The sequence below is a fragment of the Mauremys reevesii genome, linkage group 1 (assembly GCF_016161935.1).
Source record: "Mauremys reevesii isolate NIE-2019 linkage group 1, ASM1616193v1, whole genome shotgun sequence".
Lineage (NCBI taxonomy): Eukaryota > Metazoa > Chordata > Testudines > Geoemydidae > Mauremys > Mauremys reevesii.
In genome coordinates this window covers 166,878,013-166,949,428 of record NC_052623.1, presented here as the reverse complement: position 1 = coordinate 166,949,428, position 71,416 = coordinate 166,878,013, and the positions used below count along the sequence as shown (strand labels likewise).

The 71,416-nt window shown below is 46.2% G+C and overlaps 2 protein-coding genes and 1 long non-coding RNA gene across 5 annotated transcripts; 2 read left to right on the top strand and 1 right to left on the bottom strand.

Annotated features, from left to right (window-relative positions):
- The first annotated feature begins 31,109 nt into the window (after positions 1–31,109).
- KCNE2 (potassium voltage-gated channel subfamily E regulatory subunit 2) lies at positions 31,110–38,190 on the top strand. Of its 2 annotated transcripts, none has more exons than XM_039519769.1 (2): positions 31,110–31,296; positions 37,388–38,187. In XM_039519769.1, exon 2 carries the CDS (start codon positions 37,400–37,402, stop codon positions 37,775–37,777), a length of 378 nt encoding a protein of 125 aa, XP_039375703.1. In that variant the 5' UTR covers positions 31,110–31,296; positions 37,388–37,399; the 3' UTR covers positions 37,778–38,187. The 2 variants fall into 2 exon arrangements, with proteins under 2 accessions (XP_039375703.1, XP_039375710.1); XM_039519776.1 differs by lacking the exon at positions 31,110–31,296 and adding an exon at positions 35,970–36,112 and having other exon boundaries at positions 37,388–38,190.
- A 3,586-nt stretch (positions 38,191–41,776) lies between these two features.
- On the top strand, positions 41,777–54,303 carry LOC120395417 (small integral membrane protein 11A-like). 2 transcript variants are annotated; one of them, XM_039519790.1, is made up of 5 exons: positions 41,777–41,885; positions 42,977–43,039; positions 46,937–47,048; positions 50,036–50,216; positions 54,191–54,303. In XM_039519790.1, the coding sequence occupies exons 3-4, from the start codon at positions 47,028–47,030 to the stop codon at positions 50,201–50,203; spliced, it is 189 nt and encodes a 62-aa protein (XP_039375724.1). In that variant the 5' UTR covers positions 41,777–41,885; positions 42,977–43,039; positions 46,937–47,027; the 3' UTR covers positions 50,204–50,216; positions 54,191–54,303. The 2 variants fall into 2 exon arrangements, with proteins under 2 accessions (XP_039375724.1, XP_039375733.1); XM_039519799.1 differs by lacking the exons at positions 41,777–41,885; positions 42,977–43,039 and adding an exon at positions 46,745–46,811.
- A 10,136-nt stretch (positions 54,304–64,439) lies between these two features.
- Positions 64,440–66,215, bottom strand: LOC120397915. The gene is made up of 2 exons (XR_005594088.1): positions 65,924–66,215; positions 64,440–64,541 (listed from the first exon to the last, which is right to left on the bottom strand). It is a non-coding gene; the product is annotated as an uncharacterized LOC120397915 (long non-coding RNA).
- Between the last annotated feature and the right edge of the window lie 5,201 nt (positions 66,216–71,416).

Here is a 71,416-nt window from a genome sequence, read left to right as displayed (position 1 = left end):
TTCAATAGGGCCACTGGAAGTTAGGCACTCCAGATACCACTGACTTTCAATGTGAGTTGGGCACCTAATTGCCTTAGGTCCTGTAATGGAATGCTAAACTGTATAAAACTGTTCAGCCAGTAGCTGGTGCTGTGAGCAAAACACCTTCTTTAAGCTAAGCTCAGCCATACCTGGCAGAGCATTAAAGAAACTTATGATAAACACATCTGGTGCGTATAAGCAAATTCTGTAGCCAGTCCATATCACAGAAGTATATGACATGGTGTCCGAAGTAAACTAAGAACAGAAACAGAAGGAACAAAGCAACACAGGTTGTAGGATCTCATCAACATGCTACTCTTCAATGCGTGAGAAAACTTAAGCTTTCACATACTTTCAGAATTGAGAGACTGGAAACAATATTTTGCAAGATTTTGTCTTGCTACCAAGCTCCACGAAGATACACAGATATCGTCTTAAATTTATGCTATGGGGCAGCAAGCATAGCATATCTTTAAATGTTTTGACTTTACTGAAGATAGTCACAAAGATGACTATGAAATTATTTTGACTATGTTTGATGCATCCTTTAAACCTCAGAGAAATGTGGCTTATGCAAGAGCATGTTTTCACCAGAGAATTCAAGGACCAGGGGGAAATGTTGAATCTTTTATACAAGCTCTGCATATATTGGCTGAAAACTCTCTGATTTTTGGGAATGCAAAATATGAAAACATTGGAGATAGGCTGGTTATTGGGTTAACAGATGATTAGCTTTCACAGCTGCTTCCATTAAAAAGAGACATAAACCTACACACAGCTATTTAAAAAAGCAAAACAGTCTGAACTGGTGAAACAACAAAACCTAAAGGAAAGTGACAGTTTCAGGTTTTTCAATTTTATCTTGGAAACTGTAAACAGAGACTTGAGTGTTTAAAAATCACTATCATGAAACCCCTGAGGCAAGGAGAACGAACTCTCAGGCTGAGGGACAAATTCCAGCCTTTAGTCACTTTTTTCACAACTTTTCCCAAGAGATAATGCATGTCTAGCCAGAGCACAGTGTAATAAATGCTTGAAATATGGACTCTTTGCAGCTGTTTAGCACTCCAAAGCCATCAAGGAGTTGACGTATATTACAGACAATCAACAGCCATTGTTTCTGGGGTCTATCACTTCTGATGACATAGAGCCTGCCTACAGAATGACATTAAATATTCATTGCAAGACTATTGACTTTAAAATTGATTCAGGAGCTGACCTCAAAGTCATCTCAGAAGGAATTTGTAATCCCCGTCAGCCCCTTCCAGAGCTGAAGTCACCTGACACAGTTCTGACTAGCCCTAGAGGTATTAACTACCTGGGCCAGTTCACATGGAAACAACTTACAGCAGTGGTGGGCAACCTGCGGTCCATCAGGGCAATCTGCCGGCGGTCGGCGAGACAGTTTGTTTACATTGAGCGTCCACAGGCGCGGTTGCCAGCAGCTCCCTTTCCAGGCCAATGGGAGCTCTGGGGGCCATGCCTGCAGATGGTCAATGTAAACAAAATGTCTCGTGGCCCACCAGCGGATTACGCTGATGGGCTGCATGCTGAAGGTTGCCGACCCCCGATCTAAATGGTAGGAATGTAAATTTGAAGGGGGAAATGTAATAGAATGCTAAACTGTTTTATACCGTTCTGCCAGTAGGTGGCAATGTGTATAAATACCCTATTTAAGCTAACTTCAGCCATACCTGGCAGAGCATTAAAGGATCTTCTGATGAACACAGCTGGTATATATAAGAAAGCTCTCTATCCAGCCCATATCTGGTACAGAAGTGCATGACAAGTCCCTTGAAAATCCCAGCCTGAGGGTTTTGCCACTTGCTTCAGTGAAGGGGGGGCAGGAGTGGACTGTAGAACTGGGGGTCAGGCCCTGAGCTGGTAGAATATATCATGGCATAGCTTCATTTGTTTTCAACAAATAAGGATCTGGCCTTGAAGATTTAAGGGCACATCAGTTTTTATTTTGATCTGTGTTATTAACTAAAATGCTTCAAAAATGTGCCAACCAATTCTATTCTCCCAGTACATGGATGTTAACAAAGTGATTGATACAGATTTAGCCGCTCACGTCTTCCTTTTTTCCCCCTTACATTCTTTAATAATGCCACATAAAATACAGGAAAAAATACAGCACACAATGCAGCAGCTTCCTGTTACAAAACTGTAAATGCTGGATGGAAGTGAACCAGCTGTATTACTGGTTGCATTCTTGGCAGCTTAGTATTATAGGTTGGGATCAGTCTTTCACCTGGAAGAGAAGCTGATTTAAATTTAAATCTCACTGGTAAGCTGTTAAATGTAGAAATATTTGGGGTGCAGGTGATAGTATAATGGAGTCCGTGAGATGTCTTTCAGATACATCAAGAAAAAGCTAAGCAGCAGTTTGGGATTAGATGGTCCAACTATCTTTCCATTTGCCTGTTGTAGATCTAAAAAACTCCCTCCAGCATGGAGAATGTATTACTAAGTGAAAGTTTATTGCTATGGAAACATTTGACAGAACTGAACTTTAAAAAACAGTGGACATTAAAGAAGGTATATTTGGAGGATAAAGTTCTTTTTGTTATCATGCAACAGCTTTTGAGGATATACACCCAGCTTAAGCATGAATTGTGGTGGCCAATATCTTCCTCCTACAGGTTAACTTAAATAACCACAAAACTGCTCACATGACAGGTCATGTATGAGAAAACAAAATATTAGCTTATAACAAATTGTGGCTTGATCCAAAGCCCACTGAAGGCAGGGGAAAGACCCCAAGTGATTTAAACAAGCTCTGGATCAGGACTGTAGCAAGCAGACAGTGCTCTTTCCAGGGGATTTGAATTATAGCCACAGATCCATTTATTTTTGTTAAAGTGATCTAGATACTTTTTTTTCTTAAATGAAGAATTTATAGTAGGAACATTCCCCATTCATCCATCATTGTTAATGTGCTGTAGAAATGAAATCAAGTATCCCACAAAATCTGTAGACAAAACATTGGGCGACTAATTGTTTGGCCATAAATGAAACCAGACCCTGTGTGGCATGAAAATATTTAGTGTTTTAGTGCTTCTGAGGTGATGAAACTTGGTGGAAATAGTTGAAAAGACAAAGAGCGAGAGAGAAATGGAAATGATGGCAGAAAAGGTGATGTGAATGAAAAGTGGGAAAAGAAGAGATGACAGTAAGAGTGAAGAAAATTAAAGGGGTGACAGGAAATAGAATATGATGGAGAGACACCTTTCCCTGGCTGGGTTTCAGAGTCTAGGCTTCAGCCCAGCTGGGAACATATATATGCTGCTATTTTTAGTCCTGTGGCATGAGCCTGAATCAGTTGACCCAGGCTCTGAGACTCACTCATGACAAGTCACTGAGTGTCTTCTGAGTTTGACATTTGGAGGAGACTTTTTAAATTTTGCCTCTCAACCTTCTCTCTGCCTTCCCAGTTGGCACAACTGTATAACACAGGATTGAACAAATATTTTAAAGAAAATGTAGGGTGAGATCTTCAAAGAGATATCAGCATTGACCTAAATCTCCTCTCACTAAAGTCAATGGTAAAACTACCATTGACTTTAATGAGCGCTGAGTTATGGCAATTCTGAGCACTTTGGAAAATCCCAGACGGTGAGTGCAAAACAGATCATTGTAATTTATACCACAGAGTATTTGGGTCTGCCCCCATCTAAAGCAGAAATGGTGTACTGATAGGTGAGGCAGTGGAGAGTCTGAATGTGGGCTGGAGGGAGTTGGGTGTATTTAGAATCTGACCCATGGCAGCTCACCCACGAATCCACAAGGGTCAAACCCTGACTTGGACTAGACTAGCAAGACAGATGCATGGGTTTGAAGACCGTGAGGGCTGAGTAGTCCATTCCTCATCCCAACTGTCTTTGTGCTTTAAAGCAACTTCCTTTGGCCAGCAGCATTTCGATAAAGCTTTCTCCATACTTCGCGCATCTTGATGCTCTATTTAGAGCTCTTTGAATTATATAGATCTGGCTTCATACTTGGGGAAATATTTGAAGCAACACTTGTGACTGAGCACATGAAAGACGTTCATTTGGGAGTTTGTCCAGCCAGCTGACCATACACAATACTGCATTTATAGTTCAGGGTCTTGTAAATTGTCACATCTAAGAACTGTCCTTGGGCAAAAAATACATTCTAACAAGCCTGATGTGTAATTAGGGCATCCTATAAATATGTACTAAATGGGGTCTTGGTTTCCCCATTTGTAAAGTGGGGATAGTAACACTTGCCTATCTCACATGCTGAGATGGGTTCATAGCACTTTGAAGCTCTGAAGCTTTTATGTAAATATTAGGTGGTATTGGGTCACATTGGTCAATCCTGGTAAATTGCCTGGGTTTGAGCTGGCATGGAAAAGCCAAGTACAATAGTACTGAGTGTCTTCAGATGGGTGATCTGCAGAAGTATAACTATTCTTTACATGTATTCTTGACTATTTCTATACAATTTTCTCAAGCCTGACACCCAAGAGATGGACTTTTACAAGACTGGCCCTCTTCCTGACTAGTGAGATCTAAAAGAAAGAATCTGCCCTAGCACTTGGGACATTTTTATAGTCAAACCATTTCTGAACTGCACTGGCTGCCAAATCACACTGCAGACAAAGTGGGTAATATCTCTTATTGGACCTCTGCTGGTGAGAGACAAGCTTTTGAGCTACACAGAGCTCTTCTTCAGGTCAGACCCCGACTTTAAATAGCTGTGTGGATCCCAGCGTCTCAGAGCACTCAACTTGGGGCAATACATTGTGGGCATCTCCACACTGGAGCCAGGGAGTAGCATGCCTAAGGCTGAATACTGAACCTTTTAAGATCAACGGGCGTCTTTCAATGGACTTCAGTGGATTAGGCCCTTAAAAAAATAAGTTGTCTAACTTTTTCTGCATATGTAATAATGTATGTTTTCCCTAGAATTCTTCAGGTTGGTACTTATGCTGTTGAGGAAGCTTGAAATGGGGCCTTGTCCATTATTGTTTGTTACTATCCTCTTTAGATTTTTTTTTTTTAAAACTGGGGAATTTCAATATTCCTTTCAATTAACTCTGTTGGAATATATTTCCTAAGGTCATAGTCCCAACACGATTGCACAACCACAGTAACTTTTATGGCTGAGTGGGAACACTTTGCTGTTGTGAAAAGCCAATATTTGGTTTAAAGATCCCTTTGGATTTTTAATTCACTTTGCCAGAATGTTTAGATGCTTTGCCTGCTTCCATACCTGCCTTTAATTACTTATTCAGTTGGTCTAATGCATATTGCAAAGAATGACTGTGCTCCAGGATGTGTGTCTTGGTCGAGCTAAGCCTGAAACACAGCAGATTGGGAGCTCTTACGGAGTGAGGTTTACTGTGTTTATCTTAATGGGGCTTTGGTTTTGGCTTATTCATCGTATTCCCTCTTCATGGTATCGTAGCTGTATGTGAAAACAGAATATGGAAGCCAATATCCATCTGTCCATCCTCTGGGTACTATAATAAAAGTTCCCCTTCCGCAATTACCCATCTATACTTTAGGAATCTGCCAGTAAAAATAAAAAGGAATTTGCTATTTAAATATTATGCAGTATCTGCACATTCAAAATATTTTTTGTGGTGCCATTCATGCCATTACAAATAAGTCTGTATTATTGTTCCTGTTATAAGTCCCTGAAGGGACTTATAACTTGGCTGTAAAAATCCACTCAGGCCTAAAAATTACCAGATAAGGTCTCAGCCTAGGAGGTATTTGTTTATTTTGACAAGTTATTTAAAATAGGGACTGGAAAAAAATTTGAAATTAGTGGTTTCAGATTCCTGTTTTGTGATTTCATATTTATAAAGGGCTTAAATTACATATTGCAGGCTCTTGGTCTATATAACATGGGCTTATGTCTGCGGAGATGGTGGGGAGTTGGGGAGAAGAATTACAAAGTGCCAAACCCTGCAGTCCCTTCTAAGACAAAACTCTCGTTCACCTGTGGGCCAAGGACAAGTGTGAGACATTTCAATTTGTTTTTCAATGTGCTGAGCACCCAGCAGCCTGGCTCCTGGTTTGAACATTTTGGCTTAGGTGACTTGCCCAAAACCACACAGGAAATCAGCCACAGTTCCAGGAATAGAGCAAAGATCATGTGCTTTAACGGCAAGAGGCTGTGTTTTATTTGCAAACTCTCACTCCCACAGTGAAAATGAACCAGGGATCTCTGCTTCAAAAAATCATACAGGGCTACCTACTGCTAAGAAGCTAAAAAAAATGGCTTGTTCTGTCAGTTGTCTTCTTTTCAAGCCCTCCAAGCAACAGTTTGGTGCACTGAAAACAGGGCCAATTCTGTGTCCTGTCTCTTGGGAGAGCACGTGTGTATCCCACTTTTGTGCCATTCATATCCTGGATTGCTGAAACGGACCCCAGCATAAGTTAAAATTGCCATGAAAGCTGCTCTAATTTATGTCAGCCTGTCTGACTGCCTATGTGATATACAGCAGCACAGCACCGAGTGGGGTGGCTGCTCTTTCTCCTGTCCCTGAAATGCACCCTCCTGGCTCTGCTTTCACCCCACCATGCTCTTGAGAGGGGGAGTCTAGAGCTGCTTATATCACCCTTGTGGCTCATTTATGTTCTTTCTGTGCCTTTGGATCAGGTTCTAGAATCAGCTCCATATGCTCCTCAGTCTGTTTCTTTACAGATCCACAAACCCTGCCTTGCTTAGCACACCAAGTGATATCAACTCAGACTAGTAAAGTCCTAGGCTCACACCCTCAGGTGGTGTAAATTGGCATAGGACCACTGAAGTCCTCTGGGTATCTTGCACTTATCAGTTCTCTAACATTCCAGAGGCCATGGGCATTGGTGCACCTTGGTCCCTCTGGTTTTCTGCCAGTGGCACAAACAGCTGAGGGCTGTAACACTATGGTCTAATTCTGGTTGTTGGAGTTGATGTGGTGGTACCAGGTGGGGTTAGTGGCCTGTAATATACAGGAGATCGGACTAGATGATGTGGTGGCCCCTTCTGGCCTTAATCTCTATGACTCTAAATCAATGGTGCCGTGCTGATTTACACCAGCTGAGGATCTGGCCTGTACTCTACAAAGCATCCAGCTGCTGCCTCTCCAATTGCAATTTATGGCAACACCCATAATATATGAAGCCCAGAATAGATTTACAAATATGTCACTCAAGTTTGGAGTTTTGCCATTAGCTTAAAATATTTGTATAACGCTGTTGTTTAGGTGACATGCTGCAAAGCTAAAGGGCCTGCTGTGAGGAAAATGTTTAGGCTCGCTCAGCATATATATAGTATTATAATTCCATCAAATGGGTTCCAGGTTACACCTCATCTTACTGTAGAGACAACCACAATAACCAGCAGCTCTGAGACTGTTACTGCAACCACAGCTAGAGACATGTGGAACATCACACGTTGCGTGTTTTAAGTCAATAAGGGAAACAGTTTGAACATTCATACTCAAATCTCCTCCCTAAACACAAACCCATGTTTGCCCCATACATGCAAGCCCAGTGTGAAGCTTTGCACAAAATGTTTCTTGAGTTATCCAACTTCAGGAAGCATCTGAGTAACTTTCTTAATAGTTCTGATTGTTTAATGGTATCGGAACACATTGTCTTTCATTTCAAAAGGAAACAAATTCAACCCCAGACTAAGACCGAGCATGAGAAGTTCCAGGCTGAACTTTGGGGGAAATGATACATGACTGAAATGGGTAAGAATGAGAGTATAATTTCAGCCTTAATAGTAGGTGTCATCGTTCAGGGTAATTGCGCCTGTATTCTCCCTCCGCGATCCACCAAGCGCACTCACTTCTAGGCTTTTGGCTCCCAAGCATCACCTGTTCTGGGTGGAGACCCTCTCTCCCTCCTAACCAGAGTGCTTACAGTTCCCTGCCTACACTGTTATTCCCAGAAAGTCAGGTTGCCTAAACAGGCCAGCCTCTACACCTCATACCCTCTGAAGAGAAAATAAACAGTGTAATTGCCCCTAAGTTACAGCTCTTTCTAAGCAAGCACATTTATTCTTAAGTTTAAAGAATTACAGAGAACACACATTAAAAACAATAAAAATGTACACCCATGCTAATAAAGGGTCTGGTAGAAGTCACTCCTTTGAAGACCATACAAGTGTTTTTGTGACATTACAAGTTCATAACAGCTTTAGCTTAGAACACACCCATGAATGAGTTAGCCTTTCCTTTATATTGGCCTTCGATCATTAGATTCCAGAAAAAGGCAAGCAGTAGATAATGCTCCTTTCCTAATAGTGCAGCTTCTTCAAAAGACTGAGCTTTGTCATAAATGGAGGTGGGAATTTGCATGCACCTCCCCCTAGAGATTCCCCAGGGAAACTGTTTGCACAAAAGTCCATTCTTGGCTGGCCCACTGTTCAATATAGTCCTTTGAAGTTCATAGCACTTCCCTGGGCTCTCAATAATACATAACTTTTGCATTTAACACAATGGACTCCAACGATACTTAAACTTAATTCAATAAGGTTTTTAAAGGATACTACAGGAAACTGCTGTATCAGTCACAATAGGATTGATATGGTGATGCTCACATTTTAAAAATGTGGATTTTTTGCATACTAACCATCTTCCATGAATTCCTGCAAAGCCAACAAATTCTAGTTATTGTGTTCCTCCAAGGGGATTTTTAATGCCAATTGTAATAACAGATTATATGAAACAGCTGGTCAAATAGAATGAGGAACGAGTTAGTTGGCATTTGATGAAATAATAAAAACAGACACCATGCAAACTTTGGCAGAACCAAGCAATCCTCAAGAAGTCTGGACACAAAAAAGAAATGGACTGGAATCTGATCACTGCAGCTGTGTAGGCTTTCAGGTAAGGGTCAGCTATTCCATGGCATGACAATCATTTGAAAGATGCTTAAGAGGTTCCCACTACAATGAAAGTGCATTCATTACAATAAATATGGAAATTCCACATGACAGAAATACACCAGCTGTGTTTACATTAAGCAGAAGCCTCCACTAGCTACTCTGGGGCAAAAAAAGAGCTTATAAACCTGGTGCCAGCACAGGGCCAGACGAAGTGGCTTGTACTTCCTCTGCGCAGAAGCTGACAGGGGCTGTGTAGTTCTGAGGACAGCTGTACTATGTGGTGTTGTTGCAATGACACCAGGAAAGGAGGAAGTGCAATGTGATTAGCGATATGAAGAGCTGCGACGAGGTGTGCCTCATGCTCGCTCTGCAGGCTGTGCTGAGAACTTCTCAACTTTCCAGTGTGATATGTAATCAAACGGTCCCAGGAAAAACATAAAGAGCCTGTTTATCCTGGCTGCACTCTGTATGGTGCAGGAAGAGGGGTGGGTCTGGTTCTGGATGAGAAGTGCCTTTAAAAGCCACCTTGGTGCTTCCCCTGTTCTCAGCCCCTTGCAGAAACCTGTCCTCCCCTCACTGTAAATTACAGCTGCCTCAGGGGCTACTCTCATTTACTAGCAGCTGCAACAGACAACTAGGGGTTGTTCAAGGAGCTGAAAATAGCCTGAATACCCCTCTCCTGGAATACTACCAGCTCGGTGCCTTTTTGGGGAACCCCTTATGTCAGGAGGTTCTGTCATGTAGAACGCTTACAGCTAAATAGATTTTGTCACGTATACCTGTAGAGGGGTCGTGACATTGCAGAAAATAAGGCCTCACATCACCCATGTGAAGAAGATACAGTATTATCTTTTCCATATTCGTAATGAGCAAAGCAAGACCAAGAGAAGTTAAGAGGCTTTCCCAAAGTCTCACAGCATGTAAATAGCAGAGCCTCAAACTCTTGGCACCTTTGAATGCTATCAAGGAGAACTCTCAACTCATGTTGATGGTAATGACTTTCAGTAGTGACCTGGACAGATGTCCCAGTAGTAGAAGGCTCCATGTGCCATTACCAAACACCCGAGTAGCTTAGGGCCACTCTCCTCTCCCCCCAAGAGTTCTAAACCATGCTTACAACCGGGCTTAGCCAAGCTACAATTTTTTTCCTTAGTAAAACATTTTTTAAATTTTTCACTGGATGAAACAGACTTAAATTTCACTTGGGCATCATTTAGACACATCATGCTGTGTTCGACGTGATTGTCCTACAATGTTCTGGCTGATAGAACGCAAATGTTATGTTCATTTCTCAATGTCTAGTTATCTTTTTAGGATAATATTCTTATACAAATCATTACTTGTCCGTGGAGTCCCAACTCAGTTAACAATAAACTCTCATTTGACATACCTTCAATATTTGCTTTTCGCAAGCAAGCCGTATAAATTATCCATAGTCCAAAATGGGAATAGGTAAAATAAGGCTGAACAAAGGTTTTGGGTGGAAACCCAAGTACTCAGTCACCATGAGGAATGCCAATCAAAGAATTTTCCTTTGGGGGTTATAAGAAGTTATGAAGTAGGAAGAGCTGAACAACAGTCAAATATTTCAGGCCTTGAGTCTTTTCAAATTTTATTTTAACACAGTAAATTGGAAACAGGGAAATTATTACTTTTTTAATCATGTGATCTGATATGTACCCTTGTAATCAAATTGCATCTCCACACCTTTCAGTTTTTCTACAGAAATGTGAACCTGATACCATGCCTACAATTAAAAAAAATAAATTACAGTGAGTTTATAGTATTGTATAAGGAATTGCTTAATCGGAATGCAGAGCTGCACAAATAATTTTTAAGTATAGGGTCTCTAAGCCAAATATTGGGTTTAGTTAAAAAGATTTTTATGACTTGTGTAAAAGAAGCCCGTCCAAAGATCACCACACATAATTCTACTCATTAGTAGGTGCAGAGAAAAATGGGATGATTAGAAACACAGCAATGAACTGACACAGATGTTGCAGTGCTTTGGAAAATATATTTTAAATTATGCCATCTGTAGAGTCATGGTAAGTCTAATAAAAATAATGAGAAGCAAGCAGATAAACTAAGATTCCTGAGGCTCTCACATTAGGAGATGTATCTGAAATGTAAATAAGTACAGCAAAGCCACATGTGCTAGAGACATCTATTCCTCATTAAATTCTCCTGGACATTAGTATTAACATATGGAGCATACAAGTAGGTATCTATGCTAGCCTTTATTTCCTAAATTTTCCTGCCAGTGGTAGCAATAGTGGAAGGGAAAATTTTCAAAGGCTCAACAGGGAGGTTAGCTAACTGCCAAGGCAGCCAATAGGGCTTAGGCACCTAGCTAACAGTTGTGCCTTTGAACATCTCCCCTGGTAGTATTAGTGTACATAGACACCAGTGTTTTGACTTCCATTTTGTCTCACCCTGATCATATTATTTCTAAATGGCATGGTGGTTAGAACGCCAGTGACTGCTGATACCTATAACCATAGAACTGTAGTGAAGAGAAGTATGTGATATGATTCTTTTGATCAGACCATTCATAGCATAGTCAGTGTTTCCCCTTTATCAAAACATTTGTGAGGGGGAAAAAATGTTTAATTAGTCACCAATACATATATGACCCTAGGAGCCCATTTATGCTAATTGGTAAAGGGCACATTCAACACACTGTTGTCAAAATATTTAGCCGAAGAATGACTTGTAAGGCATCATATAAAAACTGGGGACATAGAACCATAGAGTTAACAGGGATGGGAAGAGTCATCTAGTCTAACCCGTTGCCAAGATGCAGGATTGTTGTATCTAAACCATCCAAGACAGATGGCTATCCAGCCTCCTTTCGAAAATCTGCAGTGAAGAGATTCCACAGCCTCCCTAGGCATCTGTTCCATTGTCCTACTGTTCTTACAATCAGGAAGTAGTTCCTGAGATTTAATCTAAATCTGCTATGCTGCCATTTGAATCCATTGCCTCTTGCCCTGCCTGCAGAGAGAACAATTTTTCTCCATCTTTTTTATGGCAGCCTGGCAAATATTTGAAGACAACTACTTGTTCCCCCCTTGATCTCCTCTTTTCCAAACTAAACATATCCAGTTCCTTCAGCCTTTGCTCATATGGCTTGCATTCCATCCCTTTGATCATCTTTGTTGCTCGCCTCTGGATCCTTTCTCATTTCTCTACGTCCTTTCTATACAGTGGTGACCAAAACTGGACATAGTACTTCAAGTGAGGAGAGTTGTACTATCACCTCACATGACTTGCATGCTATGCTCTGTTAGTGCAACCCAAAATTGCATTTGCCTTTTTTGCAACAGCATCACACTGTTGACTCATTGTGACACTCGGTACCTCAAAGTAGCACCCTGGAACCCCCATATTCATCACTGTCATATAATTATAATATGTTTTGTACAAAGTACGCCTTATGAGATCATTTTAAAAATCTTGATCTGTTGAATATTAATATCCTGTTGAATTGTATGTACTATCATTGTATGTGAAGTTATGAAGTATTGCTATGTGTGTGTTACTGAAATATGTTGTGAGGTTAGGAACGCCCACAACTGGCCTTTCAGTTACAACAAAGGAGTAGCCATCACCAGTCTGCTGGACATTCATGGTCTCATCAACACTGAATCCCCTAGCCCAGAGGCTTCTTGGAGAAGGCCTGTACGCCATGGGGGCAGGCTAACCCACATCACAGCAAGAATCTTTCTGGCAGCTAGAAGAAAGTATAAAAGAGTGAAAGTGACATTATCACTTGGCCTCTCCTCCCAACCCCATCTCAACATCTGGAAAAATGTCTGGAAGACAAAGACTTCAAACTGGGGAAGTCTGATCCCAGGCTGAAAGGTGGTCCAGGCTGTGTACTGAGGAACTGTAACCTGCTTGTACCATCTGACAGAGTGAGACACTGCTTGATTCAAATCTTGCTTAGTCTGTTTAAATTAGAATTAGACTGAAGATGTATTTTTGTTTCTTAAGTAACCAACTTTGATCTCTATGCCTGCTACTTATAATCACTTAAAATCTATCTTTCTGTATTTAATAAATCTGTTTTATATTTTACCTAAAACAGTGTGTTTTGGTTGAAGTGCTTGGAAAATCTCAGCTCAGACCTCAAAGGCTAGTGTATGTCCATTCTACACTGAGGGAGTGGTGGACTTATTAATGAGTTTGCACTGTCCAAGGGAAACTTGAGCAGTGCAAGATGGCACAGTTCTGGGGTGCAAGGCTGGGGAGCTGAGGGGAATTGGCTGGAGCCTCTCTATTGATGGTTCATGAGTGGCTGGGAGATCGTTCACACAACTCAGTTGGGAGTGCAGCACCTTAGTGTGTGTTAGAAATCACACTCCCACAGAGCACCCAACCCCACTGTGTAGACAAGCACTTAGTATTTGCAACACTCCTTAGACTTCCCTACATTACCTTGGAGATACACAAATACTGGAGAAATGATGTTTACTTTTCTAAGGCAAATGAAATATTTTTGAGCACGACCACTGTATTGGCACAGTTTATACACTATTTCTGCATGTCAAACTCCAATTTGTACCAGATGCAAAGAGAGAGATATTTACCATAAATGCCCCAAACTGTGCAAATTCCTATGTTTTTGTGTTCCCTTAACCTCAACCTCCATTCCACACAACCTCACCTCAACTATGTTTCTTGGAACAACATTGCATTTTGGTCAGTTTGTTCTTGGCTTTGTTTGACTTTGGGGCAATGTGTGTTATAATGCTGGAGAAAGAATCCAGTATGGCAATACAAGTATGCGCATACTACAGCAGGAACAGTTTCCATTACAGCTCCTTGCTTTTACACACTCCTAACTTTCCAAAACATTCACCTTTGGAGATGAAGTTTTCCATGCCTGGTTTCTGCCTGAAGGTTAGAGAGAGAGAGAGAGAGAGAGAGAGAGAGAGAGAGAGAGAGTGTGTGTGTGTGTGTGTGTGTGTGTGTGTGTGTGTGTGTGTGTGTGTGTGTGTGTGTGTGTGTGTGTTTTCATTGTGGGAGAGTGGAAAAAAACCCACACCCAACAACCCCTGTCCACCCTTAAAAAAATAAATTCCAATCACACTTTTCTGAACAGGACTACAGTAGAACTGCCAATGTATAGCACTGACAGGCACAATAGAGGTGGCCCCAGAGGACAGGCGTTAGGACTTCTATCCCGTAACCTGTTCTGTGAGGCTCCCTGCACCTGCACAGAGCCAGGTGGGGCTCTGTTTGTGTGGAACAGCATGCAGGTTTGGTGCTTAGATGTCCAATGTCCTGACCGCTGATGAGATAGCTAACTTCTGTCATTTGGGCCTACATTGAATGGTTCAGTCTCAGGAATGTGCTTCAAACATGCTGGCTTGTCACAGCCTGCTAAAGGCTGCTATGCTGGCTGGGCATTGCAGGAGTGAAGCATGCACTGAATATGCTTCCAATCAGGCTGGCGTGGGGCGGGGCCGCGGGGGGGGGCGGGCGGGGGGGGCGGCATTTTCCTGGGGTGTGGCCCGTGGAGCGCCGGCGGGCGTGTCCGGGCGGAGCCGCGGAGGACCTGGACCCGGACCTGCCGCCCTGCGGCGGCGCCGCTTCGTTCCCGCTCCGTTGCTCGCTCCCGGCGCGCCGCGCGGCCAGCGCGCTCGTCCCCCCCCCTCCCGTGGACCTGCGCGGGCATGCGGCGGGAGCTCCGCTGGCGCCAGCCGCCCCCTCCCAGAGCCGAAGCCGGGGGGAGGGGACGCCGCGCGGGACTGGGGAAGGGCGGCGCAGCGCTCCGCGCTGCTTGGGGCAGCCTACTTTGTAGAGCCGCCCCTGCTTCCAATACAGCCTTGTGCTGGTGCTGGGGAAGGAGAGGTGAAATAGAGCTCTGTGCCAGCTAAAGGTTCTCCCACACCAGAGAAATCCTCATAGCCTGGTTAGGGCAACTTTAAGTCCCTTTTACTGCTGTAGGAGCATAAAGTGGACCTAGCAAGGGCCAGGATATTGCCTTGAACTTGTCATTATAACTGATGCCGAACCCCCTATAGGAAAATGTCACAAGGTGGGCACTCCTGATTGATTCCCATATCTGAGCTCTTCCGACTTTCCAAAGGAGGCAATGGAAAGCGACACTAACAGGAAGAACACAGGATAGAGGATCAACCTTTGAGCATCAGGTAAGAATTCTACTCATCATCTAATCCTGAAAAACTTCAAAATATGAAGTGCTGCTGCACTATTCTACTGTGTCCATGGCTCCTCCTCTCTACACCTTTACATCCACTCACTGCTTTATTGCAGTGAGACTTCTCCTAAGTTCCCAGCATTTATGAGACTTCAAGAAGAGTAATACTCAACAATTCTCCCCCAGCTACATGGCAGATGGGCAGCACCCTGTGGAGTTGTACAGAAATTTGTAATCCATATTAAATCAATCACTTTATAGCTTTTACTTTATTTATTTAGTACTGTACTTCATCAAAACCCTGGATCCAAACACCCCCAAATGTGGAATCAGAATCCAGATTAAAATTTTGCAGCTGGCTACTATCAGTATAATGGAGAAATCAACACCCCAGATGTGAGCATTTCCCCATTGGGAAGTATCTGACATTTGGAAATAGATCTGAATGGTGTCGTTTGGTACCCTCGCGGATTACAGGTTAAGATGCTGAATGCCCTCTCTTGGTAACTTAGATGGGGAATCCCTTCCTACCTGCAAGCTGTAAGGGGTTTGGTGGGAAACAGTGCATTTTATAAGGAACATTATCAAGAAGCAGGGCGGCAGCAATTGAGTAACAACAGTCAGATATAAACAGCTTATATGGGGGAATCGAAGTACAGCATGCTTTAAAAATGTGTTGCATTCCCTTCTAGTAACTGGTCTCCATAGAGCAAGGATTGGCAACCTTTGGCACGTGGCCCGCCAGGGTAAGCCCCCTGGCGGGCCGGGCCAATTTGTTTACCTGCCGTGTCCACGGGTTTGGCCGATCGCAGCTCCCACTGGCCATGGTTCGCTGCTCCAGGCCAATGGGGGCAGCGGGAAGCGGCACAGGCCGAGGGATGTGCTGGCTGCCGCTTCCCGCTGCCCCCATTGGCCTGGAGTGGCGAACCATGGCCAGTGGGAGCTGCGATCGGCCGAACCCGTGGATACGGCAGGTAAACAAACCGGCCCGGCCCACGTGCCAAAGGCGGGCCACGTGCCAAAGGTTGCCAATCCCTGGCATAGAAGATAAGAGTCTACTACTGCTACCAGCTAATAGTGTTACTTCCTCAGTTTAGTGATAGAGTTCTGCTCTATGATGTTGGCTTCAAGACCTGCTAATGAAGGCTGGTGCAGGTTATTACCCTTCACCAGCAAATTGGATTGCTCCTGGGTCTGCTCATGAGAGAGAGCACACACCTTTTATCTCTATTTCACCTGGTCAAAACTAGCCCCCAGTCACATATAACCCAAAGCCATTACCATCTGATGGCTTTGCTGTGGCTTACAGTACAGGATGTGAAAAATGTGCTTGCTGATATAAGCTTCATTCCACATGGTGAAGGGCAGGGAGCTGATCTGTAATAATTTGTGGCTAGTGCATGTGAACCAGTTACTGAGATAGTCGCTGTATACTGGGTTACTAGAATGTTTACTGTATTTAGATGTTGGTTTAGTTTAATAGCAGGGCTTCTAGGAAAATAGCAGAAAGGCAGCACAAAGGCTCCAGGTTAGCAACCTTTCAGAGAGTGTGTGTATGTGTGTGTGTGTGTCAGGGGGGATCATTAAGGCACAGTGCCAGAGCTGTTAGCTGGGACGATGCTACTTCCAAGCTCCAGCCAAGTTACAAGAGTTGTTATGCCAGTGCATGGAGCCAACAGAGCCAAAGGGCATTATATGGTTAAAAAGGCACGCTCTGTCCCGGGGTCTCATAGTTGTCAGGGCGCTGTTCACGGGGAACAGACTGACACAGACTAGGGTGACCAGACAGCAAATGTGAAAAATCAGGATGGGGGTGGGAGGTAATAGGACCCTATATAAGAAAAAGACCCAAAAATTGGGACTGTCCCTATAAAATTGGGACACCTGGTCACCCTAACACAGACACCCGGTAGAGGGTTTGAGGCAGTCACGTCTCCCTAAGCTTCCAGAGGGACGGTAAGCTGTGGTGAGACAGGCATGCATGTAGCTCTTTTATGGCTTTAAAATCTGTTTTCTCTTATGTTTTGCTTTGTCCCTGCTGTTAAGATCAGACAGTGCTTTGGTCTCCGACTCCCAAGATGTGCAGATGCCAAACCCTGTCAGGCCTGCTGAGTAATCATGGTTGGTGCACAGGGGGCTGTAGGCCTGGTCTAAGAGTGAGCGAATTGTGGGATTCCACCTTAAGAAAGGTCAGAGCACCAGGTCTGATACCCGTAGAAATGCACTCAGAGAAACCCGGAAAGGGGCCAAAGGGACCCCCGTGGAACCAGGGCATTTGACACAGTCTGGAGGGCATCTGAGATTAAGAAAATGGCACAAAGAAAGGAAGAACAAATAAGACTGTGGGGCACAGAGTGATTGAATTAATTCACACCACTGTCCCAGGCAGGTAGAGTTTACATTTAAAGGTGCAAGGACACAGCAAACACAATCATAACATCACCTTACTTTGAAACGGGCAGTCTGGGCCAGTGGATAGAACACTGGACTGATGCTAAAGACTGGACTAGTACTCTAGTCTGAGCTCTGCTGCTGGCCTGTTGGGCAACCTTTGGCAAATTGCTCTGTGCCTCAGTTTTCCCATTGTAAAATGGGGATAATGATACATACCTTCCTTGTGAAGTGCTTTGAGAGCTATGCATGAAAAGCAGTCTTATGTCATAGTGCTATATACCATCATTTCAACCCCCAGGCCCAAATTTTCAACCTGTGCTTGGTTTTACCCTAAGTGCAAGTGTGCCGACTCTCACCATCGGTACTCTCACTATAGTGCTTGACCCTTTGTTTGGTTTTGTTTCAGACTGAGGTCATAACTATTTTCCTGATAGCTCTAAAGATAACTACAGGTCAGATCAATGCTGTGCAAAGGTTTATATGTCTGTGTATTGAGATGTGTTACAAGTGAGAATCATTGTCATTGGGAGATTTAAGTAATGCTGTACAGCACTGTGGGGACACCATGTGGTCATTCTGAAAATGGCAACTGACATACATTATCGTTGCCCGTTTTATCCCTTGTTTGCTATAGATAGATTCAGGGTAAACACTGCAGCTGAATCATGTTTATGTAGCAATGACCTGATAAAATGATGTGCCAACATGAGGGGCAGTCTAGTTATCTGTTCAATCTACTTTCTAAAGCATTACGGTCAGTCACATCTTTGATACAGACCAGCTCACAGAGAAGAAAAATATTTACCTAGTTTCTCTGCACTTTGATTCCTGATAAATATGAGCTAGATACTCTGAGCCAAATTCAGTGGTGAATCTAAGATTATGTAATTTTTAACTTCTTCTGGCTCCCTGATCATGTCAATTATGCCAACTTAGAGTCAGGCAGATACTCTTTGACTTTCTCTAGGATCTCCTGGACTCTCCCCCACTTCCCAATATGTAATTTACACATCACTTCTCAGTTTGGAACACTGAGTCTACCTAAACAGGTCTCACTTAGGGTATGTCTATACTACCCACCGGATCAGCGGGTAGTATTCGATGTATCGGGGATCGATTTATCGTGTCTTGTCTAGATGCAATAAATCTATCCCAGAAACGACACCTGTACTCCACCTCAGCAGGAGGAGTAAGCGGAGTCGATGGGGGAGCCGCGGCGGTCGACTTGCTGGTGTGAGGACGGACAGGTAAGTCAAACTAAGATACTTCGACTTCAGCTATGCAAATAGCATAGCCGAAGTTGCATATCTTAGTTTGAACCCCCTGCTAGTGTAGCCCAGGCCTAAGTTGGTGTAAACTCTGGCTTGCCTTTGTCTGCTGTTGAAGTCAGTACTGGTGCAACTACACTGACTGCTGAGCCAAGGCTATTCTGGAGTGTGTACAAGGTCTTTGAATCATTTAAACTTGTCCCTTTGTGTCCACTGTTCTGCGATTCTCTATGTATAAACTAGAAAAGCAGGTGAGAGTTCTCTGTCAGCCTTTGGTGGTGTTCAGTGGAACATGTTTGAAAATGCCCTGCTCTCTAGAGCAGGAGTACAAGCAGTATATTTTATATTTCCTTGACAGCCTAAATCTGGACTGAATTCATCATGACCCTGAACATGATGTTAATCTTCAGGCACAATTGTGCATGGTTATTTAAGACCACATTGTGGTCTTACAGTCACTTGAGTAGAGCTGAAGACTCCTTGAAATCCACTAGGGCCTTGGCTCTGGCTATCTAATTAACGTGGAAGGAGCTCGAATGCTGCACTGTTGGGCACCAGTCAAAACTGTACAATGGAGATGGAAGTGAGCTGCAAAGTTTTGTGTTGGTTGAAAGTTTCCCCAGGTTAATGAGACATTTAGTTCAGCCTACTATAGGATAGTTCCAGCCACAAAATTTGGTTTATGGTCAGATCTTCACTTCCACAAAGTTCAGGGGTGTTCAGGTGGGGGGCTTCTGTTCTGGCCCAGCACTTTGTTTGCGGTTCAGCTACATATTATGTGATATTAATGATCAATTAAAAAACCCTCAGTAGGTAACTGTCCTTTTACAGGGCAAGGCCTAGGTTTTATGAAGCCCCCTGCAAAGTCAGATGAGACTCTCAGGAAAACTTTCTTAACCCACATAGCACATTAGGGAGAGGAGGGTTCGTCAGCTCAAGAGTGAGGGACTTATATGGGTCTTCACATGGAAGGGTGAGGTTCCAAATTAGCATTTCAAGGTGTCAGTGAGAGGGTATGTCAGGCCAGCAGAGAAGGTATAAGCTCTAGTCTGGGGCTTGGGATACCCAGGTTCAATGCCCTGCTTCATAGAGTCCCTGTGTGACTTTGGGCCAAGTCAGGTAGGGCTGCTTTACAGGGCAAGTTATTCTGGGGTAGCTATTCTCGATTAATGCATTGTGTGGATGCTCTTAATCCACATAATATCAGAGGAGTAGCTGTGTTAGTCTGGATCTGTAAAAAGCAACAGAGTCCTGTGGCACCTTCTAGAGTAACAGACGTATTGGAGCACAGATGCATGCATCTGACGAAGTGGGTATTCACCCACGAAAGCTCATGCTCCAATACGTCTGTTAGTCTATAAGGTGCCACAGGACTCTTTGTCACTTTTATTAATCCACATAAAAGCATCCATACATAGAGTTAATCAGGAATAATTAATCAGCTTTAACATCACACTCTACCTTATTCCAGATTAATTTTCACATGTAGATAAGGCTTTAATCTCTTTTTGTCTCAGTTCCCCATCTATCAAATGGGTATTATAGCACTTTCCTACCTCACGGGGTGGTGTGGGGATGAATACATTGAAGATATGTCAATAGGGGCCATATAAGTACCATAGATTGCAGGAGATAGTGTAGACAGAGCACAGCCCCAAAATGTATGGGGCCTGCTGTGATCACATGACTAGAGCCAGCCCTGCTCCCTTATTCAGGGCAGGTTCTCTATCACTATGAAGGAATGCATCAGTGTCCTTCAGAAACAATGTGATTACCCTTCCCACAAGTGGTATCATCTCTGGGATGCTGCACGGTACAGGGCATGTTGTTCTAACGTTGCTAGATAAAATTCCTTACCAAGTTCCAAGTTACTCAAAAACTTCACAGCAAATGAAACATATGTGGAAGGCTCCAGCTTCTTTATGGGTATACGAACTAAACTGTATCTTTATTTACTTTCAGCAAACATCTACAGTACTTAAAAATAGAGCTTTTAACATCCATTATGTTTGCCAAATGATTCAGTAAAAAGAGTGTAAAACAAGAATGGTCAGGTGATTAATGTACCAAACTCCCTTGAAAACCCCAGCCATAAATCTGTCATTGCAGCAAGAATAAGGAAAACGAACTACGCCGTAAAAAGTCAACCCATTGCTTCTTTCTCCATAGCCTTTTTTTCAGCTCTTTCCTCCTTGGGTCTCAAAGGTGATCAGCATTTTAACTGGGAACAAAATGGATGACTCCTTTCCCTCTTTCAAACAGCCATTTGGGGTCACCACAAAGCTCTCTAAGCATGCCTTGGGCTGCTGGACTGATGTCTGGGGGTGAGAGAGGGGAAGAAAATTCACTGCTTTCAATAAAACCTATTCTGACGTCCTTGTAAAGCTATGGTCTCAGTCAGATCCTTCAAGTATGAAATGGTAATTAGAATAGTGTTGCCAGCTGGGTTTTGTGGGCCCTGCATCATCGATGGTGTTCAAAACATTCGTATAAAGTCCTTCCAGACATCAGTTTTCAGGCTGTGAGGAACAAATGTTTCTCTAAAAGAGATTAAATCAGTTTCCTCTTCACTGGCAGCACTCCAAGGACCTAGTGATTTTTATATCTCATCAGGGTCTTAAGAGTCTTCATCATTTATCATTATGTTTAGCTAGCGTTCCTAGGAAAGCAGTCTGCTTTGTGCCACGTGTGCCCATCTGCATAGCCAAATTCTCCTGCATTCATCTATGCCAAACGCAGATGATATCAATCACATGAATTTTCCATTGACATAAATGGGAAGTGTGAGTGCTCAGCATCTCTGCAGCTTTGGCCCGGCTGCTCAGAAGAGTGCAACATGACCTGTTTTATCTCTGTGCTTTACCAAGATGGAAACTTTTCTGCACTGGAGATGAGACCCCTGCAGGCTAGAGATGGGCTAAGGGGACCGTGTTTTCAATTTGGTTTTGCAAAGGCTTCTCATTCAAGTTTTGGTTTGACAAATCCAAAACCAAAGCTAGGGCTGCTTCCAGTCCAAGCCTTTTTAAAATTCAAGCTGCAAATGTTTTCAGATTTGTATGTAGCAGTTTGGGTTTTTTGACCACCAGTAGTAAGCTGCATGGAAACACTACCCATTATAAGTCCTTGCAAGGATCAGAGATGGATTCAAGCTACAATCATTAGATCTGGATTGCAATTATACAAAATATATTCGGAGTATTGGAGCTGAGCTTTGGTTCAGCTTGTTATATAGATACAAATATGGGCCATTTGCAAAATTTGGGCCCAGATCTGGATTCAGATTCCAACCATTACCTGAGTTCAGGGGAGTTTGGCTCAGAGGCTTAGATCAGGCTCATGACTAGCAAGGATATTACATTACATCACAAGAACAAACTCTTAATGATGGATCATTGCCCTGTAGGGCTGAGGACTTATCCACCATAGCAACTGCTAAGGGCTGATTAACCCTTTCCAGGATGTCTGAGGTATGATCTAGTATTTTAAAACTTTCTTCAGATTCAAATACATGGAAGTATCTGATTGTTCAACAGTTACAATGGATTAAATTCAGCCTTGTGTGCAGGGGCAGCTCATAGTGAATGCACCATTCAAACCCACTGAAACCCGATTTTGAGGGCTTAAGTAGTGCATTAGCCTAATACGGCAGCTGTGCACGGGATGAATGTCAGTTAGAGTAAAGAGAGACCTTGGACAGATAAAGGAAACATACAAAGTCTTTGTGAACTAGTGTTAAAAAGCAATTCCATCTCCCACTGAGGAAACAGACTTGGTGCTGAGGAGTCAGTGAGAGCTTGGAGAGAACAGGTTTGAGTCCTGGTCCTTTCCAAAATATAAGAAACCTTAGCATGAAAGGATAACATCTAAAAGCCGATGGATAAAGGTTCTCCAGCAGGTGGCGCATCCACCTGGGAAGTTGTTCTGGCCAGAGTTTGGAGATGCAGCAACTCCTCACTCCTGGAAATGACATTTTACAGTAGCTTGGGGAATGGTAGCAAACATTCACCAATTGCATTAGGTTTAGTTTATCTTGGTCAAGCTGTATTTAAGTTGGTTTATAGGCTTGCCTCTCTCCCCACCCCGAAAACAAAAACAAAACCGCAACATCTAACAGGCTTATTTAAGTGGGTTTATGAGCCCACTTACAGAAAGGCACTTTAAAAACATACTAAATGGGGACATTTTGTGGAGTAAATCTGATGGGATGCAGAACTTAAATAGCATGAAAAGCAAAGCTCATTGAAGTGTTTTATTTGGAATGTTTTTCAGTCTCATTTCAAGAGACACATTTAATTTTTTTAAGAAAAAATGTATCATTCTTATATTATACCCGCTTTAAAGGACCCCAGGTGAAGCCAAGCTAAATTATTTTGTTCTCAAGGCATCTACAGAAGAAGAGGAGGAGGAAAAGAGATAGAATAGACAGATTCCACCCTAACCTTTCTAATGTGTGTGGGACACAAATTGCATTTTCTGGAAAAAAATCATTTTGTTGAAAAATTCCTGTGCAGTGCTAATTCTGAACATATTCTCACCTAGACCAGCTGTGCGCACATCATGCAAGCATGTTAACTGCATAGCTGTTCAGTCCCCTTCTTGATCGATATGGAAAAAATCCATTTGCTTTGATTTTAAAACTGACTGAACTTTATATTTTAAATGATGGTTCCCCCACCCCTGCCATTGCAGAAATTGCTGATCCAGCCTCAGAAGTGGAAAAACGAATCTTCATCTTTTTCAAGAAAGCACCTTGTGTTACTGTATAAGGCCAAGACTAAAAACAAGCACCTCCAGGCTCAGGAAGAAGAAGACGGTGTTCATAGCACAAGTGGGAGGGGGAAGCGAGTGAGAAGATTGCCTCCTTCCTCTGATCCAAGTTTACAGGCGAGCTAGGATTTGGGTTTGGTGTACAGGCTAGTCCATGTACCATGTCCTTTGGGATGTGGTTTGAAGGTTAGGGACAATATCTAGGCCCGTAGCCAGCTAGTGCTATGAGCAGATTGTGCTAGCTGGCACACGCCGAGTCAGGCAAACTACTCCTGCTCAGAGGAGCTGCGAAAGCACCCAGCAGGGTATAGCAGGTAGTGGCCTGCCCCCAGCTATGTTAATAAGCCATTCTTGGGCCAGGCACATAGCCTGCTCTGCCACTCTCCCTCCCCTCTGTATGGCTACATCAAGCGAGGACAGGATTTTGCAGTAAAGCTTTGACACGTAGTGCAACTATTCATGGGCGAAGCTCATTAGGTTCAGCTTGGATACATATCTTAAAGGTGTGACCGGTATGCAAAACTTCTTGATCTAGAAATCTCACCCAGCCAGGCTCTTGCATGAAATTTCCAGGTTCAAATGAGGGTTGGAAGTGTCATCAGAGTAGCCTTTCTGATGATGGGTAGGCAGGAAGTAAGTTGTGATTACTGTTACACATATTGGACATTGGACACATATTGTGCATACAGCTAGCCTGGGCTAAAACACTGTGAGAGTTACCCCTTCAACACAAAACACAACCTGGCTTCTGGCTCTTTCTGATTTGGGGGCAAAGGATTAGCTCGGTTCTTAGCAGTTAGAGGCCAGATTCTGCCTGGCCACTGTGGCTGCACAGTGGGATGAGGAGGGAGTGTTGTAAGGCGCCTTGTGACTTCCCCAGCACAGATCACAAATGGGCCAGGAAGAATTGCTATCCCTGTACTTTGGGAAGTGAAGTCCACCCCTCTCTGCAAGCCTGAGAACCACTTAAAATAGGGCTCAAGCAGTGCCCAGACCTCATGCTGAGTTAGCCTTTTGCACAGGCTGAGCATTGCCTGGCATGTCGAAGTATTTCCAAGTTCATTTTTTAAATTCAATTGTAAACACTCATTTTTGTGTAGGGGAAGCTAGAGTGGTACATTTTTAGGAATGACCTGAACAAGTTGTGGGCACAGTCCAGGTGTATGGGGCTAGATGGAAGAAGGCACAACTTTACTCCCAAGACAGTCATTCCCCCTCCACCTCCAAATCTTGGTTTGTTTTTTCATTAGAAGAAATTGGATTAGTTTCATTCATACTGGAAGGTAAAAGTAATTGGTTCTGTGGAAAGGCCTGTGTTTCCAACACCACTCCATGAAGGCACTGGGAAAACAAGCACACCACGTGTACAGCGTGTACTAACTGGGGCAACAGTTTTGTTCTTCGTCGGACCCTAATGAATCTACGCTACTGAATCTATCTGTTTCACTGCCCCGGCTGCGTTACTGAGCCTGTTACTCAGTAATGGAGTGTTGACTGTGGGAAATCATGGTTCTACTGTGGGCAGGGCCAAATTCAAACTGGTAGAGTTTGCACAAGAGTGTGTATGCACATTTACAATTGCTCACTGCAGCCCTAGAGATAACTGAAGTGTAGCTTCCAATTAAAAAACCATCACAAGTATAGTGCCTGCTTCCATTATTTACAAACATCTTTTAATTTCATTCCAACATAAACAAGGCACTGGCTTCAGGCCACAGCAAATACAGCACAGTTTCAATGCAACAGACACACTTTAATGACCTTTGAAGCCCAGGTGAAAATGCATTTGAAGTTGATCCGAGAACGTTTGTTGGCCCTCACATTGTTCTGTTCAGAGGGGAATGTATCTACTTTCTCTTCCGTGTCCCTGTTTCCTGCTGAGAGAGCTTTCTGTATAGTCATGATGCTGTGAATAAATCAGGCCCTAATCAAGCAATCGGCTCTCCACTGCAGGACCCTTGAGCCCACTTGGCATGCCATTGAAGGCAATGGAATTCCCCAGTGGGCAGGGGCTTACCTGTGTGGATGTAGCTGTGGGATTTGGGGCCTTCATAGACATATTTGTTTAGATCCAAATACTCCAAGGTATTTAGGTGCCTAGCGTTGTTTTCAGTGGAAGTGAGGTGCCTAAATGTCTTGGAGGCTGTGGGCCCTCAACCTCACTCGTGTGGTGATGTCTGACTTGTGAGACAGCAGGGGCCTGCTCCTACAAGCTCTGCAATTCTTGTGTGGTTTCAGCTGACTTTAGTGCGGATTGGAGTCGTTCAGCACCTTGCAGGATAGAATCCTAGATGCTGACAAGGCAAATTATTTGCCTCTTTGTCTGCGTGTTTGAACACACAGTTGAGGGAGAGCTTGGAACACCAAGGTCATTTGATTTTAAAAAAGAATGTACAGAAAAGTTTAGCATTTGTGCAAGCCCCGCCCCACCCCCAGGATTGAACATTTCCCAGCATGGTGATTAAACCTATAAAGCCTTTCATTAAATGAATGCCCTCGGACAAAAGCTACTAATGCAAAACCCCCAAATGATTTAATTTATTTTTTTTTTTATTTCAAAGCATAGTTTAGGGTAAAGCTCAGAAGTCAGAGCTACTCTTCTGCTAAAAGTTAAAAAAAAGAGCAAGACCCATGGAGAGAAAGATGTTGTGCTCTGTATACATGAAAACCACTGTTCTCAGCAGCTTTTGCTAGGAATGGCTGTGGGTTGTCAGGAAGCTGGTTCGGGCCCCGGTAAAAAAAACATTTTCAGGCCCCCCAGCAAGGGTGGACCGGCTAAACAGGGCCAACGAAGCCAGGGAAGCCAGGCCCTGGGCTGCCTTCCTAACCACCGAGCCCCAGTAATTTGTACCAGCTTCCCCCCCTCCCCCATCTCGTCGGCCCTGTGGGTTGTTGCTCTGACACAGCTGTTGTTGTTGTTGTGTCTGGGACTGCCCTTCAGTGGTTCCAGTCACTCCTGGAAGATAGAAGCTAGTCGGGGTTTCTGCATCGCCAGGAAGGCATGTGACATGGTGTGCCTAGAAGGATCTGTTCTATCTCCCCTGTTGTTCAACTTGGCAAGATCATTTTGAACCACAGGGTGGGTTATCATTGTGCTGAGGATGCGCCTCTGGGTGTGTTTTGATCTGTGAACTCAGCAAGCTCAGCAGGTGCCAGGGAGAATGTTTCGACAATGTTTCCAGCAGGGGTATCTCAGTCTCAGTCCTGAGGAGACAGAAGAATTGCAGGTGGTCAATAGGAGGCTGTGACACACTCTGAGGGCATCCAGAACTGTAGGTTACCCTGCTACCCTTCTGCCCATAGGCGGCGAGTTCTATGGGCCCGTGGAGCCCAGGCCCCACCAATAATCCCGAGGGTGGGCCCAGCTCCACCAATGTTTGGGCTCCAGGCCCTGTGCTCCGGGGGTCCCCGCGCCAGCAATGTGGGCGCTCTTACCTCAGCGGCAGCTCTCCCCAGCCCCGGAGAGGCTCCGGGTCTGACTGGGCTCACAGCCCATTGGCCGGGAACCCCAGCCAATGGGAGCTGCCGGGGGCGGTGCCGGAGCTGCCTGGCCGCGCCTCCACAGCAGGGAGCGGGAGGGAGCCACAGGCAGCAGCTCTCAGCGCTGGGCAGAGGAGCAGCAGGGTCTGTCGCTGTCAGACAGACACAGCCGGTGAGCTCTGGGGGCAGCCAGACACACACACACAGCTTGGGGAGGGGGGTGGGGCTGTGGGACAGACACACACACGGACACAGCCAGGGGGTTGTGGGACAGACAGACACAGCCAGGGATGATGGAGACAGACACACACAAGGACACAGCTGGGGGTTGTGGGCAGGGCCAGCTCTAGGTTTTTTGCTGTCCCCCTTCCCAGCCCTGGGCTCCCCCCGTACCCACCTGCTGCCCCAGTCCTGGGCTCTCCCCCCACCCACACACACCCCGTCACCCCAGCGCTGGGCTTCCCCCTTTCCTCCCCACCAGTGCCCTCCCTCCACCCTGCTGCTGCCCCAGCCCTGGGCTCCCCACACCAGTGCCCCCCCCCCCACACCTCCTTCCGCCCCAACCCTGGGTCACTGGTAACTCGCTCCCAGGGTGGGTCATTCAGCAGGAATTTTGGATGTGCACAAAACACAGACAGGATTGGTTCCCATATGCTTACAGAGCTGCAGTAAAGTGGAACAATTTTCAGCTTGTGTGATTGGAGGATATCTGGATGCATATTATAAGACTGTCCTCCATAAATGAGGAAAAGTTGAGGAGCCTTTATTATTCTTTTGTTCCACTCTTTCTTTCTATGGGGAATTTGCCAATGCAATCTCACTGTCTTCCTTTCAAACAAACAAACAAAGGCAATGGCTGTTGAAAGTAGCAATTCCAGTGCTAATAAGCATTTCTTGCTCAATTTTATCCTACTTTTTCTACAGCAAGTTACAGTGGATCAGTATATTTGATTTGGGAGAAATGAAGTAAAAGCTGCCCAAACGGAGCTTGAGCACTCCTGAATTTTGAGGTGTTCAAATCTGGAAGGCAGGTGCTGGGGGTGGAAGAGGGCTGTGGGCTCCATGGGGGAGCATGGCAGCAACTGTCTGGAGCTGCACGGAGCCAGACATGCTGGTCTGAGTGGCATAGTAAGCGTTTGGGGGTTGGAGAAGGGGTAGGAGGTTCCGGGGGGCAGTCAAGGGACAAGGAGCAGGGGTTGGAGGGGCCAAAGGTTCAGAGGGGCAGTCCGGGGACAGGCAGCAATTGGATAGGCGTGGGAGTCCAGGGGGCTTATCAGGGGACAGGTAGGGGGTGGGGTCCTGGGGGGAAGTTGGGTGGGGTCTCAGGAGGGGGCAGTTGGGGACAAGGGGAAGGGAGGCTTAGATAGGGGCTGGGATTCCAAGGGGCAGTTGTCTCGGGAGGGTAATCGGGGACAAGGACCAGTGGTGCTTAGATAGGGGTGGGGGTCCTGAGGGGCAATTGGGGCAGTGGTCTGGGGAGGGGACAATCAGCGGCCAGGGGCTGGGATTCAAAGGGCTCTGGGCTGCTGGCAGCTGCAGGGAGCCCTGAGTCCTTTAAATCCCAGCTGCCGCCGCAAAGCCTGCGGGCAGCGCAGAGTCCTCTGACTCCCGGCCACGGCTGGGATTTAAAGGACTCAGGGCTCCCCGCAGCTGCCAGCAGCCCAGAGCCCTTTGAATCCCAGCCCCTGGCCGCTGATTGCCCCCTCCTCAGACCACTGCCCCAATTGCCCCTCAGGACCCCCACCCCCTATCTAAGCACCACTGGTCCTTGTCCCCCGATTACCCCCTCCCGAGACCCCTGCCCCTTGGGACCCCAGCCCCTATCTAAGCCTCCCTTCTCCTTGTCCCCCACAGCCCCTCCTGAGACTCCACCCAACTTCCCCCAGGATCCCACCCCCTACCTGTCCCCTGATAAACCTCCTGGACTCCCATGCCTATCCAATTGCTGCCTGTCCCCTGACTGCCCCATCCAACCCCCCCTGCTCCTTGTCCCTTGACTGCCCCCCGGAACCCCCTACCCCTTCTCCAACCCCCAAACTGCTTACTGTGCCACTCAGACCAGCGTGTCTGGCTCCATGCAGCTCCAGACAGTTGCTGCCATGCTCCCCCATGGAGCCCACAGCCCTCTCCCACCCCCAGCACCTGCCTTCCAGATTTGAACACCTCAAAATTCAAGCTCCGTTTGGGCAGCTTTTACTTCATTTCTCCCAAATCAGTTTCCCCTGCAAGGTGCCAACTGAAGGTGTTGGAAAACAGAGAGATCGGGTGGCCTCCTAATGCCTGGAAAAGAGACAAAGGCCAGAGGAGGGAGTGTCAGTGCCTGTGCGGACTTCTGGGAAGTGCATGGTGTGGAAGGGGATGCTGTGATGCTTTGGAACAACTCCATACAAAGCCAGTCAGGACTCTGGGAGAGCCTCCTCTCTCGGAGCAGACTGTCTCCAGGGCAAGAAGCTTACACCTTCCTGGGTCTGACCTCGGAGCATTCAGCTTGCCCTTCCACATCATGCACTTTCCACAGCGAGTCTGCCCAGGCGGGTCCTGGGGCAACCAGAGGTCCCTGCACCCCAACTCCGCAGTCAGATGTGACTCTCAGCCAGACAGTAAAACAGAAGGTTTGCAGGTAAATATGCCCAATGGTCTGGGATGAGATCTGAGTTACTACAGAGAATTCTTTCTTGGGTGCTGGCTGGTGAGTCTTGCCCACATGCTCAGGGTTTAACTGATCACCATATTTGGGGTCGGGAAGGAATTTTCTTCCAGGGCAGATTGGCAGAGGTCCTGGAGGTTTGTTGCCTTCCTCTGCAGCGTGGGGCACTGGTCACTTGCTGGAGGATTCTCTGCACCTTGAGGTCTTTAAACCACGATTTGAGGACTTCAATAACTAAGACATAGGTTAGAGGTTTGTTACAGGAGTGGGTGGGTGAGATTCTGTGGGCTGTATTGTGCAGGAGGTCAGACTAGATGATCATAATGGTCCCTTCTGACCTTAAAGTCTATGAGTCTATGAGATGACGGGAACACAGTTTAAACAGAGCTTGTTGGTACAGAAAACAGAACCCCTCTGTCAGGTCTATCTTAGGGGGTGGGGAGCCCAGAACCAAGTTCTGGGTCTCTCCCCATTTCCCCAAACTGACACTCCCTCCTCTGGCCTCTGTGTCTCTTCCGGACAAGGAGGCCACCTGATCTCTTTGTCCCCAACACCTTCAGTTGGCATCTTGCAGGGGAAACTGAGGCACCCACACAGTATTCAGAGAAAATATTAACATTCCCACTTCATCACAACAAGTGCAACAAAATATAATACTGTATATTGAAGTAGGCAAGTGCTGCTTCTGACTTTCCACTTTTAATTGACCCTTGTAATCTTGTGGCACTGACGCGTTATAGCTTCATTTTATATCGGCATACAGGGTGGGAGCGGGGGGGCACCACCATTTTGGGCCCCACCAAAAATTATACAAACCTGCCGCCTATGCTTCTGCCTTAGCAATAGAGGGCTTTGTTGGTGCTAAATTGTGTGACCTGCCACCCTTAGGCAGCCAAGCAAACTCCTTAGAACTCCACCAGTCCTAACTTTGCCTTGGTTAACTCTTGGTGTACTTCAGTTCCTGAACTCCCCAGAAGCCTCGCCCTGCAGCATCCAGCCCCTGTCATGAAACGCTCACAGAAATGACCAAGTTTGCTGTCTACAAAGAGATAGGACACACACCCTGCCTGTTGGCTCAGCTGGGGACGCCCACCTCCCTCTCATATAACAGCACGGTGATGAATTTCTCATAAAAACAAGAATGAGTTTATTACTAAAGAACAGAGATGGAAGTGACACTAAGCAGAGATAATAGCAACAGAAAATGGTTACAAACAAAACAGAAGTATAATCACGCTGCCTAGTGACTAAAACTTAGCTCTACAGGCTACAATCCTTGACTAAGATAAGCAACTTTTCAGTGTCACTCACCTCACATGGCTGGGGATCCACCCTCCACCACAGAACGCAAAGAGTGCTGACCTCTTTGTCCCCTCAGCGATGGATAAGGCTATGTTTATGTCACAGAGGTCATGGAAGACCTCTTTGTCCCCTCAGCGATGGATAAGGCTATGTTTATGTCACAGAGGTCATGGAAGTCACGGAAGATAGTCTCCTTTGTGTTAGTTACGCAATACTTGATTCACAACAGACACCAAGGCAGATTGGTAACATTCCTTTGTCTGGGGAAGACTTGTTTATCTGCCCTGCTTGGTTACATGGTTGTAAACACTTTTTAGTCTACGCATACAACTTTTTAATTAACGGCCACACAGACATCATGCAATGTCACTGATGACCTGTGTGAGGTAAGTTTTCATTTGATAGTTTACAGGACTTCTTTATAGATAAATATCATGAGAGTAATGTGTTAGGTGTAGTGAGTTTGTCAGGCCTGATGGGAGTTGCTGTTACAGGGCAATGGCCCCTTTGCCAGTGGGCACTGAGGGGCTCGTAGGATCACAGAGGTGACTCCATTTGTCTTTGTGTCCCTGCTTATCAAAGGGTTGGTTGTCAGTGAGGTTAACTCCAGTCTCTCGAGGTTACTTGAAGGCATGTGCTGGACCAAGTAAAATGGGTTGTGTTTGCTTTTTCATGTAACCACTTTGTGCAGGCTACACCCTTATTTATCCCAGATAGCCGACACAACAACAAAACATACCACCATGGCAACAGTGCTCAGTTACTGTAATTACCTCCGTGCCATCCTGTGCAGCGTGTGTTGAAAAGAACAGCACATGATTGCATCCCAGCCACCTTGCATTCCCTGCGTCGGCTGCAACAGACTGAGTCCAGTGTTGCCGCTGCTGGTTTTTAAACACTTTAGTGATGTAGGAGCTGTTTCTAGATCGTCCCCTTCAGACTGGTTCTGATGGGTATTTGCACTCTCACCCCAGCTACATTTAGGGATTCTCCACAAACCATGTCTTAGGCTGGCAGATGATTGAGCTGCTAGTGTGTGTGTACATGCATGTATAGAACTCACCTGCCCCTCTCAGTCCATCCCGCCACACTTCTAAGTAATCACTGACATTGTCTCTGTGTCCCAGAGTTTTATTATGATCACTGATGGCCCTGCTAGGTAGAACCTTTCCCAGTTCTTCTCCTCCTGGCAGTCCTCCCTCCATTTGTTTATGCAACTTTTATTGTTTTAGAACAGGGAGTAAATATTATACAGAATCCTGAGCACCTCACGGGTGGGGCACTTTATACATACAACTATTAATATATTTAAAGACAGGCCTCCCCCAGCACTCCAAATCCAAACACTTCTGACCTTTGGGGGCATTCAAAGCCCAGACCTTGATCAAAAGGACCTCTCTCTAAAGTGGGCTGTATTAGAAAGCCTGATCAAAATTGTATGGCTTAGACCATCTCTAATAATGTTGTTATACAGCTCCATGTTAGCTATCTAGCTAATCACAGAAGAAAGAGTGACCAGCTAGCTTAGGATTTGGCAATGTTGCATAGTGACTTTCTTCTGAACCACAAGTTGTTGGTCTTGGATGCAGGAATTGCGGGCAGGGCTGGATGGAGGCAGAGACACCATACGTCCTTCTGCAGGCCTCCCACCACTTGGAGTCATGTGATTTCATCTGTATCTCAGCTTTGATTCTTTTTTTTTTTTAGTAAGTTTCTTGTCCTCATGGTTGTGAAGAAGATGTTGAAAATATGACCTAAGTGTAACTGATATAGTGACAAGTATCAGAGTGGGTAGCCGTGTTAGTCTGGATCTATAAAAAAGCGACAAAGAGTCCTTGCATCTGACGAAGTGGGTATTCACCCACAAAAGCTCATGCTCCAATATGGCTGTTAGTCTATAAGATGCCACAGGACTCTTTGTCGCTTGATATAGTGACATCTGCCTGAGTCTGCCAACAGCCTGAACCAATAGCTCTGAGAAGGGCGAACTTCCCCGTGTTTCTCACTGGGGTGGGAACTCCAAGACCCAGCATGCTGGGATGGCTCCACAACAGCCACCCCAGCATATACACCTTGGCTGCAGGGTAAATAGAGGGACCCACTTGCTGTCATCCCCGCCCATCCACTGGGGAGAAGGGACCCCTGTTGTTGTCCCTGCTGCACCCAAGGGAAGGAGAGTCCCTTGCTGACATCCTTGGGTGGAAGAAGAGGGATCATGCTGCTGTTCTTGCCTCTCTTAAAAAGAGAAGGGGGGGGGTTCCCTTGCCACTGCTACTCTAGCTGGGGACCTTTGCAACAGGTGTAGAGCCACAGGGGCCCCTCTGTCATGGTGTCCCTATGGCCCTGCATTGCCCTAATTCAGCCCTGGTCCCAGGGTGAAAGGCTACAGCCTGTGTTATGCAGGAGGTCAGATTAGATGTCCGTGGTTGTCCCTGTGGCCCACAGAAGAGAGAATCCTGTTGCTATCTACCTACTACTTGTGAGCTCTAAGGCAATTCACACAGGAAGCAGCAAAATGGAAGCAGTAGCAGTAAAGGCTGCCGGGAGCCCACCAGCACTAGGACGTGTGCATGCAAGGAGAGTCATTCAGCGGAAGCAATGGCAATAGCCATGCCAATGTCGGCAGCCTGGCACTAACTTCAGTGGAGCTTCGCCGGGGCAAATGATTTTTTTAATACAACAGCATTCATTTGCATGCTTTGAGCAGGCTGATCATATGTTGCCAGACTGCTTGTGCTTTTGTCTAGCTCCTCACAGGTTGATGTGTTGGAAAACCTATTTTCTCTGGGAATCGCTTAGGGGCAAAACGATGTGTAAAGTGGCAATACTCTTTTGGGGAGGAACTATCTCTTACTAGGTGTTTGCACAACGCCTAGTCCAATGTTCTGAGCTGGGGCCTCTGGATGTTATTCTGCAATGTATGCATTATCATCCTGGCCAAAGACCATTACAAACCTTCACAACAAAGAGGTCTCCGTCCCATTAGAGTAAATCACTGCTATGTCTAAGGTTTTTCAGCTAGGTTTCCGCATGGTACTTGTACAGAAGAAAAGTTATTGTGTAATTCACTTTTTTAAAAATGTATTTCGTCCTCTTGCTTCTACCAATGGTCTCCATCCAGGCCAGGGTCGAGACATGTTAAAGAGACCAGTATGGAGAGGCTTGCCCAGCTTCTGCCTGTGCTGTACCTGTTCCACATGAAAGACGAGGACTTCGCCATTAAGAGCTGTCATCAAGCTGACATCTTTCTTGAGCCTTCCTTTGGAATATAGATCATTGCAAAGAAGAAGTGTAGAGGACTTCTGGTGGAGCTATCTGGTAGACACTCAGAGTAGGAAGCTGATGAGAGGTGCAGGTGTCTGCACTTGAAAACAGAAAAAAACAAAAACAAAATTAAGTTAAAATGAGGGTTGCTGTAGGCTGTGGTCAGATAGGTGCTGCTGTGGGCTCAGCATGCCAGAAGGGTGCTGTGGCTCTGGGAAGAGATCCACTGCAAAAAGACTGGATCTGGCCAGGAGAGCTTCATGCTTGAGGAGCCCATCTCCTGCAGTGTGAGCTCCAAAAGGAGGCTGAATGACCAATAAAGGGAAGGTCAACCATCTGAAGCATCTAGGGGAAAGGCAAAGGAAGTGGCAAGGTTGGGACAGAGGAGCTGGGAAGGTACCCAAGGAAGGAATCACAGAATTGTAGAACTAGAAGGGATCTTGAGAGGCCTTCTAGTCCAGTCCCCTGCATTCAAGGCAGGGTTAAATATTATCTAAACCATCCCTGAGAGGGGTTTGTCTAATCTGCTCTTTAAAAACGTCAGTGATGGAGATTCCACAACCTCCCTAGGCAATTTATTCCAATTAACTACCCTGACAGTTAGGAAGTTTTCCTAATGTCCAACCTAAACTGCCCTTGCTGCAATTTAAGCCCATTGCTTATTGTCCTATCCTTTTATGTGCTTGAAAACTGTTATCAGGTTCATCCTCAGTCTTCTCTTCTCTGGACTAAACAAACCCAATTTTTTTAATCTTCCCCCCAGGTCATGTTTTCTAGACCTTTAATCACTTTTGTTGCTCTTCTCTGGACTTTATCCAATTTGTCCACATCTTTTCTGAAATGTGGCACCCAGAACTGGACATAATACTTCAGTTGAGGTCTTATCAGCATGGAGTAGAGTGGAAGAATTATTTCTCGTGTCTTGCTTATGACAGTCCTGCTAATACATCCAAAAATTATGTTTGAGAAGAGTAAGAGCTGGAAGGATCAGGGGGCGGGGGAGGTACTCATAGTTGTGATTTGAGGAGAGAAGGAAGGAAAATAGAAAATTCTACTCTTTGGGTGACGATACACCAGCTCTGCAGAAAAGTTCTTTTACTGTGTCTGTGCAGTATTCAGCACATCACACTGAAGTTATTCAAGAGGTCTTTTTTTTCATTTTTTAAAAAGCACGTCTTGACCCTTACCCTATAATGTGGAATAATCAATACAGAACAAGTTATGTCAATGTATAATCTTAAAAACCTTCATGGTGTTCTTTTAAACTTTATGGTATTATAGTAATTACAAACTTAAAGAGTGTAGTACACTGTTAGCCAATAAGATTACATTAGTTTTCAGCCAATATTTAACTTTCCAGTAAGATTAGATTTAACGTTTCATTTAATATAAACATAGAAACTAGAGTACAATGTAGTTATTTCACTGGCCAGTATATAGCTTAGTCTAAGCTGGTAGTTTCTTGAAGCTTAAGATTTTTCTCTACCCTTCAAGATTATTGTAACATTAGCAAGTGAAATTTTAAAATCTCAGTTGTTGCTGTGAATTTAATTACACGAAGACACAGAAGAGGTAAGTTTCTGTTAATAATTTTTCATTTCCAATAGAAAAAGCACAATACCTTTTCTTTTGAATCTTTTCCACCGAAAAGCATAAATAATGAACAAAATGGAATGCGCATGACAATTTTTAATTTTACTTATTTTCACAGAAAATTAATTAGGTCATCTTAATCTTACACAGTTGTGTGAATATGTGTACACACACACACACACATTCAAGGAGAAGATATGTGATAGTAGATTTAATTGAGCAGATGAAGGCATAACAAGATCCAGTGACTGGATGATGAAGTTACAAGAATTCAAATTGGAAATAGAATGAAAATGCTGATCAGACAGGATAATTCCTCATTGCAGCATCTTACCAAGGGATGTGGTAAATTCAGCATCACTTTAAGTCTTTACATTGAGATTGGATTGGATACTCTAGCTCAAACACAACTCATTGGGCTTGATAGTTTTTTTTCATGCATGCAGTAGCAAAGAATAATATCCACTGAAGGAATTACTGGTTGAAATGCAAAGGCCTGTGCTATGCAGGAGGTCAGACTAGATTATCATTATTAAGCACTTCTTGTCTTAAATATCTGTGAAATTGTGATCCAATCACAGCTTTTTATTTTATTTTAAACAAGCAAAAAACAAACAAACAAACAAAAAACCAAAGCACCCGAGGAAATAAACGTTTTGTTTGAGCTTTTAGACAAAGAAAATCTAAAGTTACAGTTCCCACCGCAATCATGATACACCACAATGCGCAGAGAGAAATGCAGTAACACAGCATATTATGTAGTAGCACCAAATATTACATATACAATTGTGGGCAAATCCTACCCCTGGCTAGAGGGGGACCCCTGACCATGGAACTGGTGTGGTTCTGGCATGTAACAAAAGCAAAATTTGGAGGGGGCTGTGTAGAAGGATGTATTTCCAATGAGGTGTTCCAGCAGCAAGAATGGGACAGGTGGGGGCAGATATTCTGGTTTGGGACTGGAGAATCTGCTACTTCATACTCTTCCCATTCTCCCACACCCCACCTGGGGGTGCAAAGGCCACAGAGGGCACTGCAGGCACTGTGCGTCCGTAGTCTCTGTGTAATAACTCTGCTACAACACCTGCCTGAAGAGCAGGATTCCTTCCTCCTGTCCCTCACTCTGCCTGGCACTCAGCTAGCCCTTTGCGAGGGGTGCATATTTGGATATTATGCTTTTCCAAATGCATTTGTATGTGTTGCGTATGGGCATGCCAGATTTCATTTTTTTTAGATGAAACAAGAAATGGATCACTGAATTCTGTGCTGATATACCTTGTGCAGCCTCATTGATTTGAATGGCACTGTCCTGGCTGCTAGTCAATGCAGAATTTGACCATTCCTACTGAGCCAAATCCTAAGGGTCTTACTCAACTTTTACTGAGTCCTAACTTAGACAAAACTCTTCATTTGGCCTGAGTATAGACTGAAACAGAACTGAACTAAGAACTAAGTAAAGACCCACTTGATCCCCTAAACACATGGTAAAATGCAGACACTTGGGACCAGATCCTCAGCTGGTCTAAACTGGCACAAAAGTTTACGCTAGCTTAAGGAATTGACCCTGCAGTTGTTATAGTACAGAATTAAAAATATCTATATATTTGTTTTCAATGGCAGTGCACGGGAAATATGGTCGATTTACGAAACTTCACCCAGATATTGGAAGATGTTTTCAAAAACACATTTCTTAACTACATGAATAACTGGCGCCGGAACATGACAGCGGAACAAGATGCACTGCAAGCAACAGTTGATGCGGAAAACTTTGATTATGTTATCTTGTACCTCATGGTAATGATTGGAATGTTCTCCTTCATTATTGTGGCTATCCTAGTGAGCACGGTGAAATCAAAGAGGAAAGAACACTCTAATGACCCATATCACCAGTACATTGTTGATGATTGGGGTGAAAAATATAAGGGCCAGATTCTGAATCAAGACGACTTGAAGTGTACGATCCATGAAAACATCAGTGCAAGGGACAAAACAACCCCTGGATCACCTTGATTTCTTGGAGATAGCACCAGTGAACACACTAGAAAGCCATGTATGTAATGTAATGTTTTCACTAGGATTCTGAATTGCCATCACATTGTCTGATAAATACCCAGAGGTGTCTAGTTATAGATCGTTCCTGAGAAATTAAATCTACTGCTTCACTGTGAGATTTTTGGGTGAGGCTACTTAGTCAGCCATCTGAGAAAGAGATGTATTCATACTCTATTTTGATTTTCTATTCTGCTTGACACTTGAGAGGCATGAAAACACCTCACAAAAGTCACCCCCAAACTATGGGCAGATTTAAAATCTGGATGCGGATCTGACTCTGAATATCCCAAATCGAAATAACAGACAAAACCAAATCCCCAGATCTGAAGACATGTGAACTTCAAGGTGCTCAAAATCTGGATCATGATCCAACCAGGGCAGCTGGAGCTCATCTTTTATAATATAATAAAATCTTATAAAATAAATCTACATGTAAACTGTCTGAACAATAGTTTATGGCGTTAGCTATAGGAGATATCCTATCCCTCCATCCGTTCAACATGAATAACACTGATTTTACAATGCAAATTCACATTTTCAGTTTGATATTCTTCCATATCCAAGACAAACATTTAAAATACAATACCTCAAAGAGTCCAGTTTTAAAGCTACAGAACTCTAATCTCATCCTTTAACCACCTACTGGTTATCTGCACTGGGCACCACCCACCTTCCAGGGTTCCACCTTTGTGTCTGAAGTCTTTGGAGAACCAAATCTTTGTCACAAAGCCTGGTGCTCTCTAAAATGTATAACACATTCTTCCTTAGTTAATTGTCTTACTTAATCCCTCCTCTCTTTTATTGTCCAGTGGAGAAGGCTGGGAGCTGGGAGACCTGGGTTATACCCACTTTTCAATGGTGTATGTGGCAGTCAGGACCCTGAGAACCAGTGAGGTCCTGTGTGTGTGTGTGCGTGCGCGTCCACATATGGAGTGATGTAAGGATCCCAAGCATTGGACCTTACTCCTGCCAGCCACACGGGTGCACTTTTTAGGTTTTCTTCCTGCATGGGAGGGAATGGGTGGGTGGGTTTCTGCTCAGTGGGAACAGGTTTCTGGAGGCAGAGACTATGTCTTCTCCTATGTTAGTAAATAACCACCAGGCTGGTGCTCAAACAATAACTATAGGCCGAGCTGGTAGCACCACCTATCATTAAGGCACATAGAGAAAGGGGATAGGAGCTGGGTGCAGATGGCTAGGAGCAGACAGGGAGGAGGCAAGAGCTGGAATGGGGACCAGGAGCCAGGGGGTGGATAGGAGAAGGGCAGGAACTGGGGTGTGGGTGGCGGTGTGTGGATGTGGATGGGAGCAATAACAGAGGGAGATAGGGTGGTGTTGGGATGGATAGGAGCAGAAAGGGACAGAAACAGGCTGAAGGCACAGGCGCAAATCTGGGTTTGTAATCGCTATAACACATTGCCCTCCGGAACTTGGCAGAGAAATGTAGAGACTCTGGACTCCTGGGTTCTATTCCATCAGCAAATAGCTATCCCGATAATGGCTGGACCACACAGACTATAACAGCCTATTACTGCTACCAGTTATTCCATTAGCTCAAGTGGTCAAGGTCTGTTCTGTGGATCTAAAAGTCCCAACCCCGCTGATGAGCCACGTGAGGGTCAATATGGTTCTACCATGATGGGATTTCTCGTTCCTCAATTTGTTTAATAAAAAAATAGGAAAATACATTAAAAATAGTACATGAAAAGAATGTGAAGGCTGCAGAGTCAAACACCTCAAAGTTAGGAAATAATAGAATTCAGGTTGCCTGAGCAACATTAATTCAGCCCCAAGTGTGTATGTGTTATGATACAGTTTTCCAAATGACCCCTGCTTCATTCATTGCACTGGCTGGACCAGTTCTGGGATGAATTAGGGTTGTGTAGTGAATAGGGCTGTTGTGTGCAGCAGGGCCCGTCCCTCATGCTGGGCTACTTAAACCAAACTTTTCACAAGAGGGAATTAAATGTGTGTTCCTCATTTTTGGCTGCCAGGCTTGAAACCCTGAAGACAGATGTGCAAAAGTGCAGAATGCTCACAGATGCACCTGAAGTCAATGGGAGCTCTGCTTTGAACATATGAAGTGCTACAGAATGCTAAGTACGTTGAAAACTCAGTCCCTAGGTGTCTCAGGTTAGGCATCCAAACTTAATTAGTTTCAGCACCTACAGGTCTTCACTTTGCAAGTTTGTTACTCATGGGATTCAGTGACAAAACAGCCTTCTGAAAACTACACAACAACACATTTAGTAGGAACAATGCATTTAGAGAAAAAAGGATTTTAAAACAACAGTTTTCAGGCATCTCTGTCTGTCCTAAAATCTTACACTGTCCTGATGGTAAACTAGTCAGACCTAACTGGCTCACAGCCCAGCTTTCACTTAGCAGTGCCTGGAAGTACTTTGGTTCAGGCTTCAGGCCTTAGACTGGGCCTCTGACACAAAAGTTCGTTTCAGGGCCTCATCTTACTACAAGTGCTTTAGTCTGTAGCTTAGCATGGCTTCATTGCACACATGGAAAAGGATAATCACAGGACATGAAAATCTCCTGAGAAATTAACAGTTTAGGCATTAATTTTTCCATCACTAGAAAGTCCTATTCTATTTCTATCCAGGTTACTTTGCTTAAGGCCTTCTGTTTCCATTCAGCTGCCTTTTTACAGTGAGCAGCTATGTGTGTATGGAGTAACAAAAATACATCAGTGTCCAGCAGGGGTGAACTAGAAAGACAATACTTGTGCTATTAAAGGAATGCTGTCAGGTCGACAATCATGTTTTGAAAATAATAATATATAAATATAAATAAGACATAATATGTCATGTAGGTCTACATGGCAAACCAACACCATTTGCTATTCAAACCGAAAGAGTGTTGCTGTTTTTGTGTGTGTAACTCATTTAGGTTGGACATTGAAACTATAGAGATTATCTGTCTTGCAAAGACATTGCATGAACTCTTCAAACATGGAGGGACAAATACACTATCTGGGTCAGATCCTCAGCCGCTGTAAGGTGACTTCAGCTTTATTGCTCCTCAGCTATACTGACTTCAATGGAGTTGCGCCCATTTACACTTGCTAAGCATCTGGCCCCCATCTACCTAAACAAATAACATGTATAAAATTGTATCAGAGCAATTCTTTAAAAACATTCTTTAAAAAGAAGCAAACTGCCCACATTTCCTGGTTTCCCGTGTTCCTTGTCATGGTATCTTAGGACCTTGTTAGAAAAGAAAACAGGTAGTGCGTTATTGGGTGGCTCTCTCTGATTCCCATTGGCCCAAAGCTAGGAGAGATGATCTAGCAGTTAGAACACTAGACTAGGATTCGGGCAACTTGGTTCTGTTCCCTGCTCACCCACAGTCTTCTTTTGTGAACTTGGGCAAATTAATCTGTCCTATACTTCAGTTCCCCACATATAAAGTGGGAATAGCACTTCTCTGCCTCAGAGGGGTGTTTGTAAGGATGATGTCCATTAATGAGTAAGAGGTGCTCAGACATAAAAGTTATGGGGGCCATAGAAGAATCTAGATCAAATATTTTGGGTGGAGAGAGGGGTTCCTTGTCTTGTTTTTCAGGGACAGATAAGGTGATGAGATGGATGTAGAACTTCAACCTAAACTACCAGGTAGAGGTTAATTCCAAAGCAGATCTTAGTTAAGATTTTCTGCAGGTAACGGTCAAACTGCCATAGTGCATAGGGTTTAAAGGTCAGCCAGCACAGATTCATGTCAAAAGCATGTATCTATGAATATGGGATGTTGTGGGCACTTTAACTCTGGATTTCTATTTTTTTCCACAGCTGTAGAACAAGCTCTCCACGTGTTCTACCAGGTGTCATTCTAAAAGGACAAATTCCACATTATCATTGTTAATAATATACATGGTGTTAAATGTGCCAGAATGTGCACTGTGCACGTTTGTTTTATGGAGGTATACTGAAAAAAAGGGTTAACAGCCAGATATGATTGTGGCATGCTGGGAGTTGTAGTTTGCCAGCTGTATGGCTTCTGGTATTTGTAGTTTGTGTCCACTTCCCCTCTGTGTGTAATGGCTGCCTGCTGCAAGGTACTGTATCAATCTGTTCTCTCTGGGAAGGTCTTATTTTTAAAATGAATCCGTGACCTAGGGGGTTTCTGTAAGAGCTGGACTTTCGGCACAAAATGCAAACCTTAAACAAAGTGAGTTTCAGGTAAAGTTACGTTTCTGGGCCTGATTCCCTGTTGGTTTGCATCGTGTGTTGGCATTGCTGTCAGACACCTTACACACATGTGCAAGGTAGTTCAAAATTGGGCTCGTTTGTCTTTTTCTGGGCTATGTCCATTTCCCCAATCTGTCTCAGCAACTTTATTGGACACATGTTGGACATTTTGAGCCCCAAATTTTGTAAGGGACCCCAGCCCGGCTCATTAAAATGGTTTGATATGATTTTAAAATTCAGTGAAAACATATTTGACTGGAAGTGACCATCCCCTGCAGTATTGCAACCCAAGCCCTGATGCAGAGTTCTGGGGTATGAGAACCTGAAAATGAAGTTGGCTATGGGCTAGTCAGTTTCACTTATGTTCAGTTTCTCTGTCTCAGCTGAGTGAAGTAAATGAATAGCAGAAAGAGAGTGAAGTATTTTTTTCAACACAGTAATTTTCAGTTTCCTGAGCTGTGTGTGCAATTCAGGTACAGTGTCGGTGACAGCTGGGAGAGGACTTCCATTGGGGAGTGCCTTGTTTGGGAGTGAAGAGTTGTGGGGAGCAGAGGTAGCAGGGCCCAAGTAACAATGTCAGGGGAAGGCAGTACAATCAAGCAGTGGATGGGTAGGGGATGAGCACTGGGGAGTGGTGGGAAGCTGGTAACTGGCAGCAGGAAAGCCAGACAGGGTGCTGAGGGGTGCAAGGCAAGTGAGAAGCAATGGACATGGGTGGTGTTAAGAGGGAGGCATGCTGGTGGAAGTAGCCCAGCAGTATGGTGGTTGGGCTGGTAGTGAGTGCAACGGTGGTGGTGGCGGCATTGTGGAAACCCCTCTGATCTACAAGCAGTCTGGCATGTGACTAAAATGGTGTGCTGGGGCCCCTGGGTTAACAATCTGAGATGCTGCAGGCATTTGTAATATGATTTAAAATCTGTCTCTTTAAATTTCCCTTTGCTCCATGTTTAATTTCCAGAGTATGGCGTATGTGAGGCTCTGTCAGAGAGGCTGTTAATACATCTGCTCTCTACAACTCCAGGTATGAAGATCTCAGCAGTGCTGTATATTTCTGTTATTCATTTAACTGACTGCTCTCAACTACACTGGTTTGAACCCAGAGTAACTCCACTGGCCTCAACTGAGCAACTTTTGACTTACACCAGCGTAGCCTAGAGTAGAATCTGGGCCGCTCTGTTTGAGTTATAAAAGTATCTGGATCCGACTGGCCCTGAACGATTTCATCCTGTATCATATGCATAGGCAGCGAGTTACGTGGGCCCGTGGTGCCCATGCTCCACCAGTATTTAGGAACATTGGCCCAACTCCACCAATGTTTGGTCTTACCGTGCTTGGGGGAGCCCTGTGCTTCAGGTGGATGCAGGGTCCAGGGGTGTCTGGGGAGCTAGCGGGGGGCCTGGCGCCGGCAGCAGCAAGCAACCTGGCTCCCAGTGTTGCTTGGGGTAGGGGATGGAAGCCAGGAGGAGAGGCGGGGCAGAGGCTTGGGAAAGGGGTGGAATGGGGGTGGGGAGGGGTGGGCTGGGGCCAGGTCACTTGCTGCTGCTGGCGCCAGACCCCCTGCTAACCCCCCAGGTCCCCCTGGACTCTGCGTCCCCTTGAAATGTGGGGCTCCCCAAAGCGTGGGCCCCGGGGTGGTTGCCCCGGTCTGTCCTATGGATGGGACAGCTCTGCTTGGACCCGTTCTGGGCACGACCACAAATTATTCAAACCCGGCGCCCATGATCACATGCGCTGTTGGGGTTTTGAGGAATTGTGGGAGTGGCTATCCAGGTTCAGATCCTCTCCCGCTGTGTCACACAACGGCTTTTTGTCTGGGTTCGGAGAGCCATGTTGAGGTATCTTGGTCCCACTCTCAGAGAGCCCAGCCTGACACACAGCATAGCATCAACAAGTCAAGCCCTGTGATTGTTCCTCTGCCCAATAGCATGCTGTAAAATGTATCGATGGTCTCTTTAAATATGTGAACGAGGGGAAGCTAGCAAGATCAGCAAGATAGTGAGAGATGGTCCGAAGAAGAAAACATGGTTTCTGTCCAAATGGAAGGAGGATACACATTTTTTAGTGCAGGTTATAGTCTGCCATCACCTTACTGTAGGCGCAATCAAATACATTCAAATACATACACCTCAACCCCGATATAACGCGACCCGATATAACACAAATTCGGATATAACATGGTAAAGCAGCACTCTGGGGGGGCGGGGCTGTGCACTCCAGCAGATCAAAGCAAGTTTGATATAACGCGGTTTCCCCTATAATGCAGTAAGATTTTTGGGCTCCCGAGGACAGCATTATATCAGGGTAGAGGTGTATTTTACCCTTTTATGGTGCCTTTCGGCTCATAGCGCTTTATATACGTTAATTAAGCCTCACAACACTCCTGCCAGGTAGAACAGTATTATGAGCCCCACTACACTGCTGAGTAACAAAGCTATCAGCAGGCCATGGGAGTTTCCCAGACAACATCACATAAGAGGCCTCATTCCCTACTACCTTGTACCTCATCTAGTCATTTACAGCTGTGCACAGTTGATGTGAGACTGAGTGAGTGGAGGATTATGGTTTGGGAGCAGAGGTAGAGAGGAAGGATGGTGCAGTTGTTAAAACAGCAGCCTAGGCCTTGAGAGTCCTGGGTTCACTTCCCTGCTCTCCACTTTGATTCATTGTGCCTCAGTTTCCCCATCCGTAAAACAGGGATAATGGTACTTAGAGAGGTGTTGTGGGGATAAACATGTTAAAGATTATGAGGTACTACTATGGTGGTGGTCCTTTTACGTGCATTTGCGCAGGTGTAAATGACTATGCGACGTGCAAGTCAGTGGTGAGCTGAGCCCTGGAAGTCTGTGACAATGCTCAGAGTAGAGATCAGATGCTCGGTCGCTCATGTGACATAACCACAAGATCTCCTCGGAAGTCCTGACGGCAAGTGAAGGTGACCTCCTTTACACTTAGCTGGGTCTCCTTGCCATGACCGTTGTATTTATTAAGAGAATATACGTTTTCAGGGGAACAAACAGCTGAGTGTAGATGTTTTTAAACTCCTATCTTTGCCTTATCTGCCTTTGAAAAAGCAAACATGAAACTTCGATTGTTTATTTGCCTGCCTCCCTTTAAGATAGCATAACCTTGAAAGTACAGTGTGTGAGCTTTTTTGTTTTTAAACCAGTGATATCATTGCTAATAAATGTTTCTTTAAAGTATGAAGCAGTCAGTCCTGCCTTTCATACATACACATCCAGGCTTCTTTCTTCTGCCAAGATTTACCAGGCCTGGGTCAAGATGGGGAAGCAGGAGAACCCAAGAGGCCTAAAGCAGGATTAAGTGGGACCACTGGAGGTTAGGGACATCAGAGAGTGGGTATGCAACACTGATATATAAAGGTGGCTTCAAATCAGTTCAGAACAGTGAGTAAAGCTGATGCTGTAAGTAGGAGAGATGGCAGGAGGTAGGAATCTGCCTCATGGGCACACAAGAGCCTTAAGACCACTCACTTGAGTCCTCTATCTTAGTCAGAGAAGGATCAGAAAGGCAGCAATGGTGGGCTTATTGTTATTGTTTGTATAGCTCTGCAAGTGGCTAAGAAGTGGTCCCCATTCTGCAGATCACAGAGTGAATCTGTTGTTATACAGAAGCTCCCCGACTTATGCAAGCGTTCCGTTCTGGAACGCCTTGTGTAAGTCGAGTTTTGCGTAAGTCGGGAATGTATCTCCTACAACTACGCAAAAAAAAAAAAGTGCTTACATAACTTTTTCCGTAAGTCCGGATTTCCGTAAGTCGGGTTTGCGCAACCTGGAAAGCGTCTGCACAAACAGGGGACACATATAGGGAATCAGCTCAGGGACAGGTAGAGCATGTGCAGGGAAATCTATTTAAAGTGGAACCTGTGTGTCTGACGTTCTGAAACCACTGGATAAGCAGGGGTGAAAACCAAAATGCAGACTCATCCATATGTAGCTGCCTTATGTCCACTTGAGGCTCCTCAAGCATTCCTCAGCTGGAGATCTCAGTGCTAGCAGCAACAGCAAGCGCCCTAGAGGATCACTGACAGTGAGTTTGACTTTCATGTTGTGTTTGCCCTAGGAAGACTTACGTATAGTGTTTTTTCAAAATCCAGAAGCATATTTTCACTTCCCCCAGATGATACTAAAGATGAGCAGTGTTTCTCAAACTGAGGTCACCGCTTGTGTAGGGAAAGCCATTGGTGGGCTGGGCCAGTTTATTTACCTGCCCCGTCCGCAGGTCCAGCCAATCGCGGCTCCCACTGACCGCGGATTGCTGCTCTGGCCAATGGGAGCTGCTGGAAGTGGTGGCCAGTATGTCCCTCAGCCCACGCCACTTCTGGCAGCTCCCATTGGCCCGGAGCAGCGAACCACGGCTAGTGGGAGCCGCGATCAGCCGGACCTGCGGACGGGGCAGGTAAACGCACCGGCCCGGCCCACCAGGGGCTTTCCCTACATAAGTGGCAACCCCAGTTTGAGAAACACTGGACAAGAGCAATCGAAGCAGTGGGGATTCAAGCTCTGAGCAGAGCCGGTGGGATTAAAACCGCAGCCTTGGTTTTGGTGGGCCTGTTTTCCTAAAACATCTCATGGGGATAATTCCTTTGCCCACACGTCATGCTTATTAAAGCAGCCAGCGTTGCATTTATAGTTGAACAGCTGCAGGGATGGGCCCCCTCCATACAAACAAATGACACCTGTTCTAGGCCTGTCAACCTTCAGCTCTCTGTAAGGCTCCAAATGGCCGTTGTACTTGTCACTCAACCAGCTACAAAATAATCTGCTCCCTGCGAGGTGGTTACTGAATGTTCCGAGAGTATTGTAGCAGTAGGCTCGGTGTGCTTGTCAGAGACCCGCAGCTAGGACATGACAAATGCAGACAGACTGGCTCATTTCTTTCTTTATTTTTATTTCCTCAGATGAATCCGCCTCCACCAGTTTCTTATAAATCTGACAAACGTTGCTGGGCTTAGACTGTGGTGTGACCCGTGACATCGTCAGAGATCCAAGATGGTGGAATTTAATTGGAGGGTGAGGAGACTTTTGTTATTAAAGCCTGGAGGGTGGGGGGAGTGTTAAAGAGGAGTGTGTTAAGCTAGAGTTGGGGATGTTGTGTTGGAGCGTGTGTGTCTTTGTGTGGAATAAACGCCATGTTCACGTGTAAGGGGATTTAACCACAGCTCTCTCCCCATGGAATCTGGAGACTTAATATTATATTTCCTACCATATATATTCAGTGCCTTGCAAGTTGACTTTGCTGTGTGCATATGAATAAGGACTTTGCTGTGGGCCTCAGAGTACTATAGGCAGACTCTGTCTTGCTTCTCCATACACACACTCCACATGGCATTTGGCTCTGCTTACCTTACTTACTGTCTAGTCTCCTTTTCATGGCTATGCTGTAGCGCAGTTGCTGTGTTGTATATACCACTCATCCCTGTTTTGCTGTGCGGTATCCCTGGTACCGATATACCACTTAGCAAGCAGCACACCAGACGCAATGAAGCGGCAGCCAACACATCCCTCGCCCGCGCCACTTCCCGCAGCCCCCATTGGCCTGGAACTTCGAACTGCGGCCAGTGGGAGCCGCGATCGGCTGAACCTGCCAACGTGGCAGGTAAACAAACTGGCCTGGCCTGCCAGGGGGCTTACCCTGGCGAGCCGCGTGCCAGAGGTTGCCGATCTCTGGGCTAGGCACTAGGTCAGCTAGGACTTAAATTTTTCTTCTCAATTCTGTTTGCTTGCCCCATACTCCCATATTTATGTGTGTGCTTAAAGCTGAGCATATGCGTAATCTTTGCAGGATCCTGGCCTCGGTTTGGTTTCCTCTGAAGAATTTAATATTGGTCAATATCAGAGACATTATCAAATATCTTCTATCCTGAATCGAGCAGACATCCTCCCACCCACCTATGCCCTGCTTACATTAGAAAAACAACCCATTTACTGAGAACATGGGTAGTTTCACTAAAAGGGTGCGGAACATAGTTTCCCTTTGTCTGCACTTGCAATTAAGTTCAGCACCCATAGCTTACAACCATTCTAGTGTAGGCAGGGCCCCAGTGAACCCGTCTCACCATACTGTAATGGATATTTATTACCTCATTGACTTGTGATGATGCCTAGAGCTTGGTTAAGAATATACATAGACTGTCAGGGTTGGAAGGGACCTCAGGAGGTCATCTAGTCCAACCCCCTGATCAATGCAGGACTGATCCCCAACTAAATCCCCAAATGGCCCCCTCAAGGATTGAACTTACAACCCTGGGTTTAGTAGACCAATGCTCAAACCACTGAGCTATCCCTCCTCAATCAATCAATCAATCAATCAATCAATCAATAAATAAATAGTTTATTCTGCAAGTTTTTCTGTGTGCAAATTGTCTGCAAACAGATCTCTTTTCTCAGATTCAGCCATTACTCAGAATGATTAGCCAGATGGCTTTTGTGACTGATGTGTGGCCTGAAGTTTGTTCACAAGCAGCACATTGTGAAATATTCATTATGAAATGTCTGAGCTCTTTTGACTGGACACAGAGGTCACTGCAACCTGGGGAAGCAACTCAACATAAAAATGGGGGATGAGCCAACATTTATTATCCACCCCTGGGCAACAAAAACAGCCTTATCCCAAGGAACCTACAAGTTCCTGTTTCTGGATCAGCTGCTTTTATGGCCCCTCCCTGGAGCTCTGTGTGGGCCAGAGATGGGATGAACTCAGGGTTATCTGATCTCTGCACCCAGTCCCCTGGTGTATTTCTGTGCCCTGAATGGATGAGATTTTTTTTCAATATGCAGCACTCCCTTTTTGGGCTTCGACATCTGCACGGGTATGCACAGAAACCACCGTCGTTCCTCCATCCCCCCCTCCCTTGAGAGAGGAATACACATCTCCCCATGTCTGGATGACTATCTCAACAGATCACCTTTATAGATCAATGTTACACAGAGCCTGGCAGCCACTGCTACATGCCTTCAAGATTATGGCTTTGAATGAACAAGGAAAAGAGCCAATTACAGCCCTCACAACCCCCCAGTATTGGTGGGGTCTGGTCACCATCCAAGACAGTGTCCTTATTTCAGAGGAAGATGGTGTCAGTGATTTGTCAGACATTGGCCTACAGCTCCTAAGCTACAATTCTTGGCTCAGCTCCGGCTCTTTTGGTCTCGTACATGAATACCTTGTGCAATTCCTGTTTTGTTTCCATCCTGCAACTGCAACAAAGCAGTACATAAAGATCTTGGTCTGGAGCCAGTATTACCATTGCCTGATTTGCTCATCTTTGATAATATTCTGTAGCTGCCTGATGTCAGGTCCAGGTAAGATGGTCATCAGCATGGCTAGCAGGCTCCATGTAAGAGGAGCACATTTGGGCTGTTGTGTAACTCAAACAATGAGGTGCCAGGAGGAGTTTTGATATTTAATGGTTCTAGAGTTATCATCCACTGTAATCCCTCTTTTCCAGTTGATGATTCTTCAGAAACCTGGGGTGAAATCCTGACTCCCATTGAAGTCAATGGCAAAACTGAGTACATAAACTTCTAGGAAGGCCAAAAATCTTCAGCACTGCCCAGGAAAGCAACTTTAATCATGCCTAATGTGTGAGATGAGTGTAGGAATCAGGTGAATCCTCACAATTACCACTCCAAGTTTGCTTTCTGCAAATCTCTTGCAACATTCACTTAAAATTTGCCCTTCAAACAAACCATGTTGCCAGTAAACTAATTCACGGAAGAGCAAACACAGAAGGAGGTGTGAATATGGGCAAAGCAAATTCGTTTACAAATTGAGATGAATGGAGGGAAATATTTTGCAGTCTGCATCTGAACTCTGATCCACATGGCCTGAAATTTCCCATGGGAAGAACGCATGCACTGCATTGCCATAGCATGAACAAAGTCTTGAATAATACAGCTTCCATAGGGAAGTTGTATAGTATGCCATAGATGTGCTTTAAATGTCCCAGTTGCTCAAGTGTTGTAGAAACTCTGTTGAAATATATTGTTTTATATTTCAGGTTTTGGAGAATTTTCCACTGCTGATGTACATTTTGGCAGCTAAAACATTAATTCTTTGCTTGGCATTTGCTGGAGTAAAAATATACCAGAGTAAAAAAATTGAACAAAAAATGAAAAAAGAACGTGAGGCAAAGCTGAAAAATGAAGCAGAGAAGAAGGAAGACTGAAGAGTCTTACAAGGTATAGAATTACTGGCTCAGTTGGTGTGCAGTATACTGTTATAGCTCATTGTTATGTTTTGCTTCTGATCTAGTTGGATTTAGGCATTATCTCGCTCATCACCACTTATCTTGTCGTCAAACAAAAATATTTCCTGTGGTACTTCAGCACATGCATGTACGCTAAGCGGTTCAATCCTCTAGCACTGACACAATGATCACCAGAAAAGTCACACTGCAGTGAAATCTCTTTAAGATATTCTCTTTCTGCTATGTATCTACCTAAGTTTTTATACCATGCTCAGCGCCTATGGGATCTGAGCACTGGAAGACAAGTTTAAATTGGGCTCAACTGAGGGGTAACTGGGTGAAAATTCTCCAGTCTGTGTTAGACATGAGGTCAGGCTATATGATCTAATGGTCCCTTCTGGCCTTTAAAAAAATCTAAGACTTTAAAGAAAACCCAAATCTCTCACATAGTTTAAGTATGTTACAGGACGAAAGTAATTTAGCTGGAAGAGCAAAACCATATCGCAAGGAGTTCGCCGAGGTGGATATATCATGCAAGGTGGATATATCACTACACAACAGGCTATGCACTTTACTGGTATAAATGGGCTCCATTTTGGGAGCTGTGAGCAGTGCTCGGTGCTTAGAGGTGTTGCATACCCTTGCCTCTGACTGACTTGAGAGAGAGCTGAGCACGCTCAGCATCTGATTGAGCCCATAGCATGGAGAATTATAGTCATGCCAGTATAATGTACACCATCTAGGATGTGGTACCCAGAAGAGTGTTGTCTAGTGATTAGCGCATAAGACTGCAGGGGGGATCAAGAGACAAGGGTTGTATTCTCTGCTCTGCCACTTGTTTGCTATGTGACTTTGGACAAGTCACTTTCTTGCTCTGTGCCTTAGTTTCTGTATCAGTAAAATGGGGCTAATACGACTTTACTTCTTTGTAAATGTAAAGTGTTGTTATTAGCAGGACTCCTGTTGCATTTTTAAATTAAGCATCACCCCACGTAAGAAATCAATTTCGATTTTTAAGAGTGCTAGCAATTTGGGCCCAAGTCATGTCACCATTATTCTTCTTCCAGAACTCCTTTTAGAGTGAATGGGAGTTATGCATAATAGCTGGTGGCAGAATATGGCCCTAAGAATAAGTTGTGGGAATGCAGTGGTTGTCTATATGCCAAGTTGCTTCACCACTTTAGGTGCTGCGTCAGCTGTGATTTTAAACTGATGTAGTTAACTGGTACACAAGGCTCCATAGACACTCCTAATTCAGTTTAAACCAGACTTATTGCAGTTTGGCCCAAGCTGATTAGGAACAGGTTTAAGGCAAATGGAAATAAACTACACTTAAACTGAAATAAGAGTTTCCCTGCAGGGATTTGCAATGATTTAACTAAACCTGTTCAACTAAACTGGTGCAAGCTGTAGATAAGGCCTAAGGAAAACAGCAAAGGGCAGATAGAAAAGTTTCCATGAGACACATTCATTCAGTATGATTCTGCATGTGAATCAAAATACTAAAATGGTAGCTGTCACTAGCAGGCAGGGAGACTCCCTGCGATCCAAATATCCAGTCCACAGCATGGCAGCATGACGCCATGCACCACAGGGAGGGTCATTGTTAGCTGAGACAGGAAGATACAGAGGAAAATGTTTTGAATTTCTTCTATGTATAGTCCTTTGATTTGACATCTGGGAAGGATTAATTTATGAACTAGAAAGATAGGGAAGAACTGTTTTGTTTCTCTATCATGTTTCAGTGACTGTTTTATTAAAATTCTACTCGGCTCGGGATAAGATTTCAGAAATAAATATCCAGGGCTGGTGTATGTGTGGGAGAAGAAGTGTTAAGGAGCCCTCTCCCTCCATTCCAGCCATTGGGACACAGCACTAGGGAGGTGTGGGAAAGTCTGGCTGTCACTGTGGCCTGTATCTGCAAGGGAAAATGGTTTCCTGCCTAAGGGCTATACCCTGACCCTCCATTAGCTAGTGTTCAGACTGTGGTTAGTAGCACTCCGCTACTTTTATGACAGCAGTAAAACCTACCCTGCCTGTGTACTGTCACTGGTCTGCCATGAATTCAGGCCAGAAGCATTCTTGGCAGGACACAAAGTGTCCATTCTTGCCAGTGTTGGAGATTTTCCCGCCAAAAGGCATAATTTGGTCCTGACGTGTTTTGGGTCTGATTTATACTGCCTGTCATCTTAGACTGTGAACATTGGAGCAGATCCTCCACTTGGCACTGTACAGCAATGAGAATGTTTTGCATGTTTAACAAGTAATAAAAATTCTGCTGGAGAGAGAGAGAGGTTAAACCAAAGTAGTTGCATCCCTGCTCCTGCCTGGCATCCGGTTTCATGTGGAGCCCTTCCTTGATGTTATCCTCTGAGAGAGCCATCTGCCATGAAGCATGGGGAGGCCCAGGGAGTACTGAGGAGATGGGCTTCCACAAGAACACCTTGGCTATCCGAAGGTGTCCCCAAATCCTCAGGATCTCCTCACAGCCATTGGGACACTCATGGATTGGAGGATCAATCTCTTCTTCGTTTACATGGGGAATGGTGGCAGCGGGAGGAACCCTCCAACCCAAAGGATGTTCTAACACAGGAACATAAGAGTGGCCATACTAGGTCAGACCAATGGTCCTTCTAACCCAGTATCCTGTCTTCTGACAGTGGCTGGTGCCAGATGCTTCAGAGAACAGAACAGGGTAGTTACTGAGTGATCCATCCCCTGTTTTCTGGTGCCAGCTTCTGGCAGTCAGGGGCTTAGGGTCACCCAGAGCATGGGGTTGCGTCCCTGACCATCTTGGCTAATGGACATTGATGGACCTTTCCTCCATGAACTGAACTTATCCTTTTAGCCTTCACAACCTCCCCTGGCAATGAGTTCCACAGGTTAACTATGCTGTGTGAAGAAGTACTTCCAAATGTTAGTTTTAAACCTGCTGTCTATTAATTTCATTAAGTGATGCCTGGTGCTTGTGTTATGTGAAGAGGTAAATAACACTTCCCTATTCACTTTCTCCCCACCGCTTTGTGCAATCAACATAGTGTTAAGGCGGCCGAGCTTTGTGTTCGTCCATGGCTTTCCACATGAGAAGGCTGATTTAGACCAGTGGTTCTCAATCTTTTTTGGGCTCAGCGCCCGTTTGTAAGTGTATATGGCTTCTCACAACCCAGTAAATACTCTGAGGGTAGAGGGTCTGGGGCATTTTAGTGCCCAGGCGAGCAAGCATATTTACACCCCCTATCAGAGGTGATGTGTGGGGAGATCACGTGCCTCCCCAGATTTTTTGGTTGTACCCCCTCCCCCAACCCAGAAAGCCTGGGTGGTCTATTGAGGTTCATTGGGGGTGGAGGTGGTGTGCCCTCCCTGAGCCCCACTGCATGGGGTTGACCCCATCGAGCCCCACCTGGCATTGCTGGCCTGAGCCACCCCTGAGGCTTTGCGCTCTGGCCAGCTTCCCCTCTCATCCTGCCCTGGTTATGATCCTGCCCTGAGGTGGTCTCAGGTGGATCCTGCCCAGCACTCATTCCATAGTGGCAACTCCTGTGCTGTGGGGCTGACTGGGCTTCGCTCTGGGCGTTGCAAACCCCGGGGTTGCAGCACCAGTCAGGTTTGGCCCCGCCCCCGTGACTGGACCAGCTTTGTGTGAGTGGAGTTGTGACCTGGCTCATGGGGTTGCAGTACCTCTCACTCAAATTTGGCCTACCCGGACTCCCGTAGTCATGACAGCTGGGCCAAGCCTGAGTGGCGCTGGGACCCCAGAGGTTGCAGTGCCTGAAGCAGGGAGGTGAGCCCAGCCAGCCCTGTGGGATAGGAGACACAGGAGCTGCTATGTGCCCCTTCGAAACATTCTGGTGACCCAATTTGGGGGCCCAACCCAGGGGCTGAGAAACCCTGATTTAGACCATATGTTGTTGAAAGCGTATCATGTTTTCTGTTCTCACTAATTTAATCATTGTTTTTTCTCTGCAGATTTCCTGACGTTTCCTGCTCATGTGGATACCTTTCCCGGGAGGGTGAAGACTTCCCTTCGATTGAACGATGTGTCAAAGAAATAAACCGTCCCCGAGCAGCATTCACTTAAACTGCATATTGACTTTTCGTACATGTAATAACAATATCCATCCTCATGGGCGCCAACTTATATGGGCTCCTGGGGCTTTAGCCCCAGGAATATTCACAGTCAGGGGCTCTGCTCCAGCAATATTTGGAGCTAGGTTTCTCCCCTGCTCTGGGCTGCCTGCAACCGCGGGGAGCCCAGAGCCTTTTAAATCCCAGCCGCGGCCGGGAATCAGAGGGCTCTGCACTGCCCGCTGCGGCGGGGAGCCCAGAGCCTTTTAAATCCCAGCCACAGCCAGGAATCAGAGGGCTCTGCGCTTCCCGCTGCGGCAGGGAGCCCAGAGACCTTTAAATCCCAGGCCCGGCCGGGAGTCATTGGGCTCTGGGCTGCCTGCAACTGCGGGGAGCCCAGAGCCCTTTAAATCCCAGCCGCGGCTGGGATTTAAAGGGCTCTGGGCTCCCTGCCGCAGCGGGCAGCCCAGAGCCCTCTGACTCCCGGCCGCGGCTGGGATTTAAAGGTCTCTGGGCTCCCTGCCGCAGTGGGCAGCCCAGAGCCCTCTGATTCCCGGCCGCGGCTGGGATTTAAAAGGCTCTGGTCTCCCCGCGGTTGCAGGCAGCCCAGAGCCCTCTGACTCCCGGCCGCGGCTGGGATTTAAAGGTCTCTGGGCTCCCTGCCGCAGTGGGCAGCCCAGAGCCCTCTGATTCCCGGCTGCGGCTGGGATTTAAAAGGCTCTGGGCTCCCCGCGGTTGCAGGCAGCCCAGAGCCCTCTGACTCCCGGCCGCGGCTGGGATTTAAAGGGCTCTGGGCTCCCTGCCGCAGCGGGCAGCCCAGAGCCCTCTGACTCCCGGCCGCGGCTGGGATTTAAAAGGCTCTGGGTTCCCCGCGGTTGCAGGCAGCCCAGAGCCCTGTGACTCCCGGTGGCGGCTGGGATTTAAAGGGCTCTGGGCTCCCAGCGGCTGCCAGCAGCCCAGAGCCCTTTGAATCCCAGCCCCTGGCCGCTGATTGCCCCCTCCCCAGACCTCTGCCCCAACTGCCCCCCAGGACTCCCACCCCCTATCTAAGCACCACTGGTCCTTGTCCCCCGATTACCCCCTCCCGAGACCTCTGCCCCTAACTGCCCCTTGGGACCTCAGCCCCTATCTAAGCCTCCCTTCTCCTTGTCCCCAACTGCCCCCTCCTGAGACCCCACCCAACTTCCCCCCAGGACCCTCCTACCTGTCCCCTGATAAACCTCCTGGACTCCCATGCCTATCCAGTTGCTGCCTGTCCCCTGACTGCCCCTCTGAACCTCTGCCCCATCGAACCCCGTACCTCTTCTCCAACCCCCCCAACCGCTTACTGTGCCACTCAGACCAGCGTGTCTGGCTCCGTGCAGCTCCAGACAGTTGCTGCCATGCTCCCCATGGAGCCCACAGCCCTCTCCCACCCCCAGCACCTGCCTTCCAGATTTGAACACCTCAAAATTCAGGAGTGCTCAAGCTCGGTTTGGGCAGCTTTTACTTCATTTCTCCCAAATCAGTTTCCCCTGCAAGGTGCCAACTGAAGGTGTTGGAGAACAGAGAGATCGGGTGGCCTCCTAATGCCTGGAAAAGAGACAAAGGCCGGAGGAGGGAGTGTCAGTGCCTGTGCGGACTTCTGGGATGTGCACGGTGTGGAAGGGGATGCTGTGATGCTTTGGAACAACGCCATACAAAGCCAGTCAGGACTCTGGGGGAGCCTCCTCTCTCGGAGCATACTGTCTCCAGGGCAAGAAGCTTACACCTTCCTGGGTCTGACCTCGGAGCATTCAGCATGCCCTTCCACGTCATGCACTTTCCACAGCGAGTCTGCCCAGGCTGGTCCTGGGGCAACCAGAGGTCCCTGCACCCCAACTCCGCAGTCAGATGTGACTCTCAGCCAGACAGTAAAACAGAAGATTTATTAGATGACGGGAACACAGTTTAAACAGAGCTTGTTGGTACAGAAAACAGAACCCCTCTGTCAGGTCCATCTTGGGGGGTGGGGAGCCCAGAACCAAGTTCTGGGTCTCTCCCCATTTCCCCAGCCAGCTCCAAACTGACACTCCCTCCTCTGCCCTCTGTGTCTCTTCTGGACAGGGAGGCCACCTGATCTTTGTCCCCAACACCTTCAGCTGGCATCTTGCAGGGGAAACTGAGGCACCCACACAGTATTCAGAGAAAATATTAAGAACATTCCCACTTCATCACAACAGGTGCAACAAAATATAATACTGTATATTGAAGTAGGCAAGTGCTGCTTCTGACTTTCCACTTTTAATTTGCCCTTGTAATCTTGTGGCACTGACGCGTTGTAGCTTCATTTTATATTGGCTTACAGGGCGGGAGCGGGGGGGCACCACCATTTTGGGCCCCCCCAACAATTGTGCAAACCTGCCGCCTATGGCTGAGTGGGGACATGATAATAATCTGCTAATATGCAAAAGGTTGTTATAAAGAGGACTGTGATCAATTGGTGCCCATGTCCAAGGGTAGGACAAGAAGGAATTGGCTTAGTGAGCAGCCAGGGACATTTAGGTTTGATATTAGGAGAAACTTTCTAAGTCTAAGGATGATTCAGCACAGGAACAGGTGACCTAGGGAGGCTGGGGAATCCCTGTTATTGGGGGGTTTAAGAACAGGTTGGACAAACACCTGCCAGGGATGGTCTAGGTGCACTTGGTCCTGCCGCAGCACATGTGGATGGACAGTTTGACCTCCTGAAGTCCCTTCAACTCCCCATTTCTGTGATTCTGTGAAGTGGTGCTAGGCCCTCTGCACTATGGTCATTTTCCCCCATAGGGTATCAGGTACTCAGCAAGGTAAATGCTTTTGGGGCTGGGAGAAGTGGTACGGCAGAAGGAAGGAGAGCAGGGCATGCTGGGAAGATGGTGCTTTCCTGTGTGTAGTACTGTTGGTTGATACGATATAATGTAACAGGACATGAGTCAACTTGGCTTCCTGTCTAAGTTATCGAAGATTAGGAGGCTGCAAAGCTCAAAATCCTCAGAATTTGACCTACTGCCCTGATAGCGTCTGAGCCACTATGGGAACCTGAGGTGATGTGTATCCATTGGGTGAGTGGAACAAAGTCTATGGGCTGAACTCGGGTGGGGCTAGGAGAGTCCGGTGGGCCTATGGGTCTGTCTGCACCAGGGCTGGAAGGTGAAAGGTCCATCTCAAGAAGACATAGTCACCCTCGCTCTCATCTTGCTAGAAATATAAGTGTCACTGTGGAGGCAGGAGGGACTGGCCGCCCTGAGTCCATACCTGTGGTTTTGAACGGGATCGTAGTCGAGGCAGGGAGCCTTTCTCGTTACTTGGTCAACTGCAGCCATACATCAATTTTTGGCATGCCAGCTGGGTCAGATGCCAGCTGGGTATGTCTCCTCGAGCTAGAGTTTACAGCTAGGTATACGCTACATTGGTGTAATGTGCACTTTCCTCTGCTCCCTCCAGTGCTCACGTTGCACCAACTGAGACTCAAGGCAGATTCTCTGAAACACCCTTAGATTTACTGAGCTAGATTCCTGGGGCCGGCTGAGATGGGCTCGCTATCAGACCAGAGCGTGGAGGGGTCCCAAATGGCTTTTCACCACTTTCACAGCTACTTTTGTAGTGGTAATGAGAGTGGCCCCTTTCAAATAGTTGACAAGAAGGTGTGAATAACAGTAGGGGCAAATTAGTATGGGGGAAACTAGGTTTTGTAATGACCCATCCACTCCCAGTCTTTATTCAGGCCTAATCTGATGGTGTCCAGTTTGCAAATTAATTCTAGTTTTGCAGTTTCACATTGGAGTCTGCTTTTGAATTTTTTTGTTGAAGAATTGCCACTTTTAGGACTGTTATTGAGTGACCAGTGAGATTGAAGTGTTCTCCTGTTGGTTTTTGACTCTTATAATTCCTGATGTCAGATTTGTGTCCATTTAGTCTTTTGCGTAGAGACTGTCTGGTTTGGCCAATGTACATGGCCTGAATAAAGACTGGGAAGCAGATATTAATGAGTGTCTGGGGCTCAGTGGGGTAAACTGTGGACCCAATACCAACTGCACCAATGTGACTGGGAATTACTCCTGCAGCTGCATCGATGAATACGAGTCAAGGGCTGAGAAAGCCAAGTTCCCGCATGCGAGTGAGAACAGCTGCCAGGGTGAGCTCTCCCCTTGCTGCCACTACCCCCTGCTCAGTCCCCAACACCCCTGGGCTCATTCCAGGCCTGGTGCTGCACCAGAGGCTGCTGCCAGCTGCAGCAAAGGCCCCCGATCCACTCACCGGGGCTGTGATCAGCCGTGACCCTCAACTGCTGCCCTAGAGCGTGGGGGCAGGAGCTCCCCTGGCTCGGTGTTTGGATTGGGAATAAACCCCTAGGTTTGCAGAGAAGCACCAGGGAGATGGGTGGGGCCCTCGCTGTCCCCAGCACACAGCATCCGGGCTGCTAGGGCCCCCCTGAGCCTGGGAAGGAGCCTTATATATGGTCCATAGACATAGCACAGTGCGCTCTGCCCCTTGTGGGCTCTGGGGAGCAGAGAATAACCCCAGTGCCTGATGCTCTAGACAGGCCCCCAATCTGCCCTGATTGGCCCCAGGGTGCTGAGAGCAGCCCCAGCGCAGGGTACTACGGCCATGCCCCAAACCACCCCCTACAACAGGCTGGTGGCAGGGTGGATGAAGGGCCCTTACACCGGCTCCAGGCTGGCTGGGGAGGCCCCTGCACAGGATGGGGGGATTGTCAGAGACCATTACGCTGCCAGACTGGCCCAGCAGGGTCTCCGTGTAGCTGTGAATCCAGCCTTTGACTGCTGAATACTCAGGACATCAGTCACCTGGGTCCTGGGACTCCCGTTGCCCAGGTCAGAACAGGTTGGTGCACTGGCCGCAAGTCGGGGATCTGGGGGCTTCTGCCACAGACCCCCCGTGAGAGCCACCAGAGGGCAAACAAACTAGATTAAAGGGACAGCACCCAATTCCCCTGCACTTCCCTGGGCACAGCCCACCCACCCTTCTCCTAGTGCTCCAGGGGAGGGGCGGGGCTGGGTGTATCCCGAATGGGAAGGGGACCCATGGGGCTGGGGTCTGTAACACTGAGCATGGCGCCCCCTTCTGGCGACTAGCTCCAGTTCAGCTCCCCCTTTCTTCTCTTCCACCATTGCAGCTCCCAGAGTCGTGGCTGCCCCGTGTCTCGGCCGTCCGGCCAGGTCACGTTGTGATCCCCATTCTGGGGGAGCCTTTCAAAGTAAGATCCCTCTGTCCTCTGCCTGCTAGCGAAACCCTTCCTCCGGGGCTCCTAGCCCCCCCTCGGGGCTTCCTAGCCCCCCTCGCCTCAGGCCCCCACCACTGGGCCCAGCCCTCGGGCTGTAGAGAAGCCCCACCTGTCCCCTCCCAGGCGAGCTTCCTTCTAGCCAGCGCCCTGCACGCAGCCTGAGTCACTTCCCCTTTGCAGCTTAACTGGCTGAGCGGCCACCCCTTAACCCCGCTCTGTCAGGGCTGGTGCAGGGAGGGGATCGCAGGGTCCTGGTCTGGATAAGATTTGGTCCCCAGTCTGGGATGGGGTGGGAGGGGTTTTGCTGCAGGGATTGGGGCACTGCACATAGCAGGGAAGAAAGGAGAATAGAATGGGGGTGGGGTTAGATGGAGCAGACAGACCGACAGACCACGCCCCCTGCAATGGGTTGGGGGTGTCTCTGTGGTCATTCGCCCCCAGTGAGCCCCCTGCCCTGCTGTGTGTGACCCCTCCCACCCCGCTATCCCTTCCCAGACATTGACGAGTGCCGTAAGACCCCAGATATCTGCAGCCCCAAGATCATGTGTATCAACACCAATGGGAGCTACTGGTGTGAGTGCCGGGCCGGCTACGTCCCCTCCAATGGGAACACGACCCTGTGCCAAGGTGGGTCCTGCTGCGGGGGGCATGAAGGGTGCAACTGAGAGGGCTGAGCAGAGTCTGAGGCTACACAGGCAGAGGTCTTACCCGAGGGGGCAGGGAGCTGAGAACTGGTCTGGGATGTTGCACCAGCCCCTCTGTCCCCCCATGGATGGGGTCTTTCTGGGTCTCAGCCTTGGCCGGGGAGAGCTCAGCCTCCAGGCTCTCCCCTCCCCCAACCCAGCCTGCCCGGCCACTGGGGTGTTTCCGGTTGTCTCAGAGCCACAGGCACCAGCGAGCCCAGGTCTGGCTTGGGGAGCGGAGGGATTCTCCCCTCCCTCCATTCAGGAAGGTGATGCTTGAAGCAGAATGACTGTACCCAGCTGGGCGAGGAATGTGGGTGAAGCCAAGCAGCAGCAATTAAGATGCCTATACACCAAGGCAAGGAGGCTGGGCAACAAAATGAAGGAACTAGAGCTGCTGCTGCAGGAAGTGAAACCAGACACTGCAGGGATAACAGAAACCTGGTGGAATAGGCATGGCTGGAGTCCAGGGATTGAAGGGTAGGTGCTGTTCAGGAAAGACAGGAACAAAGGCAAAGTTGAAAACCCTTGAGCCACCAGTTTACCCATAAACAAATCTAGTGTTCTCCCTTGAACCATTGTATTTTCTCTACAAAACCCGCTACCTATGCCCAAGTAAGGGTTCTGATGTATAGACACAAACTCTGCATCAGTTCCACTGGGATTCCATCTCCTGACTGATTGTGCTGGGGGCTCTGCCTGTCTCCAGCACTCAGGACCCTGAGCTACCACCATCACCTGGGAACCCCGACCAGTTCAAGCCTCATGGAGTGGGTTAGATCCATCTCTCTCTCTGTTTTCTTTCCTATCTCAGGTATTAACCTTTAAAATGTAACTGTTGTGTTTGTTTAGCCCTCCTGGTGTGGTTATCACTATGATTCAATAGCTTTTATGGTTCAGCTGGTTGCGTCTCTCTCTCTCTCTCTCTGAATTTTACTCTTTTGTATTTTAGCTTCCCCCATTTACTGTGCAGCGACGCTCTTGTACCTAAGCTAAAGATCCCTGTAGTGCCCCAAAATATACTGTGGGGTTTGCTCATCAAGTGGGTTACTACCAGTACAATTATAATGTGAATGCGTGATAGGGATGTGTTAAACTTGGGGAACATGGGTGGGGAGGGAGCAGCTGAAAGTGGAGCTCAATCCAGCCTATTGAGACCAGGAGCACATAAGGGTACCAGCTTGAAAGTGCTGCTTAACCCAGCCCATTGAGTACAGGAACACATGAGGGGATCAGCTGGAGAGTGCTGATTGACCTGGTCCTCTCAGACTTGCTCTGCTACTGTGTGTGTGCGCGCACATGTTCATCCAGTTCTAAGGCTGGAAGGACCCAGCCCTGGGGAACCTAGGTCCTGCAGGAGAGCTCCATTGGGAGGGGACTTGCAGAAGGAAGGAGTAGAGCTCCATATGAACACACAAGTGACTTTCACAGCACGTTAATAGAATTACCGAAGCCCCTCCCCCAGAAGAATAACCCTGATAAATGAACCTACCCCCAAAGTAACGGGCACATCTGGGAACAGCCTGCAAAAAGCCCTTTTCCTTCCTCAGGAACGTTGGATCCCAGGCATGTTGGTTAATGCTGCTAGGAGATTGCTTTAGGTGAAAAACTGCCATAATAATTGATTTTAGACTCTAAGCAGCATGTTATGATTTTCATTTTATATGTAACCAGTTCAGTTTCCATGATCTTGACTCACTACCTCTTAAATCTTAATCTTTGGTAACGAATTTAGGATTATTCCACTATACATATGTCTCAGTGCTGTGAGGTTATAAAGATCTGATCCTGAGCTGTACCAATCAAGCTGTTTAGATTCTATTCCCCGGTAATTTCTGTGAGTGTCCTGTGACAGTAATCTGATGCTACTGGGGGACACTTTCAGAGGGGCTTGGGGGCTGCAGTGCCATTACTGTTACCGTGCAAAGCGGAGCAAGGGCTGGCAGAGCCCTGTGGAGATTGGTAGGCTGGCTAACAGACCGGTGGTGTTATGCTCAACTAGATATCAGCTCCCTGAGAAAATCTTCCTCTCGCCGGATGGGTAACAAAGTGACTCAGAGCCTGGGCACCCCAAGAAAGCTGCACACATACCCCTGTAACCTGCTTTCCCTCCTCCAGGTGCCTCTTTATCTTAGCCAACCCTCAAATATGTTCAAACCATGTTCAAATATGTTAAGGACTGTTATAAAAAGGACCCCGCTCAACTGTTCTCCATGTGCACTGGACGTAGGAGAAGTAGGTATCAGCTTAATCTGCAGCAAGGGAGATTTAAGTTAGATATTAGGAAAAACTTTCTCACTATAAAGATAGTTACGTTCTGGAATAGGCTTCAAAGGGAGGTTGTGGAATTCCCATGATTGGAGGTTTTTAAGAACCCATTGGACAAAGAGCTGTCAGGGACGGTCTAAGTATAGTACTGGATGGGATGATATTTCTAGGACCCTCCCAGCCCTACATTTCTAGGATTCTCTGAACTGTGGAGTTTAACTGGTAAGCCCCTCAGTGAACTGCCCCATCAGCTTTCACCCAGCTCTAGTCCAATGTGAATTATTAACAAAATGAGCTGGCCCTTAAGAAGCCACAAGACCAGTGAGCACAGCAGGACATACCCTGTCAGCAATACCCAATGACAGTCGTTCCCTTGTAGTGCAGTGGGGGAAGCTAGGGAATCCAATGGTTCCTCTCGGATAAATTCTTGCAGTTCACAAACAGGGACTTGGCGTAGAAAAGCAGAGATGCCTTCCCTCACACACTATTACAGGCACCTATCCTAAGTCTGTAAGTAAACAGACACAGTTCACAGATAGCCTTCTGACCCACAAATAGGCTAGACAGGAGGGAGGATAACTCACCAGAACACAGTCCATCTGTGACGGAGCGATTCTGGCGGGACCCAACTGAGAGTGCCAAATCAGGACCAATTGCTCAAACAGGGCAGTTACAGCCCTAGGCTGGGGTTTTTCCACCTCTAAGGCAAACCAAACCAGCCAGACAAAAAGGACTTTGGTCTCACCCCACTGGCTAACCACAAGTCACACAAGCAATTTCCTTAGACACTCCAGTCTCCCAGCATCACCACCAGTGCACTCATCCTGGGGATGAATGGTTATGAAAACCAACACCCCAATAAAAGAAAAAGGTTCTCTCGATCCCAAAAGACCAAGCCCCAGACCCAGGTCAATATGCACATCAGATCTTACCCACAAATCACGCTGTTGCCAATCCTTTAGAATCTAAAATCTAAAGGTTTATTTACAAAGGGAAAAAGGTAGAGATGAGAGGTAGAATTGGTTAAATGGAATCAATTACATACAGTAATGGCAAAGTTCTTAGTTCAGGCTTGCAGCAGAGCTGGAGTAAACTGCAGGTTCAAATTGAGTCTCTGGAATACATCCCCCACTGGGATGGGTCATTCAGTCCCTTGTGTAAAGCTTCAGTTTGTAGCAAATTCCCTCCAGAGGTCAGAAGCAGGATTGAAGACCAGATGGAGATGATGCATCAGCCTTATATAGACTTTTCCAGGTGTAAGAATCTCTTTGTCTTCACTGTGGAAAATTACAGCAAAATGGAGCCTGGAGTCACATGGGCCAGTCCCTGCATACTTTGCTGAGTCACAAGGCGTGTCTGCCTTCTCTCCATGGGTCAATTGTGTAGCTGATGGCCCTTAATGGGCCATCAAGCCAGCTAGGCAGGGCTAACATCAGCTTGTCTGGGATCTTTCCCAGAAACAGAGCATAATACAAAATACAGGGCCAATACTTATAACTTCAACTACAAAATGATACACAGACATACAGACAGCATAATCATAACCAGCAACCCAGAACCTGATCTTAGACACCTTATATGACCCCCTTTACCTGAGATTTGGTGCCACTACAGGACCTTGGTTGCAACCCATGTTCTATATGGTCCCAATTTATATCAATAACGTCACACCATCCCACTTACAACCCAGAATTCATCAGCAACACTGAACTCCCAGAAAAACAAAGATGAGAATATGATTAAGAACCAAACCCCAGGCCACTAACTACAGGGAGTAGATCTAGCTTTGTGGGGACTGCGGAAGAGTGGTTAGAGACCCCAGAGAGGCGCTGAGGTCTTCGTCCAGCTCCACGGAGAAAGGGCAAAGGAGGAAGCCCCCACTTCATGGTTACAGAGGACATTGAGGAAGCCCCAATTCTCTGAAAGACGAAATCAGGCCTCTGAGCAATTGAAACATACTTCAAACAGTTTAATAGGAAATATGTACAGAGTATATACAAAATCCAGAGCTGGGTTATTTACATATGATCTTGTTTGTGAGATACATGGCCAGCACCTGAAAAAGAAATGTGAAGAGTCATCAGTATTTGTCCAGGGCCCCTTAATACACATAAACAGAGTGCAGAATACTAGGGAATAACAAAATGAAAACATAGACTGGGAATAAGCTGCTGGATACGGTCTAGAAAACAATCACCAAAACAGGAAACACTACAAGATTAGGGGAACTCATATTACTTAATATAGTCACTTTTGAATTAGCAGAATGTGTCAATTCAACAGGGGTCTCTATTGGTTTCCTTCCAATATTCAACTATTACAGGAACATTGTCTCCCCCTTGAGAACTATAAGCAATAACATCCCAGACTCCCTTTGCCTTTCGCCCTCCTCTGCAAACCGCTGCCTGGTGAATCCTCACAAGCCCTGCACCCAAGGGGACAGTAAACTGGAGAATGAGGTGGTGATGGAGACTAGAAATCTGACCATTCAGTGACCTTTTGATAGGAGGTGAAGGATTATAGTAGCTAACTTTGGAAGATGAGTTATATCTGCTGAGAAGAGTAGAGCATCCTTATCTCCCAATAACATCAGTGGGAGTTTGAGAACACTCAGCAACTCATAGGCTTGGGCAAGACAAATACAAAGGCCTTGGGTGGCTAAAGTTAAGCACTGAAATCTGCAGGTAGAAGCCTAAATACTCATTATAGCCACCTGCAGAGGTGCTGATTAGGGCACTTAAATCTCTATCAGCTTTGTGGTGCTTCAAATAGTTATTTGAAAAACAAGGGGACTGATGTTTAAAGGCATATTTGGCCTTTGGTTGACAGACACCTTTATGCCAGGTGAGTGGGTTTTCCAAACCCGGATACCTGAACTCAGACTCCTAACAACCACGGGTAGGTGCATCAATAGGGGTGGGGTTAGTTGTAAAGTCACCCTGTTGCTGCCCTATGTTGCAGTGGAGCAGGGCAAAGTAGCCATAAAGCTGCCCTAAGAGGCAGCTAGGAATTCCCCAGCATGTGCAAATCCCTAACACCCAGAGAACCAGCATAGAGAGTGTACAGTCAGTGTAGCTGGCTGTATGTCACTAACTCCTAGCTTCCCACTCAAGTATATGGGGTGGGAGCTGGGAACAGAAGATGGCACACACACTGTGCGTTGTGCTACAGCTATCTCCAGTGCAGCAATGGCTGTTACAAGACAGCGTAATTTAGAACCCAGAGTCTAGAATGCATTTGAGGATCTGGGCCAGTACTTGACTGTTACTATAGTAATGACCCCTGAGCAAGCAGTATAATGTACATGCTTATCGATGAGCTTGTCCAGAGGCTGCATGTCCATCAGAATGACTAGATGTCCTGATGTGTAATAAAAACGTTTGAGTAATAAAAATCAACCCAGGCTACTTTACAGGGCCTGATCCTTCTCTCACTTACAGCATCTGAGCAGTAGGACAATGGCGACTACTGCCCAGTATTATAGTTGCCTCGGTCTTCTTCCAATTTTGGGTAGCGGGAGCGAGGAGTATAAGGGCCCTACTGTCAATCAAAACTTAACCCCACCTCTTGACTGAATAAGCCCTGCCCACTGGTCATCAGAAGCCCCACCCCATGGGGGTATTACTTCTGGGGGTCAAGGTGGACACATGACCGGAAGCAAGGTGTGTCATGTGACCCCTCTAAGAACTCCTTCCACTATACCAATCAGGATAGATTTTGCCCCGATAGGAACGCCCTGAGAGAAGATTTAACCAACCAGGGGGAGTTCCGGGGTTTGTGTGACCCCTCTAAGAACTCCTCCCACTGCCCTCTACCAATCAGGAGGGGCTTCAGCCACTAGAGAGCACCCTGAGAGGAGATTAGACCAATTGGGGGGAATTCTGGGGCTGGGTGACCATCCAGAAGTGGTTCGTGTGACCCCTCTAGGAACTCGTCCCACCACCCTCTACCAGTCGCGATGGGTTTCGGCTGCAGAGGACTGCCCCGAAAGGAGATTTGACCAAAACAGGGCAGGTTCTGGGATGGGGTGACCACCCAGAAGAGGGTTGTGTGACCCCTCTAAGAACTCCTCCCAATGCCCTCTGCCAGTCAGAGTGCAGCACCATCACCACACAAGTCCCAGAGCTGGACAGAGGAGGCGATCTCTTACCAAGACAACATGTTTCAGAAATTGTGGAAAGACTGAGAGGAAACGTGGACTCCTTTACCACCCCCCTGAGAACTTCAGACTTTGTTTTAGCCCCGTGGACCTTTGAACTTGTGTGGAGAAAGTGCTACAGCAGCAACAGTTCCGAAGAGGATGAGGAACAGCCGAGGGGATTCCTTTGGCCCAGCCATTGATGGATACGCCAGAACCTGAACCCAAAGCCCAACCATTCATGAGACACACCAGTGAGCATGGTGACCTTTCGTTGTCCACCACCCTGGAGGAGGAAGGCGATCATTGCTTGGGGGAGTTACCGGCGGACAAGCTGAATGGAAAAGACGTCGCTCAGGTAAATGAATGATTAAGAAGCGACAGCTGATGATGAGGTGTAATGAGGTTAGGAACCTGGGGTTCTTCTTCGAGTGATTGCTCCTATGCATTCCATGTAGGTGTGCGCGCCGCGCGTGCACGGCTCTTCGGAACATTTTTACCCTAGCAACTCCGGTGGGCCGGCTGGCGCCCCCTGGAGTGGCGCCGCTATGGCGCCGGTTATATACCCCAGCCGGCCCGTCCGCTCCTCAGTTCCTTCTTGCCGGCTACTCCGACAGTGGGGAAGGAGGGCGGGTCTGGAATGGATAGGAGCAACACATCTTGAAGAACAACAGTTACTACGGTGAGTAACCGTCTTTTCTTCTTCGAGTGATTGCTCCTATGCATTCCATGTAGGTGATTCCCAAGCCTTACCTAGGTGGTGGGGTTGGAGTTAGATGTTGCAGAATGCAAACTGCTGAGCCAAAGGCTGCATCAGGTCTGGACTCTTGGACCAATGAGGTCAAGGTGTGGACCGAGGACCAGGTAGCTGCACGACCCATCCCCTGAAAGGGTATGTGAGCCAGGCAGGCCGCAGCGAAGCCTGAGCCCTGGTGGAATGTGCAGTAAGGTGGCTCTATGGAACATGGGCCAAAACACAGGAGGTGCAGATGCACAACATCATTGAAGATGAAATCCTCTAGGAGGAGACAGGTATGCCCTTCGTCCGGTATGCCGGTACGATGAAGGTTTTGGGGGCGTTACGAGCGGGCTCTGTCCGCTAGATATAGATCGCGGACGCCCTACGGATGTCGAAGGAGGGCAATTGTTGCTCTCTGTGCAAAGAGAGTGGCTTCGGAAGAAGACCAGAAGGAAGATATCCTGGTAGATAGAAAAGGCCGACACCTCCTTAGGGAGGCAGATCGGACGTGGTAATAACTGCCCTTGTCCTCGAGGAAGACAGTATACCGTGGGTCCATTGTGAGAGCCTGAAGCTCGGAGACTCGTCTGGCCGCAGGAAAGGCTACAGGAAAACTGTCTTGCAGGACAGGTATATCAATGAGCATGGTGACATTGGCTCGAATAGGGCAGTCAGAAAAACTGGTTAGAACCAGGTTGAAGACCCAGGTTTATGGCGGGGCCCCACTGGGGGGGGGGGCATAAACGCTCCAAGCCCTGAGGAACCAGATGGAATGGATCGGGACCTCGGCGCACACCTACATGGAATGGATAGGAGCAACACATCTCGAAGAACAACAGTTACTACGGTGAGTAACCGTCTTTTGTGTCAATCTAAATAACAAGCAGTGACAACTTACACTTGTTTCTTGTCTGAGCCAGCTCGATGATGCCTTTCTAGAGGACCCAGAGGCCCTGGACAACGTTGTATCAAGCAGCAAAGATGAACCGGGCCTGCCTTGTTTTTGCTGAACGCCGCTAAAAATTGTTGAAGAGGACTTCAAGGATGAAGGTTATAAGGAGTTTAGGAGAAGGTTTGGCATGGAACTCGCTGAGCCAGTGCCACACTGTGAGCGTAAAAATTTATGTGGACTATTGTATGCATTGCTATTTATGCTGTGCTTAATAACTGTCTTAGGGAAAAGCTTTTTGAAGATTGTGAGGGCTATATCATAGATGCCCCAGCCCAACGGCACCATGACTGTGAGATTTGGACTTCAACTTTATATGTAAATTTGTAAATTTAAATATGTAAATTTAAAAACATCTATTGAAAAGGGTTTTGTGACTATATGTATTTCTGTTAGAAGGTCTCTGGCCCTTAAGTGAGCTAAAAGTTTTAATGGAGCCTCTTGGTTTGTTTTCAAGAAGCTGTATGTCTTTTAAATTATAAAAAAATGGTTTGTGGGAATCTAACTTTTGTGTTTTTGTGTAAAAAAGACCCATTTACAGCAAAAAGCTGAAATGTATGTTGTGGGAGGAGAAAAATCCTAAAAATGTGTTTATAGTGTAACCATTCTGCCATCAGAGTTGGCAGCAACAAGAGCTGCGTTCAGTTGCTAGGAACTCCATTCCAATCACACAATGCAAAACTGGCTCAAGCCCTCAGCCAGTGGGGCACTGATGCTCCCCTACTACAAGCTAAAATCACCACTTACTGTGTTAAGCAGTAGGGAGGACTCAGTGCTGGTTCACCATTAGCCCAAAGTGAATTCAGCTCTGCAGTCTGTAATCAGACTCCTCATGGAATCAAAATTAGCACTAACATTTCACAGTGGAGACAGGAAGAAGAGATAGAATTAGTGTATGGGACCCACCAGGTACAAATACCTGTCCCCAGCCTCTCTCAATTTGCTGAGTTTTGGAACCCACGTCCCTTGCCTAGCGAGTGCTACTTAGTTGACGGCGAGTCCCTCTGTCATAAAAGGCCAAGTACAGTTCCACTGTCCTTGATTCACATAATCAGGAGAACAACACTTTATTCTTCCTGCCTCAATAACAGAGAAACTGGGGATCCCACAGCAGCCAAAGTGACCATTTGGGCTACTATGGGCTCATGCTAGGCGGGGTGGGTGTGCCTGTGCAAACGAGATCAACCCCGACGTTCTTTTCCACAACTCACCACCAAATGTCAGGATAGATCTCATCCTGACTCTGCTTACAACAGTAAAACAAACAGGGATGGTTCAGACATGTGTTTGAGTACAATAGAGTTGACTCAGCCTGTTGAACCGAATGGTTTTAACCACACCCCCACTGAATAGCGAAGGTAACTGTGACTACTTATCCTTGTTGCCATAGGGATAAATTTGATTGGTGTGCACCCATAGTAAGGGAGGTGGGTGGATGAGTTCTGATTAATATGAAATGAAATAAAACCTCAGGAATTTGCAGATGTTATTGGACAGTTTAAATATGACCCCTGGAGTTGTTTGAATGCTATGGGTCACTCTTTCTAGCAATTCAAAGCCATTAAAAGTTTAAATTAATATATTTACAACAAACAAACACACACACACACTCCCCCCCACACAAGGGTCTAAACCAAAACTGAACTGTTTCAAGGGGTCACAAACCTTCACCATGCTACAGAACAAGCATTTGCGCTAATGACAATCAAACATTTAACAGCTCTGGGCAGCTTATTATGGTTGTGATACAATCATTTTATTTCAACCCCCACCCCAAACTTCATGCATGTAAGAAACATGTTTTAAAAAACAAGCCCCAAAGAGATGTATTGATATCTGCAAAAGGTCCCCATTTGGGAAAGGGCGGGGGGACAGTTACATTAAGGATTGGGGATTTACTGTTTAATACTGTAAGAAGGCCCTGCAGAAAAATGTATTTTAACTAAAAGAAAAAATGTAGCCAAAAGCAGCTCAGTTGTGCAGACAGCTTAATTCCCCCACCCCAGCTCCCAAAAGGGAATGTTAGGAAGGGGCCTAAAGTCCTTAAGTCGCTAGTATTTCAGAGCTGTAGCGATCAAATCAACCTGCTGGCTACTATTTTGAAGTCCTTTTGAAACAAAGGGTTAGGATGGTATGAAAACCTCAGGTATTTTGGAGACTGTTTTTCTGAACAGAATCTCTTGAATGGCTGCTGGGCTGCAAGAGGAGGTATGCTCCCTGTTTTAAACTCAGAAAATATATATTCTATAATATCACTGGTTGGCCATGCTGTCTTAGTAAATAATGGTGCTTATGTTTATTGCAGTGTGATCTGTTTAGCATGGAACTAGTAACTTTAAATTGCATTTCATCACCAGCCCAAGGTAAAAACCATTGTAACTAGTTTTGCTTAATAACTTCAGGTACTACACAAGTTGTGTAGGGATTTGGGGCTAATACTAACTAACAGTTTTTGCTTGTTCTTTAATCCAAAGGCCCAAGCACACGTTGAGGGGGACAGAACAAGCATGTACCTGCAACACTTTATTCTGTAGTAGAAGGTAACTTTCTGCAATTGGCTTTTAAATATGCGTGGGTTTATTGAAAACTATTTTGTTGCAAATTGTATTTTAATCTCTCTCTCTCTCTCTCTCTCTCTGTAAAACATAGGTGGGTTTTTTTTTTAAGAATATGGCTGCAGACTGATGGTAATGGTGTGTTTCAAACTAACAGGGTGTTGTTTTTTTTAGTGTGCAAAATGTGTTTTAAACTGGATTTTAAAAGTTGATTTTAAAAGCAGTTTGATTTTTATTTTGCAAAATGAGGTGTATTTAAAAAAAGTTTGTGGGTTTGTTGTTTGTTGTTTTAAAATGGTAGAAACAAACTTAAAACTCCTGTTTGTTATACAGCCTGAAATGGATTATTTTGTTTTAAAGCTATGACTTTTTAAATAGAAAAATACCCTAATGAATATTTTATTTTTAAGTTTACAAGACAGTTTCATGTGATTTATAACAACAACAACAACAACATTGTCTGCTCCACAAACCTACCCAATACCAGCAGTGTGAGAGACCCTAACAAACTCTTTCAGTACCTGTTTTCCCCCCAACTATAAGGTTTCAT

What these genes read in the sequence shown, in the direction of transcription:
- KCNE2 (XM_039519776.1), top strand. Translation starts at nt 37,400, where the DNA reads ATGGTCGATTTACGAAACTTCACCCAGATATTGGAAGATGTTTTCAAA.
- LOC120395417 (XM_039519790.1), top strand. Translation starts at nt 47,028, where the DNA reads ATGGTGGAATTTAATTGGAGG. An exon ending in TGGTGGAATTTAATTGGAGG is followed by an intron (nt 47,049 to 50,035) that starts GTGAGGAGACTT and finishes TTTATATTTCAG; the next exon opens with GTTTTGGAGAATTTTCCACT.